Source organism: Mustela putorius, unplaced genomic scaffold (genome assembly GCF_011764305.1).
Source record: "Mustela putorius furo isolate JIRA1106 unplaced genomic scaffold, ASM1176430v1.1 tig00000151_pilon_pilon_pilon, whole genome shotgun sequence".
Taxonomy (NCBI): domain Eukaryota; kingdom Metazoa; phylum Chordata; class Mammalia; order Carnivora; family Mustelidae; genus Mustela; species Mustela putorius.
The window spans coordinates 12,594,817-12,655,764 of record NW_025421296.1 but is presented as its reverse complement, the minus strand read 5'-3'; the positions used below and the strand labels follow the sequence as shown (position 1 = coordinate 12,655,764).

At 40.4% G+C, this 60,948-nt stretch overlaps 1 protein-coding gene across 1 annotated transcript; it reads left to right on the top strand.

The window, feature by feature from the left end:
* The first annotated feature begins 1,023 nt into the window (after positions 1 to 1,023).
* MRPL15 (mitochondrial ribosomal protein L15) lies at positions 1,024 to 28,460 on the top strand. The gene is made up of 6 exons (XM_045075786.1): positions 1,024 to 1,114; positions 21,560 to 22,083; positions 23,094 to 23,248; positions 24,055 to 24,220; positions 27,219 to 27,342; positions 27,797 to 28,460. The coding sequence occupies exons 2-6, from the start codon at positions 21,739 to 21,741 to the stop codon at positions 28,132 to 28,134; spliced, it is 1,128 nt and encodes a 375-aa protein (XP_044931721.1). The 5' UTR covers positions 1,024 to 1,114; positions 21,560 to 21,738; the 3' UTR covers positions 28,135 to 28,460.
* The last annotated feature ends 32,488 nt before the right edge of the window (positions 28,461 to 60,948 follow it).

Genomic DNA, 60,948 nt, shown 5'->3' with positions numbered 1-60,948 from the left:
ATCATTATTTTCAGATGATTATGATGTAGGAAATGATTGCGGTCTGTAGGAGATGGCCAAGAAAAAATCTTGAGATGGATATGGTGCAAAAAGGTGATTTTGTGAAAGCCTCGGGAAAGGATTGGGGGGGGGTAGGGGGTAGGCTCTAACTATGGTTAGGAAAAGGTCATTTATTACTGTCTAGTAAAACCCTAGTCATGAGACCCTTCAGATGTATATCAGTAGGTCATATGTTTAGGAAATGATTGCTAACATGTATCTAGGGGTGTAGAGATAAAGGAAGTTTCTAAAGGAATTTTTATATGTTAAAGTAGACTTACAGGATACTGGAGGTTTGGATAATGTTAAGGAAAGATTGCTTTTTGCCCTTAGCAAAAAATTTTAACATAGAGGGAGCTGAGCTCCCAGAGGAAAGTAGCTCTACCGGTTTCCCAGGACTTGTCAAGGGGCTGTAGGCAATAAGAAAATTTATTTTTTTCTTTGCCTTTGTTTCCCAGACAAAGGGAAAATTTAAGAAAGCTATTTAAAATTTATAAGAAAATTATGCAATATCACTATAGTGAGTACGAACCTTTAATAAAGTGTAATAAATAAATGAATAAATAAATAAATAAATAAATAATATGTAGTAAGTGCAAACCCCTACTAAATGAAAAACAGGCAAAAGGAACAAAATACAAACTAACCACATAGCAAATAAGCCTAGACCATATGCGTGTAGTGATAAGATTAGCGCGGAGTACCAAGTTGTAAATATTTTAACTTGTGCGAAATATCGTAAACCAAAACGTGTTTGCGACGTGTGTATGTTTTTGGTGTGTAAGCATAAGAAAAATAAGTGATGTAATATGTTTATGAAGGAGACTTAGCACAGTATATAAAGAGGCATCGGGTTGGACTGAGGTGAAGCTAGTTCCCCGTCGGGAGAACATCATCGCCGGTGCTACCGACGCCCCGACAGTTTCGTTGCCAACCCCTCGCTGGTTCTCAGTCTCAACTTCCGCGGTGACTTCTCTGTCTAGATTGTGAGGCGACATCTCCTTCTCCGTGACAACGTCAGCGGACCGTGACCGGGCCACGATAGTGGTGCGGACCTCGTCCCAATGAAGATCAAGTGAGTTACATCATATCCATCTCTCTATCTCTTCTTTACACGTTGTGACCTCTTGGCGGGACGTAGGGGTTTTGCTCGCAACAATCACTAATTACTAAATCAATATACAAAAATGAGTAGTTTTTCTAGCTACAAATACTAGCTGGTTAGAATAACTAATGGAAGAAAAAATATTCATGATAGAAGTTTTAAATAAATAATTAAGGGGCGCGCCTGGGTGATTCAGGGGGTTGAGCCTCTGCCTTTGGCTCAGGTCATGATCTCGGTGTCCGGGGATCGAGCCCCGCATCGGGCTCTCTGCTTGACGGGGAGCCTGCCTCCTAATCTCTCTCTGCCTGCCTCTCTGCCTACTTCTGATCTCTGTCTATGTCAAATAAATAAATAAAATCTTAAAAAAATATATATAGATATATATTCAGGAAAATTGGGCAAGAATATACCAGACCTCTATCAGGAAAACCATGAAGCCATCAGCACACAGAAATGTCAAGTAAGTGAATAGGACCTAGCTACCAAGGAGTATGGGCCCTGCCCTTTGGGCACCTTTTGGGCGCCAATTCTAACCAAGGTGATAGGCTGATTCCGATGTCTACTAGGGTAAATTGTAATTCAATTGGTCACCTAGCATGACTGTGCAGCTTTCTCTGTGCATTACAATTTCATTGGCCACCTGTGCGTGGCCAGGCCCAACCACATGGCCTTTGCTCTATAAAAGCTAGTCTATGAAGCAGAGAAGTGTCGCCCTCTCTGTAAGGGGTGGCCTGGACCGGTCTGTTTGACGGTCGGGTTGATTCTTGATGCTTGGCGTGAAATAAAGCTTTGCTTGACTTTTTGCTTTGTATCAGTCTTGCTCCTTTAATCACAGACCCATCATTGGGGGACCCATTATTGGGGGACCCAACATTGGGGGCTCGTCTGGGATTAAATGACGAGAACTGAGCCAGCATCAGAATTTCTGGGTCTGGTTCTGTCTGTCTGGTTGTGGAGTTCCAGGTATGGCCCACCAGGGAGAACCTGGATGCAGCCATGCTCTCCAGGGCTGGAGTGGATGCGGGGACACCCCATCCCTCTTCTGGTAGACCGTCTCTAGGGGTCGGAGTTGCCGTAGGCGGTCAGGGGGCCGGGAAAACCCCCTCCAGCGGCAGGCTCTGGGTGAGGGCCTCTGGTTCTGTTCTGTGGCTCATCCCAGCGAGCGTCTGTAGGGGGCTGGGAAAACCCCCGCCAGCGGCAGGCTCTGGGTGAAGGCCGCTGGGTCTGCAGTTGATTTTGTCGTGTCTTTTTGTTGCCTGTTGTGTTGTTCATTCCTAGGGGACCGATAAAATCCCCACTGGCGAGCGTCTGTAGGGGACAGAGAAAACCCCCACCCGCGGCAGGCTCTGGGTGAGGGCCGCTGGGTTTGCGGTTGTCTTTGTCTTGTCTTTTTGTAGTCTGCTGTGCTGTGCTGTTGTGTTTGAAGGAATGGGGCAAGCAGAGTAAGGGGACTCGGACTTTCGTCTCTCCTTTCCTCCTAATAGATGTGGGCTTCTCCCTCCCTCATTTCGTGTATTAAGGGCTATAACTGGAGCTGTTTCGGAGACATTCTTTGCCTTCTCTGGCCTGATGTGGACTGCCTAGCCCCTCCCCCTTGCTGGTGGGAAAGCATGGCATCTGCTCCTCTCTTGGAGCTGATTGATGAGCTAGCTTTAGAACTGGGAACCCTTTCTCTGCCTTCTGGTGGCACTTTGTTCTGTTCTTCACTGTCGGGAAACAAGTAGAGCGCCCCCGGACCTAACACCCACCACCCCGGATCTTCCCACCCGGGTCTCAGGTAAACATTCGAAGCGGCGTGGGCCCAGGTGGAACGTAAATCAGTATTTGAAGTAAGTTAAGTTTTCGGGTTAATTAGGATGAACATGTCTTTTGAGTTAACAGTAATAAATGTGAAACTTCAGAGTTTTTACTTAAGGTCAAATAAGCTCGTGTTATTTGTTAAAACCCGTTGAAATCTGTTGAAACCTGTTAGCAAAGAGATGACTAAACTGATGGTTAATTGTCTGTCTCAGGATTTTAATTGGTAATTGTTAAAGTAGCTTTCAAAGTCTTTGCTAACCTGAAACTTTAAACCAAATGGGATAAAATGCTTGAGGGCTGGTTGCTGGAACTAGGTTTGTGTTTTTGAAATCTGTTGGTAAACCTCTTTTGTGCTTAACTGAATTCTGTTAACAGCTCACAATTGGTTAATAATTGAGGTGTTTCTAAAAAAATGTAAATGGTTTTCTCTTTGCCTGACCAGAGTTGTAAATGAGATCTCTTTGACTCCTGAGGCTTTTCCTTGAGATGCTAAGTTTCTCTGGGAGGACTGCTAAACCAATGATAAACCTTGGGTTACATTTGGGTAAATACTGTAACTACTCTAGAGGTTCTTTACATTTTCCAAAATTTTAATGTTTTGATAAGGGTCATCACTTGATATTTAACCATATCTATCCTGAGTTTTTTTCATTAGTAATTGTTTTAATTCTCTTGTAAGATGGATTCCGCCCTTTAAAGGAAATTCATATGGGAGACTTTCAGGACAAATACAGGTCTTTGATATGTTAAAATCCTGGAACTGAAATGGGTAAGAATTTCCAGAAGTAAAAGCTGCATTTGGCCTAAACCAGAATTAGTAATGTGGGACTAGATGAACTGAAGGAAGTTGTAATGTTGTGTCTCTTAATGTTTTAAACATGACTCGTTCTGTAATGTTTGCTCTTCCAGACTAGGGAAACTTTTTCTTAAGTTAAGTCTGTAACTTACAGAGATGTAAAAGTACTCATTTGTAAACGAATCAAGGCATTCAACTTTTCTCTCTATCTGAACCCTCTGAAACCAAAAGGTCTTAGTAAGTATTCATTTTTCCGTGGCAATCAATCATTTGCATAAGTTCAATAAGAATCTGTTCTCCTTGTAACAGGAAACCATTGGAAACACTGGTTATTTTACCAAGGCTTTGACTCGAAGGGCATATTTGAAAGGACTCAGCTATGAGCAGATAGCTTAGAGGAACTAAGGTTGACTTTACAAAACCTGGAACCACAAAGCCCTTTGGAACAGTTGGCCTGATACTTTGCTTACAGAGTTCCCAGCAGCCTTACCAGGTGAGTAAAGAATGTCACTCCCTGGCAAGGTCAGGACTGTTGGGCTGGCAGGAAGGGCTACCAAAGATGGCGAAAGTTCCCGCCACAAGACCTGAGCTCGGACAGGAGAACAAAGGCCCAAGCAGGAATCTGAGACCCCTGCCCCGGGCTCCCGTGGACCAATGGGATCCCGATGAGCAGGCGGGATATCCAAATAAGGGAAACTTCCAAAAGACCCCTGAGCTTCCTCCGAGACCCCTTAAAAGCCCCCTCCTCCCTGCCTTGGGTGCGACTTCCGCCACTCTGCTTTCCAGAGTGGCGGAACCTCGCCCGAGGGTGCCCACCTCCTCCCTGCGCAACTTTCCTGGCTCCCCTTCTCCTGAGCCCTGAAACTTCGCCAGAGAGCGTTTTTAATAAATCTTGCCTTGCACCCACTTTGCCTGGTGTTGTGTTTATCTCGCCGGAAAAAACTTTACAAGGACCTCAGGAAGAAGAATTTGCCCAAATCAACAGGTATTGCAGCCATGTCTGATGGCAAGTTCATGGCTTGGCTTCTGGACTGGAGAGGCTACTAAAAGGTCAACCTAGAGATTTCATATAAAAAGTTCCAGCAGAGCAGGTTCTAAAAGATCTATATGGTTACTTACTGTTCTTGCTGAGCTTATGTAAATAATTAAGCCAAGTTTCTTAAAACTGGACTTGTTTTTCAAATGAATTAGTCCTGATTTGGCTATCTCTGGAAATGAGGGTTATTTTAGAGAGAAAAATTAGTTTTAATAACACACCCTTGCAGATGTTAAATTCTAGATTTGATGGTCTTTAAATGTTTGTTTACCTAAGCTAGATACCTTGAGGTAAACCTCAGAGAAGTTGCACGATAGCTTGTTTAGATGATCTTGCCTTTGCCAGTCAGTCAGCCCCAGATAAAAGGAGGAAACTTCAGAAAATTGAAGGATTTGAAAGGACGAATCTGACTGAGTTAGTGGGAATAGTGGAAATAGCCGCTGAGGACTATGGGTCATGCTGGCGGGGCGGCGGTGATGGTGGCGAGAGCTCTCTTACAGACTGCTGGAAAAGGGTATCAGGTGTCAGCAAAAAAGCACAGCTTTGGGGGCGCCTGGGTGGCTCAGTGGGTTAAGCCGCTGCCTTCGGCTCAGGTCATGATCTCGGGGTCCTGGGATCGAGTCCCGCATCAGGCTCTCTGCTCAGCAGGGAGCCTGCTTCCCTCTCTCTCTCTCTGCCTGCCTCTCCATCTACTTGTGATTTTTCTCTGTCAAATAAGTAAATTAAAAAAAAAAAAATCTTTAAAAAAAAAAAAGCACAGCTTTGTCAGAGCCTTGCCACTTTTATAGGCTTTGATCTCCATGAGGGAGTGTGTTCGCTGTCTGAGTCCAGGATACAGGTGATCACCCGATATCCCCGCCCCACCACGTCCGGACAAGTAGGGGAGTTTCTTGGGACGGTGGGCTACTGCAGGCTGTGGATACCACAGTTTGTGGAGATTGATCGACCTCTCTACGAACTGACTAAGGGAGGACTCTTAAAAACAGCCTTACTGAGTGCCCCAGCACTGGCCATCCCAGATGTTACCAAGCCCTTCCACTTGTATTTGGATGAAAAGGCCGGGGTAGCTAAGGGAGTTTTGACCCAGACTCTGGGGCCTTGGCAAAGGCCAGTAGCCTATCTTAGCGAAAAACTAGATCCAGTAGCGGCTGGGTTCCCCCCTTGTCTCCGCATAATTGCTGCCATGGCCATCCTGGTCAAGGATTCAGGCAAATCGACTTTGGGTCAAAATCTCATCTTGATCACCACCCACACTATCGAGGGCCTTCTCCGGACCCCACCAGACCGGTGGATAACAAACGCCTGAGTGACGGGATATCAGGCCCTCCTCCTCAAAGAACCATAAGTGACTTTCCGGCCCCCAGCGGTGCCAAATCTACCCACGTTGCTGCCAGAGATGCTGACTGACCACCCACATGACTGCGGAGAGGTCCTAACCCAGGTCACAGGAAGAAGGCTGGATCTCAGAGACGCTCCCCTCCCAGATGCGGAAATGACTCTGTCCACAGATGGGAGTAGCTACATGGTCAGGGAGTAGCTTACGCGGAGGCTGTGGTGGTTTCTCCTGAGCAGGAACTCTGGACGACAGCCCTGCCACATGGAACCTCGGCGGAAAAAGCGGAGCTGATTATGTTCACCAAGGCACTATAGATGGCCAAAGGTAAGACCGCCAACATCTATATGGACGGTAGGCTGTGTAGAGGTTTTTTTTCTGCCAAACATGAGAAGGCAGGAGTGGTAGCCAAAAGGCTACTAGAGGTATGGGTTACCTCTTGCGATTGGGTCTGACAACAGCCCTGCATTTGTGAGTTCAGTCTCGCAGGCATTGGCCAAGGCCGCAGGCACTAATTGGAAACTACATTGTGCCTACCGGCCCCAGAGCTCTGGGCAAGGAGAGAGAATGAACCGGACTCTCAAAGAGACCTTGGAAGAACTAATTCTGGAGACTGGTGGTGGGTGGGTGGATCTCCTTCCTTTTACCCTCCTCAGGGTGCGATGTACACCCTGCTTAAACAAGGTGACCCCATTTGAAATAATGTTCAAGAGACACCACTCTGTTCTACCCTCGGCTACAAGGGGTTGTCCTAGCACAAATGACTGATCGGTCTGTACTCCAGCCACTGCAGGCTTTGCAGTTTGTCTTAAAAAGAGGCCACGCAGGGATCTGGACTGCCCACATTGGGACAGAGAGGGAGGTGAAGCCACATCCTTACCAACCCAGGGACTTGGTTTGGATGTGCTGCCACCAAGTGGGAAACTTGGAGCCTCGCTGAAAGGACCATTTGCTGTCATCCCGACCCCCCCCATGGCTGTGAAAGTAGGAGGCATCAGGACCTGGATTTTTGCAGGTCACACCAAAGGAGCCAAGGATGAGGATGATCCCCAGAGATGGATGCCGCTGCTGATGGACCCCGCCGATCATGGACTAAAGCTAAGACTCGGAAACAATGAGTTCATTGTTGCTCCTATTGTTAAAATATAGGTGGGAAATATAGAGAAAGGCTTGACATACTATTTCTAAAAAGAGGGGGCTCTGCACAGCCCTAAGAGAGAAATGCTGTTCCTGGGTAAATCACACTGGGGTCATTAGAATAGTCCAACAGCCATTAAAAAGGGACATAGAACTGGCTGAAAAGTCAAAGATTTGAGTAATATCCAAAGAAAAGTGGGGAATCTTAAGGGCATATTCAGCCAGAGCATCCCCACCCCGGTCAAACTTCCATTTTGTGGTAAAACTAACATTGACCCTGACCACCTCCCCCACCCAACCCCCCCGCCGGGGAACTTACTTAAAAACAAGTCCCAGAAACCAGTCCCAGGTCACAAAGTCCAAATACAAGGGTGGGTCAGACCAGTGGAGGTATTCAATTAGTGGGGGCACATAATGTCTCCTAGCTACCAAGGGGTATGGGCCCTGCCCTTTGGGCACCTTTTGGGCGCCAATTCTAACCAAGGTGATAGGCTGGTTCCGATGTCTACTAGGGTAAATTGTAATTCAATTCGTCACCTAGCATGACTGTGTAGCTTTCTCTGTGCATTACAATTTCATTGGCCACCTGTGCATGGCCAAGCCCAACCACATGGCCTTTGCTCTATAAAAGCTAGTCTGTGAAACAGAGAAGGGTCGCCCTCTCTGTAAGGGTGGCCCCGACTGGTCTGTTTGACAGTCGGGTTGATTCTTGATGCTTGGTGTGAAATAAAGCTTTGCTTGACTTTCGCTTTGTATTAGTCTTGCTCCTTTATTCACGGACCCATCATTGGGGTTCCAACATTGGGGGACCCAACAGGAAGATACAATAGTATAAGGTTATTAATTTGTTCAGAATTACTATCAATACAATGTACTCCCAATTAAAATCCCAATAACTTATACAGTAATAATTATTTTGTAATAACCCAGTCCAATTTTCCAATTTTATAAAATTATTCTAAAATTCATACACATGGGAGAATAGACATGCAGGAAAATCCAGGTATATTAAAAAAGAAATACAGTAATTTGAGCTACCAACCCTACCAAATGCATGACATTGAAGGGGATCAGAATATACCACCCGAAAATATGGCATTTTATTATATGAATTATTTTATGTTAAGGGCACTGAGAGTCAATAGATGAAGAAAGAAGCCCTCTAGGACTTTCCTTTATCTGACGAATAACAGAAACTTCTACGGACAACCGAGGTATCTGGGTGGCTCAGTTGATTGTTTGACTATTGGTTTCAGCTCAGGTCAGGATCTCAGGGTGGTGATACTAAGCTCTGTGTTGGGCTCCATGCTCAGAGTCTGCCTGTTGAGATTCACTCTCTCCCTCAGCCCTTCCCTCAGCTCACACTGGCATGTGTATGCTCTCTTGCTCTAAATAAGTAAAATTTTGCAAAAGAAAAAGAAAGAAATGAGGACAGCCATAAATCTCTTCTGCAGGAGTATTATACCCACACAGAAGACAAAGTTGGAACCAAAGTGGACTTTCACAAACAAACTTTGCAAAATAACATTTGCCTTCCATTAGTTTGTCCACTGATTTACCTTTCCCTAATTTACTACACTAGAAGCTCAAAACCCTTTTCCTTTGTCTTGTTATTTCTCCACAAAGTTATTTACCTTTCTTAAAATGGTACACAGCCTACATATCTGACCACCTCTTTAGAGTTTTTTTTTCCTTAAGTGATCTCTAAGACCAATGTGGGGGTTAAGCTCAATGACCCCAAGATCAAGAGCTGCATGCACCATTGACTGAGCCAGCCATGTGCCCCAACTCTTTTTAGTTTTCTCATCATTTTTGTGAGCCACCCCCACATATACATATGAAACAAGCCTCTTTCTCCTGTTAATTTGTCTTTTGTCAATTCAACTTAGAAGTCATCAGTTACTGAACCTAAGAGAGTAGAGGATAAGTATTTTCCCTCTCCATCAACATCATCTAAAAGTTACAGTAGTAAATTACCAATGTCAGAAAGTATGAGTAGATTGGATCATTTTATGATTTTCCTTACTTGTTCAGATATCTTTCTTTTCTTTCTTTCCTTCTCTATTTCTTTCTTTCAAGATTTTTTAAAATTTATTTGACAGAAAGAGCACAAGCAGGGTGAGCAGGAGTGGGGAAATCAAGCTCCCTGCTGAGGAGGAAGCCCAGTGTGGGGCTCAAACCAAGGACCCTGAGATCATGATCCTAGCCAAAGATAGGTGCTTACCCACTTAACTAACTAAGCCACCCACTTACCCTGCTTGGATTTATTTGAACAGAACAGAACAGAATTAAATCTTAAAAAAAAAAAAAAAAAAAGACACACATACATTAAGGATGACATTTCCAATCAGTAGAAAAATGACAGTTTTTCAGCAAATGATATCAGAATAACTGACTACATTTGAGAGAAAATTCAGATGGCTCCTCCATTTCTCCTCTTACATCTCCCAGCAAATTCTAGGCAATATCCAGAAGAGGAAATCCAAATGACTAAAAAAAGGAAGTACCCAACTTTTCTAATCATGAAAGAAATGCAAATTTAAACAACTTACTACTTTAGACCAGTAATATGGGAAAGAACAGAACATGGTTCAACTGTGTACACTACTAATGAAAGTATAAACTTGGATGAAACTGCAGAGCAATTTGGAAAGTTCTAGTGAAGCTGTAGATGTGTGTATTGTGAAAATTAGTAACATGAAACTTCACTAAAGTAGAATGGGTGGGTTTGGCAGGTGGAGCTCTGCCCTAACACTCTAGTCAGTTGCAGACCCAACAGAAGACACAGATTGGACCTTATGGGAACTTTCTCTTGCAGGTGGATACTCCTCTACTAGACCAGCCTAAGGAAGAACCACTTTCTTTACCTTCCCCTGCCCACCCAACAGTGCAAAAAACGCAGAAGACCCTGGAAGTCAAATTCCCAATTTATTCAATGAACTTTCAGTTTATAACAACCTTCCCAACCTACCTCTTTTCTCCTTAAAAAAGGGCACCCCTTCTTTGTTCCCTGGACTTGCCTATGGTTTTGCCATAGCTTATTTGTCCCAGATTATAATTCTCTTTTATTCCTGAATAAACCCATCTTTTGCTGGTAAAATAACTAGCAGTTTCTGTTTTTTTAAGGTTAACAGTAGCTATGACCAACAGCCCTACTCTGTTAGAAACCCTTACATATATATGCACAGAGAGACATATAGGAATATTAAAAGCACCGCTTCATAGAGTGAAAAACCAATAATTACCTAAACATTCATTGACAGGAAAATAGATGAATTTACTATTATATTCATATGATGAAATGTTATACAAAGGTGAAAATATATGAATATAGGTAATATGGTGACATGAATAGATTTCAAAAACATTGAATTTTTAAAAAACTACAAACAAAAAACTCTACAATAGGCTTAAAAAACACACTAAGTTACAATGTATTGTTTCTTTCAGCAGTTTTGAAATCTAAAGTGACGTACAATGAACTGCACATATATAAAGTGTACAATTTGATGAGTTTTGTTTTATTATATACTCCTCTAACTATCACTACAAACAAAATAATGAACATAGCCATTGCACACAGAAGTTCTCTTGGGATCAGGACGCCTGCATGGCTCAGTCCATGAAGTGTTGGCCTTCAGTTCATTTCATGATCCAGGGACCTGGGCTCTGCATCCCTGCTCTTGGGTAAGTCTGCTTCTCCCTCTCCCTCTGCGCCTCCTCCCTTCTCATGCTTGCTCTCTCTCAAATAAATAAATAGAATCTTTTAAAAAAAATAATAAAGAAAAGTTCTCTTGGGCCAGTTTATAATCTATTTCTGTTTCTTCCCTCTGTGGCACATCCCTGGGAATCCTCTGATTATTTCGTCACAATATATTCATTTGCATTTTCTAGCACTTCTTTCACTCAGCCTCACTATTTAGAGATCTAGCCATACTGTTGCATCCATTGTTCATTTTTTAAATTGCTAAGTAGCATTCCATTACATACCATGATTTGTTTAACCTTTCACACATGGTCGGCATTTATGGTGTTTTCAGTTTTCGGCTATTTCAAAGAAAGCTTCTATCTTACCAATCTTATATAAGTTTTCATGTGAACATAAACTCACATTTTTTTTAGGAGTGGCACTGCTGAATCATGTGGAAGGTGAAGCTTTAAGTCTTTAAAAACTTGGCATAATATTTTCCAAAATAGTTATTTTACATATCCGATCAAATCTTTTGTTCATGTTTTAACTGGGTTGTCTCAACATTATTGTGTTTTAAGAATTATGTATTTATTCTAGATTCAAACACTTTGTCAGATACATGTTTTAAAAATACTTTCTCCCTGAGGCGCCTGGGTGGCTCAGTGGATTAAAACCTCTGCCTTCAGCTCAGGTCATGATCTAGCCCCACATTGGGCTCTCTGCTCAGCAGGGAGTCTGCTTCCTCCTCTCTCTCTGCCAGCCTCTCTGCCTACTTGTGATCTCTGTCTGTCAAATAAATGAATAAAATCTTTTAAAAAAATTATTTCTCCCAATCTGTGACTGAACTTCTAATTCTTAAGTGTCTTTTATTTTATTTCTTTATTTTTAAAATGTTCTTTATTTATTTGACAGAGGGAGAGATAGTGAGAGAGGGAACACAAGCAGGAGGAGTGGGAGAGGAAGAAGCAGGCCTCCCAAGAGCAGGGAGCCCCACACGGGGCCCAATCCCAGGACCCTAGGATCATGACCTGAGCCAAAGTCTGATGCTTAACAACTGAGCCATCCAGGCATTCCTTAAATGTCTTTTAAAGAGTAGGAGTTTTAAATTTTCACAAAGTCAAATTTATCAATTTTTCTTTTATAGTTTATGTATTTGATTTTAGAATTTAAGAAATTTTTTCTTAACTCCAAATCACTAAGATTTTCTCCTATGTTTTCTTCTGTAAGATTTATCACTTTAGCTCTTATATTTAGGATATTTATTATGATCAATCTTGAACTAATATTGTCATGTGGTATAAAATGATGATTGAGACTTCTTTTTGCATTTGGCTGATTGTCCATCATCAGTCACTGAAAAGATTATAATTTCCTCTTTGAATTTCCTTGGTATCTTTGTCAAAATTTAGTTGTCTGCTGGATATCCACACACAAAAGAATGAAGTTGGACAGCTATCTCACATCACGTACAAACATTTAATCAAATGAGTTAAAGCTTTGATATGTCTAAAATAGTCTTTATTTTACTTTGATTCCTGAAATGTGTATTTACTGCATATAGATTTTTAGGTGGCTATGGTTTTTCTTTGAGCATTTTAATAGTGTTGTCTCATTGTCTTCTGGTTCTCAGTCATTCCAAAGAGAAATCTGTTGTCATTCTTACCTTCATTTTTCTGTACATGTCTTGTATTTCTGGCTGCTTTTAAGTTTTTTCCTTATCACTGATTTTAAGCAATATAATTATCAGGTACTTTGGTAGTGTTTTCTAGTTTATTCTGCTCAGAGCTTAATGTGCTTCTTGGACATATGAGTTAATCGTTTTAATTAAATTTGGAAAAATTTCATCCATTAGTTCTTCAAAATTTCTTTTCCCATGGTCTCTTCTCCTTTCTGGGAATGCAATTATATCTAATGTTAGGATACTTGTTGTTGCTCTACAGCTCACTGATATATTTTTTTCCTGTCTTTCCTCTGTTTCATTTTAGATGATTTCTATTAAGGCTTTAAGTTAGTAAATATTTTTCTATAGTATATAACTTTTTGGTAATGTTAGCCATACCATTTTCTTCTCAGACATTTTATTTTTTACCTCTAGACATTTATTTGTGGGGTTTTTTTTTTTTTTTTTTGGTTGTCTTTTAGATTAGCAAAGTTTTTAACTGTGGTGAAACAAATAACATAAAATTTACCATCTTAACCATTATAAGTATACAGTTCAGTAGGGTTAAGTATATTTACATTGTTGGGAAATAGATTTTTCCAGCCTCTTTTGTATCTCCTTAAAATGCTCAACCTTCCTCCTTGGACATATGAACTATATTTATTCTAAAGGTTTAAACATTTTTGCCAATTATTTCTATCATCCTTGGATCTATTTATATAGACTGGGTTTTTTTTTTTTTAAGATTATTTATTTATTTATTTGACAGACAGAGATCACAAGTAAGCAGAGAGGCAGGCAGAGAGAGAGAGGAAGGGAAGCAGGCTCCCTGTAGAGCAGAGAACTTGATGTGGGGCTCGATCCCAGAACCCTAGGATCATGACTCGAGCCAAAGGCAGAGGCTTTAACCCACTGAGCCACCCAGGCGTCCCTGTATTGATTGGTTTTTATTTTTTAATTTTTAAAAAACTATTTATTTATTTATTTAACAGAGAGAGAGAGATCACAAGCAAGCAGAGAGAAAGGCAGAGAGAGAGGGGAAAGCAGGCTCCCCACCAAGCAGAGAGCCCGATGTGGGGCCTATCCCAGGACCTAGACCATGACCTGAGCCAAAGGCAGAGGCCCAATCCACTGATCTACCTGGGTGCCCCTTGATTGGTTTTGAAATTTCATGTCTTTCTTGCTTCTTTTCATATCTGGTAATATTTTCTTTTTTTAATTTATTATTTTTTTATTTTTTACAAAATGCCAAATATTATGAATTTTCATTTTTGTTATTTTGTTAGTTGTTGGAGTTTCTGCATTTTTTTACCTGAAATATTTTTAGGCTTTGTTTTAAAATGCAGTTAATTTACTTGTTCAGTTGGTCTCTTTGAGGCTTGCTTTTTTGTTTTGCTAGGTAGGTCCATTATAGTATAGGACTAATTCAGTCCCAACACTTAGTATCATTTTGAGAAAGTCTTTGTGGTAGGAGATTTGTGTGTGTGTGTGTAAGCACGTGTGCCTGTGCTAGTGATAACATAAAGTTTTCCTAGCCCTGTCTGAGCTCTGAAAAGGCTCTGCTTGAATCTTTCTCCTGGTCTTTTTTTGGGGGGTGGGGGGTTGGTCTTAAGTAGTTTCTTCAAACACATGTGTGACCAGTGCTCATTTGGAGCTCTCCCTGTGCAGCTTTCTCATCCCTCATACTTGATTCTATAAATGCTAGTAAACTTTCCCTGTATGAACTCTGTCTCTTCACCTCTGGGAGACCTAAGGGCTCTGTTTGGGTACTTCTCCCTGCAAGTAGCCTGGAAAGAAGGCTATAAGTTGGAGCAATAATATAGTTCAAATCTTTTGTTTCATTTTCCTCAGAGAAGTGCCTGTTTTCTAATATTTGAAAACCATTATGCTGTATATTTTTTCTGGTTGGTTAGTTGTGTGTGCTGACAAGAAAAATCTTGTTCTTTTTAAAAATTATTATTCAGTTGTTTTTACCCCATCATTTCCAGAAGCCAAAATCTCAAAGTATTATATATTGATAATGAATATATAGAGGTATAGTGAAAGTACAAAGAAATGTATAGGAAGGATAAATTCTAAACTCAGAGTAGTGACTATTTCTGGGGAAGCTGGCAGAAAGAGGAATGTGACTATTTAAAAAAGACAACTTTCTCTCTCTCTCTCTCTCTCTCTCTATATATATATATATATATACTATTTTATTTCATAAGGTGGGTGGTAGATACCTAGGTATTCAGCTTGCTGTTATACTTAACATCAGTCTTGAAATATTTCATAATCGAAAGAGTTCAAACAGGACAAAGGGTTAAGGTGTTTTTTTTCTCCTTTAAGATGAAGGAACCATGAAAAAGTTAAAAGAAACAACATGAATGTCTTAGTGGCATCTATAACCTTGAATGAAACTTTTCTTCTCTCTCCAAATGTATGTGTAATATGCAAGAAATAGCCTTGAAATTAGTCATAAAAAAATCAATGATCCAGTCTTGTGTTCATTTATTTGATTTTTGCTCTGAAATGTTGTTATGGAGAGTATATATATTTCCAGACTGTTCATAACTTTTAGATAATTTAAGGCAGCTTGACTGAATCTGAGCAAACTGAAATCCTTAGTAGGGAGAGTTAGGTAACATTCTATGGATTCATTCTTCCAGCTCTATAAAATAGTAAGAAACCATTTCCTCAGTCTTAGGATTGGATACCAGAAAGATTTGGAAAGGCTCACCAAACTGTCTTCTGTTTCTATTCTACAACTACCAGAGGGACCGGACCTAGCAATACCATGACATTATATAGTTGTGGGAGAACTCTTGCTACTACCAAGCATGTATCTGTGCCTTGCCTTCTTTTTTATTTTCCATTGTGAACATGAAGGACTATGGTAGTTGTTAACGTTTTTTCAAATATTTCTGGGGGCGCCTGGGTAGCTCATTTGGTTGGGCATCTGACTCTTGATTACAGTTCAGGTTGTGATCTCAGGGTCTAGGATTGAGTCTTGAGTTGGGCTCCCCATTCAGCTTGGAGTCTGCTGGAGACTTTTTCTCTTCCTCTCCTTCCGCTCCTCCCACATGCTCTAAATAAATGAATAAATAACAAATATTTATGATTTTCTATGTTCTAAGACATGGTAGGATTGCACTTCCCAGTTTTTTTTTTTTTTTGGTGGGGGGGTGGTGAGGTCATGTGAGTAGTTCCAGTCAATACACGGTAGGTGGAAAAGAAAAGTGTCACTTCCAGACCAGAATTTTCCATTCTGTGTCAGACCCTCCAGAATCCTCTTTCCATTTGTCACAGCAACCTTCAAGTTTCAGGATGTGTCTGCTGTCTCATCCTTAGTCCTAGAATTAGTCCTAGATAAGGACCAGAGTTCCCAGCTGATGTTCAGTAAGATTATAATATAACTAAGAAATAAACTTTTGCTTAGAAGATGTTAAAAATCCTTTTGTGTCATTCAGTTCAAATGTCCCTTCAGAGAGGCAACCTTTGACCACTCAGTCTAAAAGACACCAGAAATACCAGTTAAACCATAATACAATCCCCTTTTTAATTATCTCCATGGTACTCCTTATTCTCAGAAATAGTTTTATTTATTTGTACTTATTTATTGTATTCCCCTCCCCAACCCCCCGACAACTCCATAAGTTACCTCTTTCATTCACTGAAGTATCCCCAGCATTTTGGGGATAGAGTGACAAGAAGGAATCAGACCAGTCTGATTCTCATAGGCCATGGTAAGATGTTTGTATTTTATTCAGGTGCAATGTAAAGCCCCTGAAAAGTAATGGCATTCTGACTACTTTTGGAGAATGGACTGGAAGGGGGTGGCAGTAGAAGTAAAAAGAGATCATCAGTAGGCTGTAGCATTATTCTAGGCAAGATGGTGGTGGGTTGAATCAGCATGGTATTTGTGGGTCAAAGAGATTAGGCTTGTTCATGTGGAAAAATACAGAAATAGGCATAAAGAATGACTCTCAGGTTTTTGGCTTTAATAACTAGGGAAGTGGAGGTGCCATTTTTGAGGTGGAGAATATAAAGGCAAAGAAGTTTGGGGGAGACTATGGAAAAGAGTTGGAAATCTAGAATCCTCTGTTGACCTCTTAGTCAAGATATCAATTAAGCTGCTGGATACATACAAGTTGAACTTAGATTTGAGATGAAGATATAAACCTGAGAATTAATAAATCATTTAAGATCACCTTGAGAGAATATCTGCATAGAAAAGATAAATTTCAACATTTAGAGGGCAGATTAGGAGGACCTAGTAAAAGGGGAAAAGATCAACCAGGATGGAAGAAGAAAACCAAAAATGTGGGCTATCCAGAAACCGAACAAAGAAAGTATTTTGAGGACAAAATGGTCAACTGCCTTGAAAACTTCTAAGCATGCTTTTAAAAAAATTCTTTATTTGGCAGGGGGAAGAGGGGGAGGAATAGAGAATCTCATGCAGACTCTACCTCATTCAGGGCTGGATCCTGGGACCCTGAGATCATGACCTGAGCCAAAACCAACAGCTGGGCACTTAAAACAACTGTGCCATCCAGGCACCACAGCACTCATTTAAGAGAACAGAGTTTCAATTTTTTTTTAGCTTTATTGAGGTATAATTAATATACAGAGGATATATGCAATGAAAGGAAGGATTAAACATTTGGTGATGGGATGTGGAAAATGACTTATCCCATGACTTCTTTTTCTAAACTAGAAGTGAAATTCGTTGGATGAGAAAGAAGGTACAAAATAGTCATTGTGGAGACTGAAAAAGTAAGCTTTCTAGAACACTGGGATAGGATGACCATTTTGGGGGTCTGTGATCTTGAATCTAAAGAAAGCCTATCAGTCTGAAAGCCAGTTCTTTGTGGACCCGAAAGAGAAAAATACTGAAAATTGCTCTATAGAGAGAGCAAGTACCGTAATTGTTGTAGCTTCTTGTTTATATCCATGACAATGTTAAAGAAAATATGTAGCTAGAAGAAGTTGTAAGTAGAGGGAGCAAAAAAGTGTGAGAGCTGAGATGTGTCAGTATCTTCATCTTACATGGAGTAAGGAGCTGCTGTATACTTTTGATAGTTGAAAATTTGAGCAATAGATATTTAAAGTACACACGTTATTTATTTATTTATTTATTTATTTAAAGATTTTATTTATTTATTTGACAGACAGAGATCACAAGTAGGCAGAGAGGCAGGCAGAGAGAGAGAGAAGAGGAAGCAGGCTCTCCGCAGAGCAGACAGCCCGATGCGGGGCTCGATCCCAGGACCCTGGGATCATGACCTGAGCTGAAGGCAGAGGCTTTAACCCGCTGAGCCACCCAGGAGCCCCTAAAGTACACACGTTATTTAAATTACAGACTTACTGGGGATCTGGGTGGCACAGTGGGTTAAGTATCTGACTCTTGGTTTCCACTCAGGTCATGATTTCAGGGTCCTGGGATGGAGCCCCAAATCGGGCTCTGCAATGAGCACAGAGTCTGCTTGAGAGTCTCTCTCTCTGCCCCGCCCACTCGTGCTCTCTCTCTAATAAATAAAATCTTAAAAAAGAATTATACATTTACCGTGGTAGAACTAAAATACTAGAAAGTAGTTTAAATGATCTAAGTCTTCATCTATCTTAAGACAGGTGAATATACAATGTCAAAAATTGATCAAACAATTAGTGATGTAGTTTAAATTATAAATATGGAGGCAGGGGTGCCTGGGTGGCTCAGTGGGTTAAGCCTTTGCCTTTGGCTCAGGTCATGGTCTCAGGGTCCTGGGATCAAGCCCCACATCAGGCTCTCTGCTCAGTGGGGAGCCTGCTTCCAGCCCCCTCTCTGCCTGCCTCTCTGCCTGCTTGTGTCTCTCTCTCTCTGTGTCAAATAAATAAATAAAATCTTAAAAAATAAATAAATAAAAATAAAAAATATTTTAATAAAATAAATGTGGAGGCAATCACCAGATGAAATAAAAATGGAAAGTTAAAAGTGATTGTCTATGGAGAATTCTGGTTTCTCATTAGAAACTCTTCCTATACTATTTTTCTCCAAACAAATGTATGCTTTTATACTTTAATAAAATTAAAGCAAGAACTATTTAAGTGTGAATGAAGACCTATGTCAGGACCAACCTTTGATAAAAGTTGGTAGGTTTTATCAAAGTGACATTTATTTCCATCCCCTTTCCATGTCCACTTCTCAGCCATTTGGGTACTGTTTCCTCCCAATATCAAAGGGATACACTCACTCCCCGCTCTGACTTCCTCCCCTCTTCACTAAGGAAATCTCATCTCCATTTTTTTCTGATTCTCAACTTTGATAAACACAAAATAAGCCTATTCTTGGGCTCATTCTAAAAATGTCTTGTTCTTGGCTCATACTAAAAGTCAGTAATGATCTAATAACTAAAAATTTTTTCCTCCTGTTCCCATCCCTGCCAAATACTCTTTAATGTGTTATTCCACTTAGGAAGAGAGTTTTATGTGCATGTTTTTGTTTTGTTACTTTTTCATCTCAGAAACAGAGGTAAATTCAGTGGATCAGACTCTTCACTTAGTAGTCTATTACATATGGTTCATGTAAAGTACCTTGTATGATGGATTTATCCCTCTATTTTCACCCCCCAACTCTTACTCTCTATTCACTTTGAGAATTTTCATTTTAAATGAGTTCAAAGGAATTAATCTGTATTAGACTGTTAAAGACCCTTGGATAAGTGGAGGAAGATTATTCAGAAGTGTGGGAAAGAGGCCTTCCCAAGGGATTTTGAATCATACCATCTTTACAGGATTCATTTCATTCTTTTTATATAATGATTCAGTAGTCATTATTAACTCAGGCTGAAATCAGGATAAAAGTTATTGAGATGTTTTCTTATTATGAGGTCTACTTGAAGATTTAAATAGGGCATTTTGTAATATCGCAGTTCTGGAGGTGCTTAACGAACTGATTCCTGAAAATGACCCCTAAAAATATAGTCTTGCAGGTGCTTAACAAATATTCTCATGCAATAATGATGGTGTATACTTATATAGGTGAAGGTTAGGATGACTGACTGACTTACCACACAACCTTAATTTATGTTTGTACAACACAGATAATACTCATCCAATTGATAGTTTTATATGCTTCATAAACATTTTGGATATGGGATAAATAGGTAGCTTACAATTAACAATTATTTCCACTATTAACTGATGTCTAGTAATAACATTATGTAACCTACACATTGAAGAACATCTACTTCCAAGAAATGCAGCACATAGTTTTATGTTTCCTGTATCTCATTTATTCAATAAAAGTTTTTGTCTGATTAAAAAATGTTATTAACACTCTACTTAATGCAAGCAATGACTTTCTAGGTGAAGAAAATAATTGACTCTTTCTACAGATTAGGGCATATTGTGCAACATATTTTGCGGTTTCCTTCCCAGAAGTGTACGAAATTTCTAACAACAAAAAAGATAAAATTTATTGAATTGAGGCACTTCAAGTCAGGAACTAGCTCCTATTTTCCTGTATTTTCTTTTGTATTTCCATATAGTCTGTACTGTGTATTATTTCACGGTCGTATTTGTATTTTTCATTTAACTTTTATTTTCATTTTTATAAGAAAGATTTTTTGGGGGGGGGTGAGAAAAAAGAGAGAGAACGAGTGGGGAAGTGGGGAAGGGGCAGAGGGAGAGGGAGTAGACTACCTGCTGAGCTGGGAGCTGGACCTGGGTCTCAATCCCAGGACCCCAGGGTCATGACCTGAATGGAAGGAAGAGTTTTCACCAACTGAGCCACCCAGGCACTCTTTTACCTTTTAAAAAATACTCAATTTGGGGGCACCTGGCTGGCTTGGTTGGTGGAGTCAGCAACTCTTGATCTCAGGGTTGTGGATTCAAGCCCCATGTTGGGTGTAGAGATTACTCAGAAACAAAATCTTTAAAAAAAAAAATACTCAATTTTGTTAAGTTTCCTCTCCTAGATTTGGGAGCAAGATCCTATTTGACTTCATCTATGTATATTTCTTAGGAACAAGTTAGTGACTTGCTCATAAATATTGCTTAAAGAAATAAACGCACCTTTTTTTTTTTACACTTCATTTCAAATAACTTCAAAAAGGTTTAGTCAAACATAGTACTTCTCCTCCAAACGTTTATTTCTCACCTTCACTATTCGTTATCACTAACAGAAGAACAACTCCACATTAAGACAGTGAAATGTAAAAAGAATAAAAAAGGAACATGGTCTTCTGTATTATACTCCCTTAAAACAAAAATAGGGAAGCTGATTATTTTTTGAGTGAAAATAATGGTATGTATTTTGGGCTGCAATTTTATATTAAAAAAAAAAAACCTACTACTTTGTAAGGAGGCAGTGCAAGTGAATCCTGGCTCTGCGGTTTGTTGTCAGATCTTGGTCCAACTACTTGACTTTGCCGAGCCTTACCTTCCCCGAGTGTAAAAAATACAAACATCTACCTCTAGGACTGGTGGTTCAGAGAACTCTAATCAGGCTGACTCAACGCATTTGACGCACAGCGCCCATATGGCTCCTAACATTTTAAATAGTAAGTGAAGTTAGTTATCTCAGTGTTTCCGCCAAGGCAATATCTGTAGGTAAACAGGGAAAAGAATGTACAGTTTAAGTCTTATTCACAGGTTGGCATTTTATTTTATTTTTTAAAGATTTACTTACTCCAGAGAGAGCGAGCGCGCGCGCGAACGCGCTCCAGCGGGAGGAGAGGCAGGAGGGAAGGAAAAAAACTAAGCAGACACCCGGCTGAGCAGGAGCCCAGGGTGGGGCGGGGCGGTGCTCATCCCAGGACCGGGAGACCGTGACCTGAGCCAAAACCACCAGTCCGATGCTCAACCTACAGAGCCACCCAGGCGCCCCTGCCAGGCATTTAAAAAAACTGGATCTTGGGTATTATTTTCGTATCTCATAGCGCGTAATTAAAACGAAGTTCAAAACTAATGGTTTAGCGCTCACGTTATTTTATTCCAGGCTCTACGTGGAGCTCAGAAAACACACTGCCTCATAAGGACTACAAGACCCCAGGACAAAATATTCCAGGCCAAACACGGACTCAAAGATTCCCTACCGCACAGCGTTTTCAATGCGTGCATTTACGAAGCGGGAGAAAACGTACGTTCAGAGACGGGGCCAACGCACGATCTGCAACTATGCTCACACCACCAGTGAACCAAACACTAGAAACGCCGAGGAACACTGAGACAACAATGTTGCGTAACCTCCGAAGCTATCCAATTACTCCGGGAGACTGGCGCGGCGTGCGACAGAAAGTTCAGCAATTCCTGCGGTACGACAGGGGCGGTGCTGCGGCCGTAAAGGAGCTCCGAGAGACCACGTGGGCTCTGAGACCACCCCCGCGACCTTGCAGGGGCTTGGCCCTGCTGCTAATGGCTGGTAGGGTGCAGGGCGCAGGGGCTCGGGCCCTGGACCTGCTCCGGGCTCTGCCCCGTGTGAGCTTAGCCAACCTAAAGCCGAATCCGGGCTCCAGGAAACCGGTAACTAGCTGGTGGCGGTGCGGGGAATCGCTGGGGGCTGGGACGATGGAAGCGGCCATTCCCTCCCAGTCGTTTTCGGGGGCTCTTTTTTCCAAAAGGGTGTTGGGATGAACTAGGGTTGCCGAGCCCTTGTTCTCCTTAACTGCACAGAGGAGAGTCTTCCCATATGGCCCCAATTCTTAGTAAGTTTTATATTTTAAACCATAATTGCGTTAATTAGGGCGGAGGAGTGAAGTCACAGAAACTACAAAATGATAGTCTCAGTGAAAATTGAATTTAAAATGAAGTATGTTCTTAGTATCTTTATTTTCGTGGGAAAGATTTTAACTGACTAGGGTAAATGCCTCTGCAAATCACTGGATATACATAGAAAAGCTGTTGACATACTGCCTTTTATTTATCTAATTTTTGAAAGCTTTTATTTTTAAGTAATCTCTGTATCCGATGTGGGGCTTTAATTTACAACCTTGAGATCAGGGGTCGCTTGCCTGGCCCACTGACGAGCCAGTCACGGGGATATACTGTCGTTTTTAAGGAATCAGTTCCTTGTTTTCAGGAAGTGAGAGAAAGTTAATTTTAGAAAAATATTTTCTGTACAAATTAATGTTTCAGTAATATACATGCATAACGCTAATGTATTTACAATTCCAAAATAAATGTTTTGGAATACGGAATAAACCTTGTTTGTTGGGGATGTTTGATTCTAGGATTTTTTTCAGTTGCAGTCTATCACAGAATTCTTACGTCCATCTCCTCCTTGGGACTTTGCCTTTGAAACACAGCTTGGACTTTGGTTATAAGAATTCACTACCTCTTTAGAGGCAAAGATGCTAACTTAAGAGTGTTTGGGGGTTAGAGAAACGAGAACAGTGCTTGACACATAGTAGTGTTAGCCAGTACTGATTGATTGAATAAATGAATGGCATCACAAAAAAATATCTGGTGAAAAGATAAAATACAATTTAAAAATGCAGCTGCAGATCATACAAAACTCTCTTCTGTCCTCCTAGGAAAGAAGACGAAGAGGTCAGAGAAGAGGTAGAAAATGTGGTCGAGGCCATAAAGGAGAGCGTCAGAGAGGAACACGGCCCAGACTGGGTTTTGAAGGAGGCCAGACTCCATTTTACCTTCGAATCCCAAAATATGGGTTTAATGAAGGTCATAGGTGAGATTGCTTTGTTTTTTAAAGTAAAAATCCCTAATTTTCACTGACAGTCACCAAAACAAAACAAAACAAAAAAATAGCTTGGTAGAAATTTGAATTCACTTTGAAACAAACTTTTGTTGCTGTTTCTCTGAAACATTTTTGGTAATGAAATTTCAGCTGGATTAGTAGGAAAAAAAGCACAGACTTTGTACTCAGACCTGCAAATGGAGATAGGAATGCCTGCTTCTGTGGTTGGTTAGAGGCTGAGCAACAATATATATAAAAATTTGGAAAATTTTAGTCACTCAGTAAAGGAAAACTACTCTTGTTACTTTAAGCTCCATTAATGCATCATTTGAATAAAGGGTTACATTTTTGACAAATTTGTTTAAATGAGTGAAGTAAATGCTTAGAGTGGCAATTTATTTTAGTGAAATAAAAATACTAGTTTTGTTTCACTAGCAAAAATGAAGCAATATTATATTTCTGTTGTACTCAGGAGGGTTTTATTTTATTTTATTTTAAGATTTTATTTATTTGACAGAGAAAGAGATCACAAGTAGGCAGAGAGGCAGGCTGGAGGGGGAAGCAGGCTCCCCACAGAGAGCCTGACATGGGGCTCAATCCTCGACCCCGGGATCATGACCTAAGCCGAAGGCAAAGACCCTAACCCACTGAGCTACCCAGGTGTCCCAGGAGGGTTTTATTTTGTTAAGTCATCTAAATTGATGGAGGAAAATACAGGACAAAGCTTTGAGTTGATTTGAAGAAATTATAGGAAGATAAGCTTGACTGAGTTTTCCAATTGTTACTTTGTTTTGTAGCTTCAGACGCCAGTATCAGCCTTTGAGTCTCAATAGATTGCAATATCTAATTGATTTGGGTCGAGTGGATCCTAATCAGCCTATTGACTTAACTCAGCTTGTCAATGGGAGAGGTGTGACTGTCCAGCCACTTAAACGGGATTATGGTGTCCAGCTGGTAGAGGAGGTAAGTCTGGGCTAGATTTTTTGGTGTTAATAGAAGGCTTTATCTGAATTTCATATAATCAGTACTCTGCTTTTTAAATTTTTTTCTTTTGAGTTGTCATATCACCATTACATAGTAGTGATTGTATTTTTTTTTAAAGATTTTATTCATTTATTTGACAGAGAGAGATCACAAGCAGGCAGAGAGAGGGGGAAGCAGGCTCCCCGCTGAGTGGAAAGCCCGATGTGGGGCTCGATCCCAGTACCCTAAGATCGTGACCTGAGCCAAAGGCAGAGACTTAAACCACTGAGCCACCGAGGTGCCCCGTAGTGATTGTATTTTGAGGAAGTTGGCATGCTGTACTGAGGGTCCTTTGTACTCTGTTTCTGGGGTTCTTTATCATGTATCTTTTCAGCTTGCTCCCTCAGTCCCTTTGGTTCTCTGTTAAGTGCCCTATCAGGAAGATCTTTTTTGACATCCTTTTGTAAAAGAATTCTCACCACCGCCCTCTACCCCCCACAACAGTCATACTTTTGTCTGCTTTACCTTGCCCAAAGTACTTTTCTTTGAATATATGAATACCTGACCTTTATTATCAAGTAGGGCATTTATGTTTTCACTCCCTCCTTCACTGTAATGTAAGTTCTTTGAGGACAAGTACTTTGGTTCATTGCTATATTTTCACTATTGGAAATACTGGATCATGATAATTAGTTATGGAGAAAAGGAATGAATCAAATCCAGTTCCAGTTGCAACAAAGTTTTCTATTTATAGAAATTAGCCAAGAGTTTCATCAACAATTTAACTTGTTCATTAATACTTTTGTTTTTTCTAAGTCAGTAATACAGTTATGTAATTAATGTCGTGTCCACTAGAGGGAAGCATGTGCTTATGGAAAAACCTTTTAGAGTCCTTTGAAAAAGTGAACCTTCATGGATAAAAGTTTTCCAAATAAAATGATTTGAAAAGAGAATACAAAATACTCAAGTCTCAGTATTCTATTCTGGCTATATAAGGGAATACACATGTAAATTAATAAGGAAAAATCTTTGACTTTGTTAGCCAATAAATGCTACATTCCAACAGTTTTCAGGCATGTGTCTATATTAAATAAGGAAAATAATCCTGAAAACTATACCAGGGCAACAATTGAGTAAGTACAGTTAGTTACATATCATTGGTAGCTCTGTAAATTGGTTGACCTTTTCTGGATTTGATTTCCAATAAGTAATGGGTAATAAGACTGTTTTACTCTTTCAGCACAAAATTACCAACTTCAGAACATATGTTTTCAAGGAATAGTAAAAGAAATCTAACTAATAAAAAGACATTCCTAAAAATGCTATTTATAATACTGAAAATGCTGGAACTAACTCTAATGCCCAAGAATAGGGAAATAGTTGGGCAATTTAGAGTAGTTATTAAAATTCACGAATAATATGACAAGACCTTATTTTATTGAGTCAAAGGGGCCATTGATTCTGAAAATGCAGGCCAGTATCATGGATGGAAAAAAATGTGAGAAAATGTGTCTTAGCACTGATGGAATATTTTTGAAATACATGAAAACTTCATAATTAATAAAAGGAACTTGATTGGGAGCGAGCTTGTTTCAACCACCACAATAGCAGAAAAATTCTATCATCACAAAAAGAGTGATAATACCAGCATCTTTTAATTAGAATCTGTTTTGAAATTAGAGTAAAATGTGGTGCATCGTAATAAAAGTGACTAAAAACAGAATTTTGGAAAGTTCAGTTCTATATATTTTAGTATTGACTGTACTAGGGAAAAGTAGACTCTTTTAGAGTCCTTTAGAGTCTGTAATAAAATCAATAGCAAATGTAAAGTGAATCTCTGTTGTATTCTTATGCCTTTTTTCCTAGAGTGGGCTGATCCCTCCAAGGTCAGATACTGTTGTCAGATTTTTTTTTTAAATTTTTTTATTTTTTAAAGATTTTATTTATTTATTTGACAGAGAGAGACCACAAATAGGCAGAGAGAGAGGAGGAAGCAGGCTCCCCGCAGTGCAGAGAGCCTGATGTGGGGCTCGATCCCAGGACCCCAGGACCATGGCCTGAGCCCGAAGGCAGAGGCTTTAATCCACTGAGCCACCCAGGCGCCCCTGTTGTCAGATTTTTTTTCAACATTTTATTTTTAAGTAATCCCTATACCCAAAATGGGACTCGAATTTACAACCCCAAGATCAAGAGTCATATGCTGTACTGACTGAGCCTACCAGGTGCCCCTGTCGTCAAAGGTTTTGTTCTTCAGAAGATTCCAGCCCGCTTGTCCCCTAATAATCTCTTGGTCTTTTGCTAACTAAAGGATGAGGAAGGTAGGTTTTTTTTCATTTCAGTATGGCAGAATGTTGTGTTTAAGAACACAGGTGCTGTGACTAGACCCCTGTGTTAGAATCCTAACTGTGTGAGGGGCGCCTGGGTTGGTTTTGCCTCCTGACTCATGGTTTTGGCTCCGGTCCTGGTCTTAGGGTCTTGGGATTGAGCCTCATGTGGGGCTTGGTGCCCAGTACAGAGTCTACTTAAGACTCACTCTTTTTATCTCTCTCTCTCTCTCTAAAAGAAATAAATAAAACTTAAAAAAAAAAAAATCCTAGCTGTGTGATCTTGACAAGTTACTTAACCTTTCTGTGCTTTGGTGTCCCCATCTATGAAGTTGGCCTAGCAATAATTTCATCATTAGGTTGTTAGGAGGATTAAATAGTCTACTATTAATGAAGTGCTGGGGATGGATGCTTATATTGCTATTTGCTAAATAGATAAGATGAAAATGTAGTCATCCCTGCTTATGGAGGATGAAAATTGGCAAAAAAAAGTGGCTTAAAAACATATTAAAAAAAAAAACAACTGCATGTTGTTTGGTAGGACCTTAATGCAGAGGTATTTACTGTTGCATTATAAGCATTTTGGAGGAGAAAATGCAGTGTAAAAAGGAAGCGTGCCATGCTTACTTTTAGCCAAGCTGTCTACAAACAGACTTTGCTTTGACCTATTACAGGGTGCTGACACCTTTACGGCAAAAGTTAATATTGAAGTACAGTTGGCTTCAGAATTAGCCATTGCTGCAATCGAAAAAAATGGTGGTGTTGTTACTACAGCTTTCTATGACCCCAGAAGTCTAGGTAAGGTGTCCTGCAGTCCCTTTCTTCTCCCTCTTTGTCTCCTACCAGCTTTTACTTGAGGATTTTAAAAGTATTCCCAGCTCTTTGACTTGTGGTTTGGATACCTCAGATTTCTGTTTTAGGGCCTCCTGTTAATGGTGTGATTTCTTCTAATATACCTCAGTCAGTATGTCATAAGAAAGTTTTTTGTTTCTAAATATGGGACTTCCATTTGATGTTACCTGTGTTTAGAAATTCAGTAATTGTTGGTAACCCAGGGATAACTTTGATTTTCAAGATGCAAATATTTGAAAATGAAGTATATCAATTTGCTTACTTAAGATAAACCTATTTAATAAAAAAAAAAAGTTCTTGGAATGAAGTTCTTGGCAGTATTCAGAAATCAATAATTAAAAATAAAATCATATGTGTATAGCCATTATTTGTATCTCTTTTTTATTTAATTTTTTTTCAGAAATTCTGTGCAAACCTGTTCCATTCTTTCTACGTGGACAACCCATTCCAAAACGAATGCTTCCGCCGGAAGCACTGGTACCGTATTATACTGATGCAAAGAATCGTGGTTACCTGGCCGATCCTGCCAAATTTCCTGAGGCGAGACTTGAACTTGCCAAGAAGTATGGCTATGTTTTACCTGATATCACTAAAGATGAACTCTTCAAAATGCTTAGTACTCGAAAGGATCCAAGGCAGATTTTCTTTGGTCTTGCGCCTGGATGGGTGGTGAATATGGCAGATAAGAAAATCCTAAAACCTACAGATGAAAATCTCCTCAAGTATTACAGTTCATGAATTTCCTTCCAAGAAAGCAGAGTTGTAAAAGTTCTGGAAGAAAATGGACTGAAACATACATATTTCTCATCATCTTGTCTTGATAAGACATCTTGTCTTCTATTTTTATCTAAAATTGAAATAAAAAATGGAATAAGGAAGGGCTACATAGGGGAACTGAATCTGTCTGAGTTCTTTCTCAATTAAAGAAACAAATTCCCTGGTTTTCTGCCAGAGGAAAATGGTAACTTTTAGGGTATCTCTTGTTCATTTTTTTCATGATCTTTTTGTCCAGGTCTTGTGTTTTTGTTCTTGCAAATCAGAATAAATGTACAGGTGGAATGGGATTAACTGTTTTTTTTAATATATATTTTTTTAAAGGTATTTATTTGAGAGAGGATGAGAGCAAGAGAGATCACAGAGGGAGAGGAAAAAGCATACTCGTGGCTGAGCAGGGAGCCAGATGGACTTGATTCCAGGATCCTGAGATCATGACCTGAGCTGAAGGCAAGACACTTCCTTGACTGAGTCACTCAGGTGCCCCTGGAATGGGATGGATTGCTAAGCCCGCTCAGTAGAGGTTAAAGCAGTTAGTTACTCATGGTGGCCCATCTTCATCAATAGCCTCAAGGAAGCTCTGCTATCCAGTGTCAAAGTGGAACGTCTTCAACTCTGGATTATTAAGATGTGGGGTATGAGCTTAAGGGTTAAACCCAGTAAATAAGTAGTACAATATTTACTAGCAAAACTGAAGTGAAAACTCCAAGTGAATTCATTTTCTTAACTCATCTGGTAAGAGTAGACAGTAATGATTAAGCCATTAACCATTTTCTTGAAGAAGTGTTTAATTCTAACATACTTTACTTCATTGTTACTGGAGACTTGTTTTTCAGTTATTTCTTTAAAAATTTTTTAAATTTTAAAAAATTTTTTAATACCTTTTTTTTTTTTTAAAATTTGACAGACAGAGATCACAAGTAGGCAGAGAGGCAGGCAGGTGGGGGAAACAGGCTCCCTGCTGAGCAGAGAGCCCGATGTGGGGCTCAATCCCAGGACCCTGGGATCATGACTTGAGCCGAAGGCAGAGGATTTAACCCACTGAGCCACCCAGGCGCCCCTTTTTCAGTCATTTTAAATGATTTTTGAAAACCTCTTCTGTGATTATATAAGCCATAGAAACAACTGGTAATGTGAAAATTAAACTCCGTTAATGTAAAAGATTTAGCAGTCAGTAAGCTTACATAGTTCTGCAAAGATGTGTTGACCTGGACCATACAAAAACTCAATTTATCCTGCTGCAATTAATTTTTGAGTAATTTAAATCTTGAGTAATCATAATTTTTCCACAGGAAAACAAAATTATTCCTGGCTGTTTATTTTCTTAAAATAAAAAATTTAAAAGCCTAAATGATACAATATTTTGTTTTGTTAATTTATTTACCTTCTATATTGCTGATCTGACATTCAATTTATAAAGTAATATATGCACCTAGAGTATGTATATTTAAATTTTTTTTTCCAGGATTGTATAATTTGGCTTATTAAGCCATTTCTTCATGAACCAGAACTTACAAGAATCACTATTAGGACCGTCTTCTATGATAATCACCTATGAATTTCAAGAACAGGCAAAAGTTTTTAAAAATTTTTTATTTTTCAGAGATTCCAAGTGAGAGTTGGGTTTTTAGGATTAGTTTTGGCTCCACCGATAGGAACCACAAATCACAGTGGTTTGAATGAGATAAAAGTTTATTTATTTTCTTTCACAGAAGTCTGAGACCTTTCAGAGCTGATTGCTGGCTCAGCTCCACAGTCTCAGAGCCCATGGCTTCTCCCTGTTTAGCTCTCCCACCCGTAGAGTGAGATGTGCATCTTCATGATCCAAATAGGAATCAATAAGAGCCAACTTTTCCTAAGAAAGTGTCCCAGCAGCTGCCACACAAAACTTATGTGTAAATCTCATTGGCCAGAACTTGGATAAAATTCTCTTCTGCAGGGGAGGCTGAACTTTTTTACTTTGGTAGCTTATGTTCTTAGCTGAAAAATTCCTTTAGGATGTATAAGTAAGAGTGGATATATCAGACAACCAGCAGGGGGATGACAACTGTTTTGGTACTGACCAAACTTCAACCCTGAGATTAGCTGATGTGAAAGACAACATAAAAAGTGCAGAATTCTTAAGTTTGCTTAATAGTATATTCACCATTCTGGAATGCTGAGTTTAGTAAGAAATATTAAGTCAATAAGTTGATTGATTCATCAATATTGGTGAGGAAAATGTTTCCAAAGGAATGATGACAAAACTCCAAAGAGTGTCCAAAGAGTGATTTACTTTTTCTCTGTGCTTGTTTTTTCTAAACATTTTAACAATAAATCTCTCTTACACTTGCCATGTTAGGTATCTAAACAGATATTTAGTATAATGTATGGAGGAAGAGAGATGATAGGTTGCAAGGAAAAACAGCAAGGTACAAAAATGTTTTGGTTTTTAAGGTTTTATTTGAGAGAGCTTTTGCACAAGCAGGGGGAGGGGCAGAGAGAGAGGGAGAAGTGGACTTACTCCTGAGCATGGAGCTGGACTTAGGGCTCCATTCCAAGACCCTGGAGTCATAACCGGAGCCAAAGGTGACACTTAATGAATGAGCCACTTAGGTGCCCCCAAAGAAAATGTTTTTATTAATGATTATAGTGAGTCACTAAATGTTGAGTAGAATACATTTTTATTTTTTAACGTTTTTTAAAAAATCACTGCTGGGAAAAGTTCCCCCAAATCTTTCTGTCATGAAAGATACTTATTTTGAAATGATGTAAAAACAAAGCATAAGAAGTAAAATCCATTACCCATTTCTCAGAGGTAACTTAACCACTGTTAGTTTAGGGTCTTTTATTTATTTTTAAATAAAAAAGGGATAGCCTGTTGCACTGTTCTGACTTTGCTTACTACATCTAATGTATTTCAAAAACACTTTTTCTGAGTATTTTTCATTAGGGTATTTAAAATTGTGCCTTTTTTCTTAAACCATTTTCAAATAGGATCCATTAGAGGAGTCATTTCACCTTAACTGTGTAAAATGCAGTGACACTTTGTATAATCCAAGAGATGTTTTAAGTGACCTCTAGGGTCTCTGAGCTCTAATGCCCTTATGATAAAGTCTGCTTCTCCCCTCTCTCCCCCCACTCATGCTCTCTCTCAAATGAAATGTTTAAAAAAGAAAGAAAGAAACTTCCTTAGGTGCACCTGGTTGTTCAGTTGTTTGGGTGTCTGAGTTGATTTTGGCTCAGGTTGGATCACAGGGTCACCCTCTGGCCATATCTGGCTCCACGCTCTGCAGGCAGTCTGCTTCTCTCCCACCTCTCTCAAACAAACAAATAAATCTTTAAAAAAGAAATGAATTTCCTTAAATTTAAACACATCTATTCTGTACCTGGGCATGAGATACGGAAACAAAGCGAAGAGATATCATTTTTTGTGTGCCAGAGTGTGGGGACATTGCTCTAGGTAAGTTAGTGCCTCAACTTATTTGTGCTGCTGGATGTTTTCCTTTTGTGATTCAGTTCACAACTGCTCTTTCTGAGGAGCTGGTATTGCCTCAACAGGAAAAGTTCATAATTGGAAATGAGGGAGAAGTAAGTCATGTAAAGATGAATTCCCCAGGCAAAAGCCCTTCAGCCTCACAAGCACTTTTGAGGGCCCTTAGGTTCTCCTTCCCCTTCCCCTTCATGCACAATGACTAAGTCACTCTGTTAAAGATGGAAAAGGAGACAGGCAAACACAAGACTTGCTTAATTGTAGCTATGGCCTACAGGTGAAGGGAAATCAGGATAGAACGATAGAGGGAATAATGAAAACAGGAAACAGATGCCTGGTGATGTAATGCTTGGATAGTACTTATTCGGTGAGTCTAGGCTTAGTCACAAACAGCTGTATCCTGATCTTAGTATTATAATTGTGCAGATAATTCTCAGCCCAAACAGGCACATTCCACAAAATCTGTCCATTCTGGGTTTTTTTTAAGGTTTCAAATGTACTTTATTTCTTCAATCATGCCATATGTTAATGGGTACACAGTGCTTTCACTTGCCATCAATTGTGAATTGGTTTTACACCAGTATTGCACCAATTGGGATAATTACTGATTTCTCCATTCCTTTGGGGCGACTCTGCCAACAGGATAGGGTCCATGCTATTCCAATTTGTGTTGCTGTATATGCCCACACAGCAATGCAGAAATTGGCTCCACTAGCTAATACAGTATTACCATATTTGTCATGAAAATCAGGTGTCCTTTTCTGGTGGCTCTGCCTTGCCATTTTTTGTGGAATGCTTTGAACTGCTCAAAGGGCAAATAAATTAAAATTACCAAACAATTCTGCAACATCTCATGAACTCAAAATTCAGGTCCCCTGGATTTCTTTAGTGGATTTCTTTAGACTTCTTTTTGAGATGACTTAGAGTGGTTCCGGCCATGGGAAACATCCTGAAGCCGAAGACAGAACATGCAAGAGCAGCTGCTGCTTTACTACAACTTCTTGCCAAGTCTCCTTGCAGAAAGTGTCCATTCTGTCTTACAAAGGCAGTCCCTAAATTGCTATATAGCAGGGAGACACGAATCTATTTTAATTATGTAACAATGCTGGACTCCCAGGTCTTGCTCTAATGCTGGTCATTTACAAGGATTATGAGGGCACAAGGATTATGAGGGCACAAGGATTATGAGGGCAAAAACACAGTGGCAGATGGTAGAGTAGCTTTATCTTGTTAAGATCACATCTCTTGGAAATCTTAAGTAGAAAAGCAAGAAACTTTCTGTCTAGATTGAAGTCCTTACCTGGTGTGTGGCTTCAGCCTGTTTTTGGTATATAGAATGGCCTATTTGCATGAAAGACTATAGAAAAGTTGAAGCTGATATACATTAAAAAAGATTTTTTTTTGATATCTCAGAAATAATTACCGTGGATTTCTTGTTTATTGAGTTCCTGAGTTTATTTTCTTTTTTATTTTTATTTATTTATTTTTTTAAAAAGATTTTATTTATTTATTTCACAGAGAGAGAGATCACAAGTAGGCAGAGAGGCAGGCAGAGAGAGAGAGAGAGGAGGAAGCAGGCTCCCCGCCGAGCAGAGAGCCCAATGTGGAACTCGATCCCAGGACCCTGAGATCATGACCTGAGCCGAAGGCAGCGGCTTAACCCACTGAGCCACCCAGGCGCCCCTATTTTCTTTTTTAAATGTTACTCTTCATTTATTGGAAAATGGAGTGGCTCTGGAATAGTAGGAAAAATGTCAGCTAACAGCAGAGTAACCCAACTTTGTGTCAGAGAATAAAGTATGCTAATGCTAATACAAGTCCCAAACTGGCTGTATCTCTAGATGCTTTGCTGGAGAGCCATATAGCGTGGTGGAAGTTAGCACAGCTTTCCCTGTCAGTTCCCTGTTTAGTTGTCTGAGGTGTGAAGCTGGGATCATAATTCCCACCTCTTTTTCTTTCTGTGTGTGTGTGTGTTTAAAGATTTTATTTATTTATTCGTGGGAGACAGAGAAGAGGCAGAGGCAGAGACGCAGGCTCCCTGTGGAGCAGGGAGCCTGATGTGGGACTCGATCCCAGGACCCCGAGATCATGACTTGAGCCCAATGCAGACGCTTAATCAACGGAGCCACCCAGGCATCCCGTAATACCCACCTCTTTCTGTGCCTGGGGACCCCATGAGTTTATCTGTGGAGAGGCACCAAGCCCAGAGAGCCAGTTTGCAGAGCCACCAGGAGTGATTTACTTGGGCTCAGATCCCAGTAACGTCCTTGTGGCCACGATTTAACTTCTCCGTGCCTCAGTTTTCCCTGAAAATGGGGATAATAATAGATTCTAACACATAGTTATGATGATGGTTGGAAGAAGTCACTACTTGTAAAGCACTTAGCACAATGTCTGGCACATAAGCGCTTGTTTGTGAATTGTCTCTTTTACAGTCCCTCTGATGTGGTAGCCATTCTGTACATGTTACTTCCTTTTCTCCTTAAGATTTTCATATATGGTCAGCATCTTCTTAATGAAAGGGTTGCTGAATCTGCTGAAAAAGTACACTTCGGAAAGTCAGCATGGTAGGAATTAGACGCAGAACCAGGAGAATTAAGTTGAATTTCAGTGATGTAGCCACTGATTTGCTCTGCCATTAATTTATAAAAGGCATCTACCTATCTGGAAAAGGTACTGAAATTGAGAGGAAAAATAAAAAATCTGAAAACTAGGGGTGCCTGAGTGGCTCAGCCGTTAAGAGTCTGCCTTTGGCTCAGGTCATGATCCCAGGGTCCTGCGATCCAGCCCTGAGTTTGGCTCCCTGCTCAACGGAAAATCTGCTTCTCCCTCTCCCACTCCCCCTGCTTGTGTTCCCTCTCTCGCTGTCTCTCTCTCTCTGCCAAATAAATACAAAAAAAGTCTTAAAAAAGAAAAGAAACCTGGAAACTACTAAAGGGAAAGAAAAAAAGGAAGTGTTGGGACGCCTGGGTGGCTCAGTTGGTTAAGCCGCTGCCTTCGGCTTGGGTCCTGGGATCAAGTCCCACATGGGTCTCCTTGCTCAGCGGGGAGCCTGCTTCTCCCTCTGCCTCTGCCTGCCATTCTGTCTGCCTGTGCTCGCTCTCTCTCCCTCTCTCTGAGAAATAAATAAAATCTGAAAAAAAGGAAGTGTTTTCTTTTAAGGTTTAGTTTTCTTATTCAAGAGTGATAGACGAACTGGGGGAGGGGCAGAGGGAGAAGCAGACTCCCCACGGAGCAAGGAGCTCTACAGGGGGCAGGATCCCTGGACCCAGGGATCGTGACCTGAGCCGAAGGCAAATGCTTAACCAACTGAGCCACCCAGGGATCCCAAAAAAGGAATTCTTATATCCTAAGTGGTCAATAGGAGTTGTTTATGTGTTGTGCCATTATCTTCAGATCTCTCGTTTTATAATTCCACAGCTTTGTACCTTTTGTCTGCCTTTGTTGTTTGTTGATCCCCTGGCAAACCATTACCACTGCAGCCCCATTCCAGGGTAAAGATGATTCTATCTTCCTCTTCAAAGAGGCTCTGTGTCCTTGGCCTGGCTAAGGCCTGTGCCTCTCCAGCAAGCACTAATGTCACTGTTTTTAAAAGGTCGGGTTCATGGAGGTGTGATTTTGCATCTAGTAAAGGTGTTTGGGTATGCAGCTGAATTATAACAACTATACATCCCTGTACACGACATTATCACCACAGACTATTTCCATCACCTGTACAGGTGCCTCTTGTCTTTAGTAGTCAGTATCTTGACCCAAATCCTAGCAACGAGCAACCAGTGACTTGATTTCTGTCCCTGCAGTCTTTTTCCATTTCAGCGATTTTAATAGGCATGCAGTGGTATCTCACTGTGATTTTGAATTGTATTTCCCTAATGACTTAATGATTCTAACATCTTTCATGTGCTTTTATTACCATTCAAGTATCGTGGATGAAGTATCTTCCTAATTTTGTCCATTTTTACATTTCATTGTTTTCCTGTTACTGACTTTTGAGTGTTTTTAATATGTACTGCATACTAGTCGTTTATCAGGTTTGTATTTACAAATATTTTCTGTTTGGGACTTGTCTTCATTTTCTTAATGCTTTTTGAAGAAGAGATTTTAATTTTGATACAGTTCAGTTTATTAATTTTTTCTTCAACGGATCATGCTTTTGATATTGTATCTGGGGTCTCTGCCCAACCCAAGGTCACAAAAATTTTTTTCTAATTTTTCTTCCAACAGTTTCCTTAATTCTAGGTTTTTCTCTTCAGTTCTATGATGCTTGTCAAGTAAATTTTGGTTTAGGGTGTGAGAATGGGTCAATGTTATTAGAAATTTTTCTTGACACATGAATTTCCTATTGTTTCCAGCATCATTTGTTGAAAAGGCAAATCCTTTGCAACTTTGGGAAAAATCAATTGATCAAATGTGTTTGAGTCTATTTCTGGACTCTTCTGTTTCATTGGTCTATGTGTCTATCCTTTTATCAATATACATGATGTCAGGGGAGGAGTCAAGATGGCGGAGAAGTAGCAGGCTGAGACTACTTCAGCTAGCAGGAGATCAGCTAGATAGCTTATCTAAAGATTGCAAACACCTACAAATCCAATGGGAGATTGAAGAAAAGAACAACAATTCTAGAAACAGAAAATCAACCACTCTCTGAAAGGTAGGACTGGTGGAGAGGTGAATCCAAAGCAAGGGGAAGATGGATGGCTGGGGGAGGGGCTGGCTCCCGGCAAGCGGTGGAGCAACGGAGCACAAAATCAGGACTTTTAAAAGTCTGTTCTGCGGTGGGGCACCTGGGTGGCTCAGTGGGTTAAGCCACTGCTTTCAGCTCAGGTCATGATCCCAGGGTCCTCGGATCGAGCCCTGCATCGGGCTCTCTGCTCAGCAGGGAGCCTGCTTCCCCCTCTCTCTCTGTCTACCTCTCTGCCTACTTATGATCTCTGTCTGTCAAATAAATAAATAAAATCTTAAAAAAAAAAAAAGTCTTTTCCGCTGAGGGACATCGCTCCGGAGGCTAAACCGGGGTGAAGCCCATGAGGGGTCAGCATGGCCTCAGGTCCTGCAGGGTCACAGAAGGATCGGGGGTGTCTGAGTGTCACAGAGCTTGCGGGTATTAGAATGGGGAAGCCGGCTACAGAGACAGAGCCGACGAGTGAGCTCTGAGCTCGGGTTACCTTGAACCGGTCGCAGGCTCGGTGAACTTGGAGCTCCGCCGGAGGTCAGGCAGACGGGAGTAAGTGGGTGCTATTCTCTGAGGGCGCACTGAGGAGTGGGACCCCGGGCTCTCAGCTCCTCCGGGCTGGAGACTGGGAGGCCGCCATTTATATTCCCGTCCTCTGGAACTCTACAGAAAGGGCTCAGGGAACAAAAGCTCCTGAAAGCAAACCTGAGCAGATTACTCAGCCCCTGGTAAGGGCAGTGCAATTCCGCCTGTGGCAAAGACACTTGAGAATCACTACACCAGTCCCCTCCCCCAGAAGATCAACAAGAAATCCAGCCAAGACCAAGTTCACCTACCAAGGAGTGCGGTTTCAATACCAAGGAGAGCAGCGGAATTCCAGAGGAGGAGAAAGCAAAGCACGGAACTAATGGCTTTTTCCCCATGATTCTTTAGTCTTGCAGTTAATTTAATTTTTTTTTCTTTTTCAATTTTTTCTTCTCTTCTTCTGCTAAATTCTTTTTAACTTTTACCCTTTTCTTTTTTAATTTTTTTAAACTAGTTTATCTAATATATATATATTTTTCTTTTTTATATTTTTTTCTGTATTTGTTTTCCTTTTTTAATTGTTTCTTTTTTCTTTCTTTCTTTCTGAACCTCTTTTTATCCCCTTTCCCTCCCCGCCACAATTTGGGATCTCTTCTGATTTGGTTAAAGCATATTTTTCTGGGGTCTTTGCCACCCTTTTAGTATTTTACTTGCTCCTTCATATACTCTTATCTGGACAAAATGACAAGGTGGAAAAATTCACCATAAAAAAGAATAAGAGGCAGTACCGAAGGCTAGGGACCTAATCAATACAGACATTGGTAATATGTCAGATCTAGAGTTCAGAATGACAATTCTCAAGGTTCTAGCCGGGCTCGAAAAAGGCATGGAAGATATTAGAGAAAACCTATCCAAAGAGATAAAAACCCTTTCTGGAGAAATAAAAGAACTAAAATCTAACCAAGTTGAAATAAAAAAAGCTATTAATGAGGTGCAATAAAAAATGGAGGCTCTCACTGCTAAGATAAATGAGGCAGAAGAAAGAATTAGCGATATAGAAGACCAAATGACAGAGAATAAAGAAGCTGAGCAAAAGAGGGACAAACAGCTACTGGACCAAGAGGGGAGAATTCGAGAGATAAGTGACACCATAAGATGAAACAACATTAGAATAATTGGGATTCCAGAAGAAGAGGGGGGTGGAGCAGAAGGTATATTGGAGAGAATTATTGGAGAGAATTTCCCTAATATGGCAAAGGGAACGAGCATCAAAATCCAGGAGGTGCAGAGAACCCCCCTCAAAATCAATAAGAATAGGTCCACACCTCGTCACCTAATAGTAAAATTTACGTCTTAGTGACAAAGAGAAAATTCTGAAAGCAGCCCAGGACAAGAAGTCTGTAACATAAAATGGTAAAAACGTTAGATTGGCAACAGACTTATCCACAGAGACCTGGCAGGCCAGAAAGAGCTGGCATGATATATTCAGAGCACTAAATGAGAAAAACATGCAGCCAAGAATACTATATCCAGCTAGGCTATCACTGAAAATAGAAGGAGAGATTAAGAGCTTCCAGGACAAACAAAAACTGAAAGAATTTGCAAACACCAAACCAGCTCTACAGGAAATACTGAAAGGGGTCCTCTAAGCAAAGAGAGAGCCTAAAAGTAGTAGATCAGAAAGGAACAGAGACAATATACAGTAACAGTCACCTTACAGGCAATACAATGGCATTAAATTCATATCTCCCAATAGTTACCCTAAATGTTAATGGGCTAAATGCCCCAATCAAAAGACACAGGGTATCAGAATGGATTAAAAAACAAAACCCATCTATATGTTGTCTACAAGAAACTCATTTTATTTTTATTTATTTATTTTTTTAAAAAAGATTTTATTTATTTATTTGCCAGAGAGAGAGCGTGAGCACAGGCAGGCAGAGTGGCAACAGAGGCAGAGGGAGAAGCAGGCTCCCCACCGAACAAGGAGCCTGATGTGGGACTTGATCCCAGGACGCTGGGATCATGACCTGAGCCAAAGGCAGCTGCTCAACCAACTGAGCCACCCAGACGTCCCAAGAAACTCACTTTAAACCTGAAGTCACCTCCAGATTTAACGTGAGGGGGTGGAAAACAATTTACTATGCTAATGGACATTAGAAGAAAGCAGGAGTGGCAATCCTTATATCAGATCAATTAGATTTTAAGACAAAGACTATAATAAGAGATGAGGAAGGACACTATATCATACTCAAAGGATCTGTCCAACAAGAAGATCTAACAATTTTAAATATCTATGCCCCTAATGTGGGAGTAGCCAACTATATAAACCAATTAATAACAAAATCAAAGAAACACATCAACAATAATACAATAATAGTAGGGGACTTTAACACTCCCATCACTGAAATGGACAGATCATCCAAGCAAAAGATCAACAAGGAAATAAGGGTCTTAAATGACACACTGGACCAGATGGACATCACAGATATATTCCGAACATTTCATCCCAAAGCAATAGAATACACATTCTTTTCTAGTGCACATGGAACATTCTCCAGAATAGATCACATCCTCGGTCCTAAATCAGGTCTCAACTGGTATCAAAAGATTGGGATCATTCCCTGCATATTTTCAGATCACAATGCTCTAAAGCTAGAACTCAAATGCAAGAGGAAATTTGGAAAGAATCCAAATACATGGAGACTAAACAGCATCTTTCTAAAGAATGAATGGATCAACCAGGAAATTAAAGAAGAATTGAAAAAATTCATGGAAACAAATGATAATGAAAACACAATGGTTCAAAATCTGTGGGACACAACAAAGGCAGTCCTGAGAGGAAAATATATAGTGGTAGAAGCCTTTCTCAAGAAACAAAAAAGGTCTCAGGTACACAACCTAACCCTACACCTAAAGGAGCTGGAGAAAGAACAAGAAAGAAACCCCAAGCCCAGCAGGAGAAGAGAAATCATAAAGATCAGAGCAGAAATCAATGAAATAGAAACCAAAAAAACAATAGAACAAATCAACGAAACAAGGAGCTGGTTCTTTGAAAGAATTAATAAAATTGATAAACCCCTGGCCCGACTTATCAAAAAGAGAAAAGAAAGGACCCAAATAAATAAAATCATGAATGAAAGAGGAGAGATCACAACTAACATCAAAGAAATACAGACAATTATAAGAACATACTATGAGCAGCTCTACGCCAACAAATTTGACAATCTGGAAGAAATGGATGCATTCCTAGAGACATATAAACCACCACAACTGACCCAGGAAGAACTAGAAAACCTGACAGACCCATAATCAGTAAGGAGATTGAAACAGTCATCAAAAATCACCAAACAAACTAAAGCCCAAGTCGAGAAGGCTTCCTGGGGGAATTCTACCAACCATTTAAAGAAGAACTAATTCCTATTCTCCTGAAACTGTTCCAAAAAATAGAAATGGAAGGAAAACTTCCAAACTCATTTTATGAGGCCAGCATCACCTTGATCCCCAAACCAGACAAGGATCCCATCAAAAAAGAGAACTACAGACCAATATCCTTGATGAACACAGATGTGAAAATTCTCACTAAAATACTAGCCAATAGGATTCAACAGTACATTAAAAGGATTATTCACCACGACCAAGTGGGATTTATTCCAGGGCTGCAAGGTTGGTTCAACATCCGCAAATCAAGCAATGTGATACAACACATCAATAAAAGAAAGAACAAGAACCATAGGATACTCTCAATAGATTCTGCAAAAGCATTTGACAAAGTACAGCATCCCTTCCTGATCAAAACTCTTCAAGGCATAGGGATAGAGGGCACATACCTCAATATCATCAAAGCCATCTATGAAAAACCCACCACAAATATCATTCTCAATGGAGAAAAACTGAAAGCTTTTCTGCTAAGGTCAGGAACACGGCAGGAATGTGCATTATCACCATTGCTATTCAACATAGTACTAGAAGTCCTAGCCTCAGCAATCAGACAACAAAAGGAAGTTAAAGGCATCCAAATCAGTAAAGAAGAAGGCAAACTATCACTCTTCGCAGATGATATGATACTATATGTGGAAAACCCAAAAGACTCCACTCCAAAACTGCTAGAACTTGTACAGGAATTCAGTAAAGTGTCAGGATATAAAATCAATGCACAGAAATCAGTTGTATTTCTCTACACCAACAACAAGACAGAAGAAAGAGAAATTAAGGAGTCCATCCCATTTACAATTGCAGCCCAAACCATAAGATACCTAGGAATAAACCTAACCAAAGAGGCTAAGAATCTATACTCAGAAAACTATAAAGTACTCATGAAAGAAATTGAGGAAGACACAAAAAATGGAAGATGTTCCATGCTCCTGGATTGGAAGAATAAATATTGTGAAAATGTCTATGCTATCTAAAGCAATGTACACATTTAATGCAATTCCTATCAAAATACCATCCATTTTTTTTTTCAAAGGAATGGAACAAATAATCCTAAAATTTATATGGAACCAGAAAAGACCTCGAATAGCCAAAGGAATATTGAAAAAGAAAACCAAAGTTGGTGGCATCACAATTCCGGACTTCAGGCTCTATTGCAAAGCTGTCATCATCAAGACAGCATGGTACTGGCACAAAAACAGACACATAGATCAATGGAACAGAATAGAGAGCCCAGAAAGATACCCTCAATTCTATGGTCAACTAATCTTTGATAAAGCAGTAAAGAATGTCCACTGGAAAAAAGACAGCCTCTTCAATAAATGGTGTTGGGAAAACTGGACAGCCACATGCAGAAAAATGAAATTGGACCATTTCCTTACACCACACACAAAAATAGACTCAAAATGGATCAAGGACCTCAATGTGCGAAAGGAATCCATCAAAATCCTTGAGGAGAACACAGGCAGCAACCTCTTCCACCTCAGCCGCAGCAACATCTTCCTAGGAACATCGTCAAAGGCAAGGGAAGCAAGGGCAAAAATGAACTATTGGGACTTCATCAGATCAAAAGCTTTTGCACAGCAAAGGAAACAGTTAACAAAACCAAAATACAACTGACAGAATGGGAGAAGATATTTGCAAACAACATATCAGATAAAGGGCTAGTGTCCAAAATCTCTAAAGAACTTATTAAACTGAACACCCAAAGAACAAATAATCCAATCAAGAAATGGGCAGAAGACATGAACAGACATTTCTGCAAAGAAGACATCCAGATGGCCAACAGACACATGAAAAAGTGCTCCACATCACTCGGCATTAGGGAAATACAAATCAAAACCACAATGAGATATCACCTCACACCAGTCAGAATGGCTAAAATTAACAAGTCAGGAAATGACAGATGTTGGTGAGGATGCGGAGAAAGGGGAACCCTCCTACACTGTTGGTGGGAATGCAAGCTGGTGCAACCACTCTGGAAAGCAGCATGGAGGTTCCTCAAAATGTTGAAAATAGAACTACCCTATGAACCAGCAATTGTACTACTGGGTATTTACCCTAAAGATACAAACGTAGTGATCCAAAGAGGCACATGCCCCCGAATGTTTATAGCAGTAATGTCCACAATAGCCAAACTATGGAAAGAATCTAGATGTCCATCAATAGATGAATGAATAAAGAAGAAGTGGTATATATACACAATGGAATACTATGCAGCCATCAAAAGAAATGAAATCTTGCCATTTGTGATGATGTGGATGGAACTAGAGGGTATCATGCTTAGCAAAATAAGTCATTCGGAGAAAAACAACTATCATATGATCTCCCTGATATGAAGAAGTGGTGATGCAACATGGGGGGTTAAGGGGGTAGGAGAAGAATAAATGAAACAGGATGGGATTGGTAGGGAGACAAACCATAAGTGACTCTTAATCTCACAAAAAACTGAGGGTTGCTGGGGGGAGGAGGGTTGGAATAAGGGGGGTGGGGTTATGGATATTGGGTAGGGTATGTGCTATGGTGAGTGCTGTGAAGTGTGTAAACCTGACGATTCAAAGACTTGTACCCCTGGGGATAAAAATATATTATACGTGTATAAACCATAAAAAATATACATGATGTTGATGACTAGAGCTATCTTAGAGTCTTTATTTTATTTATTTTTTTCAATGATTTTATTTATTTATTTGAAAGAGAGAGAAAGATCACAAGTAGGCAGAGATAGAGGGGGAAGTAGGCTCCCTGCTGAGCAAAGAGTCAGGCCCAGGGCTCAGTCCCAGGACCCTGAGATCATGACCTGAGCTGAAGGCAGAGGCTTAATCCACTGAGCCACCCAGGCACTTCTCCTTTTATATTTAGATTCTGATTTCTTTCAACAGTGTTTTGTATGTTTTAGCATATAGATCTTGGACCTGTTTGTTAGATTTATATCAAAGTATATGATTTTATTTTGGTGTTAATATAAAAGATGACACTTTCAAATTCAATTTCTTTTTATTCAAAAAATATATGAATAAAATTGATTCTATAAATTGTTGACTGCTTATCTTGCAACCAGGCTAAAATCAATGATTGTAGCAGCTTTTTGGTGTTTTGTGTGTGTGTGTGTGTGTTTCTTTATAGACAGTCATATCATCAGCAAATATTGACAACTTTATTTCTTCTTTTCCCATTTGTATGTACCCCTCACCATTTTTTTATTTTTGTATTATTTGACTAGCGAGGGCCACCAATATGATGATGAATGGAAGAGGTGAAAATACACGTTCTTGCCTTGTTCCAGATCTTAGAGAGAAAGCATTTAATCTTTCACTATTAAAGATGATGCAAGGTATAAATTATTTGTGCACAAACTTTGTGAATTTGAGGAAGTTTTTAAAAATTCCTTTCTTAATTCTCAGTTTGCTGAGTTTTTAAAACATTTTTAAAAAGATTTTATTTATTTATTTGACAGAGATCACAAGTAAGCAGAGAGGCAGGCAGAGAGAGAGAGAGGAGGAAGCAGGCTTCCCGCCAAGCAAAGAGCCTGATGATGTGAGGCTCAATCCCAGGACCCTGGGATCATGATTCCAGCCGAAGGCAGAGGCTTTAAACCACTGAGCCACCCAGGGGCCCCATGCTGAGAGTTATTGTCATGAACGTTAGTTGAATTTTGTCAATTCCTTTTTCCATATTTATTGAGATCATCAGATTTTTTTCTTTTGTTTCTTGATATGATGAAGTACATTGATTTTCTAATGTTGAACTAATCTTTCAATCCCAAGATTTGTTAATATTTTATTAGGATTTTTTTTCAACCTATGTCCATGAAAGATATAAATTTGTAATGTTTTTTCTTGTATTTTTTTTTTTCTTTCGGGTTTTGGTGTCAGGATAATGATTTCTCATAAAATGAACTGGGAGGAATTCTCTCATCTTTTATCGTCTGAAAGACTGTGTAAAATTGATACTATTAAATGTTTTATACAGTGTGCCAGTGAAACTATCTGAGTCTGTAGTCATCTTTGTGATAAGGGTTTTAACTACAAATTCAATTTCTTTAATAGGTACAGGAATATTCAGGTTATTTATTTATTTTTCTCAAATAAGCTTTGTTAATTAGTACCTTTTAAGGATTTGGTCATTCATCCACCTTGTCACATTTATGGTGATAAAGTTATTAAAATAACTTTGATATCCTTTTTGTTCTGTAGGATCTATAGATGTTACTCCCTAGTTCCTGATTGTAATTTTCATCTTCCCCCACCTTTTTTGATCAGACTAATAGAAGTTTATCAGTTTTAATGACCATCTCAAAGGATGAATTTTTCATTTCATTGATTTTTCTGTATTTTTTGTTTTTATTTATTTTTTTTTTGGCAGGCAGAGATCACAAGTAGGCGGAGAGGCAGGCAGACAGAGAGGAGGAAGCAGGCTCCCTGCCGAGCAGAGAGCCTGATGTGGGGCTCGATCCCAGGACCCTGGGATCATGATCTAAGCCAAAGGCAGAGGCTTTAACCCGTTGAGCCACCCAGGAGCCCCTGTTTTTAATTTTCTTAACTTCAGCTTTTTATTATTTCCTTTCTTTTGCCTGTGTTGGATTTAATTTGCTCTTTTACTAGTACATACTATTTTTATTTTTTAAAAGCAACTTTATTGAGGTAATTTACATATCATAATATTTATTGATTCTCGGTGTGTAATAGTTTTTGGTATACTGTCAAAGTTATACAACCATCACCACAGTCTAATTATAGGACAGTCCCATCATCACAAAGGGAAACCATGCCCATTAGAAGCCACTACCCGTTCTTTTCTCCCCTTCCCATCCTAAAACAACTACCAATCTATCTCCTGTCTCTGTAGACTTGCCCATTCTGAAAAATTTCACATAAATTGTATCATAAGGATGTGATCTTTTGCTTCTCATTTTTTTCACTTGGTTCATCCACACCGTAGCATGCATCAGTAGTTCTTCCTTTTTTTTTTGCTGAATGATATTCCATTTTATGGATATACCACATTTTGCTTATTCATTCATCTTTTTTTTTTTTTTGGATGGGTACACAGGAATTTTTATTATACTATTTTTGTGCGGTTCAAAAATTACGCAAGAAAAGTTTTTTGAAATTGTATAAATAAAGGGGAACATACAGATAAATTTTAGCACTTTCAGGGGCTTGAGACTATTCTCTCACTCACTCTATTGTCTGGTGTAGAGAAGGTGGTCAGTTTAACAAAATGAAACAAAACAAAACAGAAAAAAGCAATCAGCCTGAAGCCCCTCTTACTGGTCAAGGTATTCATTCCCACCACAGCTTCATGCCCGCTCACCTGGCTCTTTTACACATGCTCAGTCTTACACTTTTCCAATGAGTATTTATTATTAGTTAGGCCATGATTCAGAACCCCAGGGTGGGGATCACCACGCACCCAGGTCCCCCTTCAGCACCCTGGGAGAAGGACGGAGGACAGAGGGTGGGAGGGGCCAGTTCAGATCGTGCCAGGCCGACACCCAGGATATGGGGCAGAGGGACTTGTACGCACACCAGTACCATTCACACACAGAGACATTGCCCCGCTTAGCAGTCATTGCCTTCTCACGGCGGTGGAAGTCCAGGTAGTTCTGCCAGCAGTTCCTGGTCTGGTTTTGGTTGCGGAAGGGGCTGTCAAAAGGGGCAGTCTGGTAGTTCTTGATTTTGGTCTTGAGGTCTCCTGCCATGGTGCTGACTCTAAACACAGCACAGCAGCAGCTCACAGCTCAATGTGACCCTCAGCCTCATTCATCTGTTGATGCACGTTTGGGTTGACTTCACCTTTTTGGCTCTTGTGAATTATGTCACTATGGATGTGTGTGTACAAGTATCTGGTTCAGTCTCAGCTTTCATTTTTTTGTGGGGGGGCTGGTGCATACATACAGGTAGAATTGCTGGATCATACGATAATTCTTTAAATTTTGAGGAACCACCAAACCGTTTTCCAAAAATGATTTTTTTTAGATGTAAAAACACCTCATATATGCAAGGCACTGTGCAAAGAATTTTCAAATATTCATTTATTCTATTGAGCTTTCAAATGCTTGCTTATCGAACACCTCCTAAGTACTGGACCCTGAGTACGCCGTGCTGAATCAAACAAAATCTTGCCTTCCCGCAGTTTAGTCTGACTGGCAGAGATACTCAGGCAAATGGATTTTACATGGTAATGGTAATAAATGCTGGAAATGAGTTTTATGTGGGACAATGAGAACATATAAAAGGAATTTAATTTCATTGGGGAGGTTAGGGAAAGCATTCACAATGGTGTGTGTATGACTACTGCCTCTGTCTAGTTCCAGAGCATTTTCATGACTCCAAAAGGAAACCTGCACCCATTAAGCATTCTCTATCCATTCTTCCTGTCCCTGGCAACCACCAGTCTTTCTCTCACTATGGAATGATCTATTCTGGATATGTCCTATAAATGAAATCATACAATATGTGGTCTTTTGTGCCTGGCTTCTTTCACTTAGCATAAGGCTTCCAAAGTTCATTCATGTTGTAGCATATATCGAACCTCATTCCTCTTTATGGCTGACTGATATTCCACTGTACGTATACACCACAATTTTTTAAAAAAGATTTTATCTATTTATTTGACGGAGATCACAAGTAGGCAGAGAGGCAGACAGAGAGAGAGGAGGAAGCAGGCTCCCCGCTGAGCAGAGAGCCCGATGTGGGGCTCCATCCCAGGACCCTGGGATCACGACCTGAGCTGAAGGCAGTGACTTTAACCCACTGAGCCACCCAGGTACCCCATACCACAATTTACTTATCCATTCATCTGCTGATGAACATTTGGGCTATTTCCACCTTTTGGCTATTGTGGTTAGTGCTGCTATGAACATTCATGTGTAAGGATTTGTCTGTTTGGCGGTTTTCTTGGGTATATACCTAAGAGTTGAATTGCTGGGTCATCTGTTAATTCTGTTTAACTTTTTGAGAAAATGGCAAACTGTTGTCCACATTAGCTGTACCATTTTACATTCCCACAAGCCATGTACCAGGTTTCCAATTTTCCACATCCTTGCCAAGACGTTATTGTCTGTTTAAACAATTTTTATTTATTTATTATTATTATTTTTTATTGTAGTCTTTCTAGTGAGTGTGACATAATCTCTCATTGTGCTTTTGATGTGCATTTCCCTCATACCTAGTGATGGTAATTATCACCTTCATTATATGCCACATATATTGCTTCCTTGGAGAAATACATTTTCATGTCCTTTGCCAATTTTTAAAATTGGTTTATTTGTCTCTTTACTGTTGACTTGTAGCAGTTAAAAAAAAAAAAAACTTTTTATTTATTTTTAAAATTTCTTTTCAGTGTTCCAGAATTTATTGTTTATGCACCACAACCAGTGCTCCATGCAATACGTACCCTCCATAATACCCACCACCAGGCTCACCCAACTTCCTACACCCCGCCTCTCCCGAACCCTCAGTTAATTCCTCAGAGTCCACAGTCCCTCATGGTTTCTCTCCCTCTCCAATTTCCCCTAACTCACTTCTCCTCTCCATCTCCCAATGTCCTCCATGTTATTCCTTGTGCTCCACAAGTAAGCGAAACCATATGATAATTGACTCTCTCGGCTCGGCTTATTTCACTCAGCATAATCTCTTCCAGTTTTAACAGTTTTTATACACTGAAGATACAAATCCTTATTAGATATGTGATTTGCAAATGTTTTCTCTCATTCTGTGGGCTGTTGTTTCACTGTTTTGAGCATATCCCTCCTTGCACAAAAGTTTTTAATTTTGCTGAAATCCAAATGATCTATTTCTGTTGTTGTGTTTTGGTGTCATATCTAATGATTTCCTAATCTGAGATCATGAAGATTTAATCATAGGTTTTCTTCTATGAGTTTTATAGTTTTGGTTTTTACATTTAGGTATTTGGCTTACTTTAAGCTAACATGGGAGTCCATCTTTATTCATGTGGGTTTCAGTCACCTCAGCACTATTCATTGACATGAGTATTTTCCCCATTTAACTGTCTTGACATCTTTGTTGAAAATCAATTGTAAGTGCAAAGGTTTATTTCTGGCTTCTGAATTCTATTCCATTAAGCTACATGTATAATTTGGTGCTAATACCACACAGTCTTAATTACTACAATTTTATAGTAAGGTTTGAAGTCCAGAAATTCCAACTTTTTTCCTTTTCAAGGTTGTTTGGGCTCTTCTGAGTCCCTTCTATTTCCATATGCATTTGAAAACTGTCAATTTCTGCAAAAAGACAGCTTGGGTTTTGGTAGCAATTGCATTAAATTTGTAGATCAATTCGGTAACTATTTCCACTTTAACAATATTAAAACTTCTAATCCATGAATGTGGAATGTCTTTCATTTAAATCTTCTTTAATTCCTTTTCATATTTTGTACAAGTTTTATTTTTTTTTGATAAATTTATTCCTAAGTATCCTTCTATTTTTAAAGCCATAGTAAATTAAATTGTTTTCTTAATTTCACTGTTGAATTGTTTATTGGTAGTGTTTAGAGAAACACATGATCTTTGAATATTGCTCTTGTTATCTTATAAGCTTGCTGAATTCATTCATTAACGGATTTGTTGTCGTGGACTTTTTTTTTTTGATTTTCTTTTTTTTTCCCCCCAAGATTTATTTATTTATTTGAGAGAGAGAGAAAGAACTTGAGTTGGGGCAAGGGCAGAGGGAGAAAGAGAGCGAGAGAATCTCAAGCAGATTCTACCCTGAGCAAAGAGCCCAATGCGGAGCTCTACCTCAGGACCCTGAGATCATAACCGGAATCAGACGCTTCACTGACTGAGCTACCCGGGCACCTCTGGATCTTTTGTACACAGGATGACATCCTTTATGAATAGTTTGCCTTCTCTTTACAAATTGGATGCCTTGTGTTTCTTCTTTTTCTCTTTCTTTCTTCCGTCTCCCTCCCTCCCTTCTTGCTCTTTCGTTCTCTCTCCTCCCCTTCCTCCTGCCCCTTCTGTCCCCCTGTCTTCCCTTCCCTTTTCTCTTTCTTTCCTATCCCAATTGTCCTTACTGCCACTTCCAGGACCATGTTGAACAGCAGCAGTGCATTCAGTCAGCCTTGGTCCCAATCACGAGTAAAGCTTTTAATCTTTTCACCGTTGACAATTAATGTGGGTTTTTATACATGCTCTCTATTAGGTTGAGGAAATCTCTCTTTCTCTTTTGTTGAATTTTTAAAAAAATCATGAATGGGCGTTGGAGTTATCATCTTTTATCATGAATGGGTATTGGACTTTGCCAAATGCTCTTTCTGTTCTTTGAGATGATCATGTGGTTTTTGTCATTCATTCTTTTAAAGGTATATCACTTTGATTTTCAGATATATTAAGCAAACCTTGTATATCTGGGATAAATTCTACTTGGTCATAGTATATAATCCTTTTTATATATTGTTGGATTTAGTTTGCTAGTATTTTGTTGATTATTTTTACATACATAATTACATTTGTCTGATTTTTAAAAATGTTTTGATCTTGTTTAGTATTAGTGTAATACCGGGGAAATGGAATAATCTGAAAGTGCTCTTTCTTGGAGCGCCTAGGTACCCCAGGGTGGCTACCTTTAGCTCAGGTCATCATCCCAGGGTCCTGGGATCAAGCTCTGTGTTGGTCTCTCTGCTCAGTGGAAAGCCTGCTTCCCCCTCTCCCTCTGCCTGTTGCTCTGCCTACTTGTGCTTTCTATCTCTCTGTCAAATAAATAAATAAAATCTTAAAAAAAAAAAAAGTGCTCTTTCTCCCCCCACCCCACTTTGAAAGAATTCACTAGTGAAGTCATCTGATCCTGGACTTCTCTTTGTGGGAAGTTTTTAAATTAAATTAAAATTAAATTTAATAAAGTGATTTATTTGAAAGTTTAAAAAATTGTTTATTTAATCTCTACCTGTTAGACATCTTTCCAAATTTTCTATTCTTTTTGAATCCATTTTGGTAGTTTGTACCTTTCTAGCGGGTTACCTAATTTGCTGGCATACTACTATTTACAGTGGTCTCTTATAATCTTTTTTATTTTGGAAGGTTGGTATTAATGTCTCTTATTCATTACTGGTTTATTAATTTGCTCTGTATGTGGCAAAGATTACCTTTTCTATTATTTTAAGTAATATTATTTAAGTAATCTCTACGCCCAACATGGCATTCAAACTCCTGACCCAAAGATGAAGAGTCAAATGCTGTACTGACTGTGCGAGCCAGGTGCCCCTTATTTTAAAATCAAGACATTTTCCAGTGTATAATGCATTTAAAATGGGAATAGTAGACATACTACATGCCATGCCATAAAACTGCATCCATCCGGTTTGTTAAAGTGTAAGAATTCTATACTTTTTCTTGTGTACTTCCTACCAGTCTTTAAACTTTTTCTTAGCAATGCCTTTTCACACAGAAGCTTATTGGCCTTTCTCTTCTCTGCCTCCAGTATTACGTAACATCAAGTCATCACTCAAAGATGATTTCATAACACAAGACCATAGATCTCAAGGGCCAAAGACTTATAACATAGTAGGTGTTACAAGGAGTAAGTTTATCTTGAGCAGAAAGAATGACTGTGGTCCAGGGAAGTTCTTAGGGGAGGTGGATCTCTTTTTATTGCCTCTCCAGTGTGTAAATAGGGACAATTCCTCAGGTAAGAGCTGCCCCAGAAATAGGTCATGGTTATTGGTTATCATTCTTGTTCCACGGATAGAGAAGCTGCTGAAGGGAGAGATAGGGATTTGCTCTTCCTTGCTGAGAATTTGGGCACAGCCCACCTGCCATGGAATGATGTTGGTACTGGGGCTAGTGTTGCTGTAGAGTCACATTGATTTAACAAAACTAATGGGGCAGTAGGGGTGCAGAAGTCGTTCTAATGTACAGTTATTGTTTCTCATTTATGAATGTCATTTGTAGCATTCCTGTAATTTCATTGTATTGATTGAAGAATGAGAAGGAAGAATTTCAGAGAAAGTGTTAGATGTTGCTAGAAAGTGAAGATGGAGAAGAAGCTGGTGTCCGTTCTCAAATGGGCTGAATGGATTGTTCATGCCCCTTTCCTTATTTACCTAACAATCTCTTGGCCACGTGTACACAGTAGCTATTGAGAGTGAGATGTTAGCCTTCTACTTTGATAAACGGAGTGAAGGACCCACAAAAGTAATGAACAATGACCTCTTTGCAGCTCGAAGTGGTTTCAGCTGGTTCTCCTTTCTTCAAGTGGAGATTCAACATCTTTTTTTTTTCTTTTTTAAGATTTTATTTATTTATCAGACAGAGATCACAAGCAGGCAGAAAGGCAGGCGTGGGGAGGGGGTGGTGGGGGGAAGAGGGGTCCCCACCCAACAGGGAGCCCAATGGGGGACTCTATCCCAAGAACCTGAGATCATGACCTCAGTGGAAGGCAGAGGCTTAACCCACTGAGCCCCACCCCCCAATTCAACATCTTTAAAAAACAAAACAAAAAAAGAAACCCCTAAAATTAGGCGAGGCTGCCACCTAGTGGCCAAATATAAACATTTCTAGGGGAATTTCCGTTTGACCTTGGCCTGACTAAATTACTTATTATTCATGAATTTATATATTCAACAAGCATGAAGTGCTTACACACCAGACACAATGCTAAGCACTGGAATACTAAAATCAGACAGGCAGAGTTATTGTCATACAGGCACACACAGATCAGTAGAAGGGAACAGATAATGAATGAATAATTAAATTGTAATTATCATATGGTTTCACTTATTTGTGGAGCATAACAAATAGCATGGAGGACAAAGGGAGTTAGAGAGGAGAAGGGAGTTTGGGGAAATTGGAAGGGGAGGTGAACCATGAGAGACTATGGACTCTGAAAAACAATCTGAGGGGTTTGAAGTGGCGGGGGGGAGGGGGGGAAGTTGGGGGAACCAGGTGGTGGGTATTAGAGAGGGCACGGATTGCATGGAGCACTGGGTGTGGTGAAAAAATAATGAATACTGTTGTGCTGAGAATAAATTTAAAAAATTGTATTTGGGGGCGCCTGGGTGGCTCAGTTGGTTGAGAAACTGCCTTTGGCTCAGGTCATGATCCCAGAGTTCCAGGATCGAGACCAGCATCGGGCTCCCAGCTCCTTGGGGAGTCTGCTTCTCCCTCTGACCTTCTCCTCTCTCATGTTCTCTCTCACTCATTCTCTCTCAAATAAATAAATAAAATCTTAAAAAAAAATTGTAATTTGGTAAATGCTATTAGTGATTTACTCCCAACACTCAAGTTTGCCTTTAATTTTAAAGGAATTAGAACTTCAGTCTAGTTATGGCAAACCTAAGTTCTTCATTGCTTGTAGATAGTTACCATAAAAAGGAGGAGGAGGGGGGAAAGGGAGGGGGACATGGCGGGGGGGGGGGGGAGGGGGGAGGGGGAGGAAGCAAACCAAAAGTAAAAACAATGGGTTTTACACTGATTTTCACTGAAGTCTCCCAGAGATATTATAAAGCTGTTTAGATGTTGACTTTCCCAAGTTTCCAAAACTGACATTTATAGTACTTCCTAGCCCTTTAAGGATACAGACAGAATAGATAAACTCTTCCTTTTTGAGATCATATATTATGTATACATATTTGAAATTCAATAGCAAACTATCTAAGGAATAAAAGCCCAGAAGTTGTGCATTCACAAGCTAGTGTTAAATGGGGTAGCAAAGGGGTTTAAAACAAGAGTTTTTGAATGAGGTGGTCCTGGGTGTGTGTCAGGAGTCAGCAACTTACTCTGGAGGGCTCCCGAAGAGCTAAGCCTCAGCAGCTTCCTTGACAAAACAGCAAGAGTCGAAGTGAATTCCTTGTGAGGCTGTGTGCTCGGTATGACGGTGAAGGTATAGAGATCATTTAGTGAAGGTCCCATAAGCATGAACACGCATTACTCTGGTGAAGACATCATACTGATCACTTCAGGGACAACACAAACTTCTTCCCGGATGTGACCTACTCTCATAATAAACTGCTTGGGTTAGGTGTCCCCGCAATCTCATGGCCAGAGGTGAGGCATTTCCTGCCCACCTGCTTTTCTTCTTTCACCTGGAAAATTAATCTCTCTAGACCAATAGGCTGGGCATCTGCTATGATTTAGCCAATGCCAGCTGCTAGGGAGATAAATTAGAACATGGGAACATTGCTTTGAGAACTGTTTTAATGGTAAAGAGTGGGCAAAGCAGTAAGTGGGTATGTTCTTAGATGTTGTAGTTACAAAAGTAAGGGCTGATCATTAAAGGAATTTCATTTAGGGAAATTAGCTGCTCTGAAATTTGTGATTCAACATCACCAATTCATCTCAACTCTGGTTGAGTTACATGGCCTCTGGTAGAAAAGAGGAAATAGAAAAGAGGAAATTGAGTTAGACTTCTGAATTTTTAACATCTAAGAAGACCTTTACGGATAATTATAACTTTCCGACTGTATTGACACAACTAGATACAAACTCATGAAAATTCCACAAACCAGCAGCGCTGGCATCCTCTGCAGGCTTGTCAGCAATGCAGATCCCACTTCTCACCCCTCACCTTCTGCACAAGACTCTACAAGTCTTTTTTTTTTTAAAGATTTTATTTAGTTATTTGACAGAGATCACAAGTAGGCAGAGAGGCAGGCAGAGAAAGAGGGGGAAGCAGGCTCCCCGGGGCGCAGAAAGCCTGATGCGGGGCTCGATCCCCAGGACCCCGGGACCATGACCTGAGCTGAAGACAGAGGCTTTAAGGTACTGAGCCACCCAGGCGCCCCAAGACTCTGCAAGTCTTAACAAGATCCACAGATGATTTCCGCAGGCTTTCAAGTTGGAGAAGCTGTGTTACAAGTTAGGATGGGCAGACTACAGTAGCACACGACGAACGCTAGGAGGACCCATTTCTTCATATTTCCTACGGCTTCTAAAGGGTGAATTAAAAACTGCCCCTCTAAGTTGTTTCTGCATTTCCCCCCCATTGGAATAAATAACATTTTGCTCTTTAAACGAAGACAAAACAAAGATGATACAAAATATGTTATATATGATTACAAGTTGTATCTGATGAACCACTGTGGAGAGGACATATTTTAAATATTCTCTGTTCAAGTCTAAGACACTTTAGAAAGACTAAAACAATTAATGTTCTGAAAATTCTGGCAAATATTTGAAAATAATATGATACTATATGTACCATAGGTTGGGACGGAGTTGCAATAAAAACGAGTAAATAGAAAAAAAACCCAACAAACAACCTAAAAAACTAAAAACTAAAAAAAAGTAAATAGAAAACATTTTGCTTTGAATTGTGTATGTGTTATAACTTATTACAAGAAGTATACTCATTAAATGTGAAAAAAATATAAAAACAAGGATGGCGTCATTTTATAATGACATAAATAAACTCCGATGAACCTTTAACCCATTAAACTTCATCATCAAAGACATCTAGTCAAGGTCACCGGTAAAAATGAACTTCCTGCTTCTTTCCTTTAGAATAAACAAAGAAATCTATAAATTGAGACTCCAGGCTTACTAGCCACAGGGAACTCCAAGGCGAGGCTAAGTGACCAAATAAAGAGCTTGTAATCACCCTGCAGGACCCCTACACCCTCCCCCCCACCTCTGTTGCCAGGGGCCACACTCCCCTGGCTTTAGTCTTCACCCAGTGAGGGCTGCCCTACCTTTTTAGGAGGGCTGAGAACCTGTAGTTGCTCCCTGAGGCACTTTTGTCTTCTCTGCCTCCAGACGGGAGGAGCAGGCTTCTAGGGAAGAGGTTCTCGGGTCCTGTTGGGCCTCAGCCGCTGGGAGCATTCAAAGTCTCGTCTGTCACATCAGTTTGTTAGCTTGTGCTCCCCGCTGCCCAGTCAGTTAGCATGGATATTCATCTCCTAAGTTACTATGGCAAACGGCACATGACTATCGATTCATGAAGCCATCTGAGAGAGAAATGAGAAGTTCAAAGAAGTTCCTAAGTCTGAAACCTCCATAACCTTATCAATGAGGGAATAATCTTCAAAGAATCCAGTGTTGGTGATAATGTGTACAGATGGGTTCTCTCTGTCACCATTGTTGGGGCTGTATTTTGGAACAGCGTTTTAGAGTATTTGCTAGGATAAAAATAGTCCTACGTTTCCCTCAAAGCCATATATTATGCTAGAAATGATGTTCTAACACCAGGAGCCTGACATGCTGGCCTACAAATGCAGACAGAAGGCAAGGGCTCCCAACAACTTTTGTTTTCCTGTGCGCCTGCCCCCCAGATCTAAGCTATTTATTTTCATTATACAGATAAAACCAGGAAGAGCAGAATTTTGGTCCCTGGAATGAATGAATGGTCACATCAAGATTAAAAATACTCTTCAATTATTTCCATTAGAAATACCAAATTGCACCAAAAGCAAATGCAAGGAAATGGGACTGACGGTTTTTAAAATGTCGTGTGTGTGTGTGTGTGTGTGTGTGTGTGTGTATGTGTATTTTTAAAGAAGGATTGTGAAATAAAGGCTTTTCGAGTGGGCCTGAGCAACCCCATCAGCCAGCTGACCTCACCCCCTTCCCCACCCCACCACTGTCTCCTTCCTGCTCTCTGGTGATGCGTGTGGCACGTGGTCAGAACTGGGAGAGGGGTCCTGGTCTTTGTTCCACACCCTCCTCTGACAGCTCTTCCACAGCCAGAACCTTTTCCATCCTCCCCCACCCTCACCACCCCCAGCTCTTGCTTGGTGAGAAAGGTGTATGGTCTCATGGCTAGAAATAGAATTCAGTGTTCCAAGTCTTAGAACACAAAAGAAAACCAATGAGGCTGTTTGGGGTTCCCAAGTACATTACATACTAATGAGCTAAGTTTAAATAGAGATGAAAATAAAAAGTTATTTAGACACTTGTATTGAACCGTAAAGAATGTCCCTCCCTCCTTGCCACCAGCCCTTTGAGCTGGCCTGAATCCTAGCTAAATGGTTATACACATTTAATTGTCATCAAGAGGAGAGCAGATCTCAGGGTTTCTGGCAGAACTAAAGAAAATCGATTTCAGGGGTGCCTGAGTGGCTCAGTGGGTGAGGCATCTTCCTTTGACTCAGGTAGTGATCTTCGGGTCCTGGGACCAAGCCCCTCATCAGGCTCCCTGTTCAGTGCGGATTCTGCTCGTCCCTCTCTTCTCCCTTTGTGTTCTCTCTCTCTCTCTCAAATAAATAAATAAAATCTTAATAAAAAAAAAAAAAGAAAATCTGTTTCACTTATCCATCTCCCTCCCGAGAGTCACTGATTCCCTTACAGATTTCTTTTGAAAGCTTGCTGATGGGAGAGCGGCTCATTTTACCGTCCTCCACGTGCCCTGTTCAATCTAAATAAAGAGGTGCACCTCTATAAAACAGTTCTAATTTGCTGCATCATTTTATTTTATTTTATTTATCTGAGAGAGAGAGGGAGTGAGAGAGCACAAGCAGGGGGAGAAGCAGTCTCTCCGCGGAACAAGGAGCCCAACTCAGGGCTGAATCCCAAAGTCCCGGGATCAAGACTTGGGCTGAAGGTAGACGCTTAACTGACTGAGCCACCCAGTCATTCTGCTACAAGTATTTCTTGAAGGTAGAAAGTACTTGAAGGACACCTGGGTGGCTCGGTGGGTTAAGCCCCTGCCTTCAGCTTGGGTCATGATCTCAGGGTCCTGGGATCAAGTTCTGCATCGGGCTCCTTGCTGGGTAGGGAGCCTGCTTCTCTCTCTGCCTCTGCCTGCCTCTCTGCCTGCTTGTATTCTCTCTCTCTCTCTGACAAATGAATAAATAAATAAAATCTTAAAAAAAAAAAAAACACAGAAAACAAATAATTAAAAAAAAAAAAAGAAAGAAAATGGCTGACATTTGTGGAGTACTGACAGCACGCGGACCAGGGCTAAGTTCTTCACATGAATGAACACAAGCCTCACAGTGGATCCCTGGGTGGACTGTCGGCTGTTGCTTGTGAGTTCTGAGGGATGGTGAGTGGGGTGGGAGTTCAGGTCATGCCTGGTGGTCGTTACTCTTGTCTCATTGCACACACCTACTTGTCTTATGTGACATAAGAGGATGCCCACAGACCCTTGATGTTTCAGGCAACAAAGCCCTGGAGGACCATTTGGAAAGGCCTGTGTGTGTGTTCTGAAAGCCTCTTGATACCTCTGCTAAGGTCAAGAAAGCAGTAGCGCCAAACCTTAGAGCTGGGTATCTGAGGCTTGCCGCAGCTCCAGGAGAAATTGGTGGAGCTGGCTTTGAAGAAATGCTGCCAGTGACCATGATAGCCCAGAGACCAGCAGCCAAAGGTGGACACATGCGGAGATTATGACCAGGCCAGGGGTGCCTGGGTGTCTTGGTCAGGGAAACTTCTGACTCTCCATCTCAGCTCAGGTCTTGATCAGTCATGAGTTCAAGTCCCCCGTTGGGCTCTAGGCTGGGTGTGAAGCTTACTTAAAACAAAAACAAAAACAAAATGACGAGACCAACAAGCCATTTGGGAGAGTTGGGTTCTGAACTGAGAAAGATCTAGAAGTATCCTAATTTATTTTTATTATATTTGCCTTTTTTGTATTTATGAGAGTGACATAATTAAAAAAACCCTGTATATAAATAGATCTACTAAGGATCTTAATTAAATAAATAATAATAAATAAATAAAACAAAAAAAATGTGAAGTGATGAGAAAGCCGTGTGGCATAGTTTAATTGGCAGTGTTTTCTTTTAGTGGCTCATAAAAGAACAGTACATCTTACAGCTGACAACATTTCAGAGTTGTTAAAATATGGAATTTATTAGGATTTATTTACTTATTTGAGAGAGAGAGGGAGTGCAAACATGCTGGGGTGGTTGAGGGGAAGAAGAGAGAAGCAGAGGGAGGAGAGAAAGAATCTTCAACACATTCCCTGCTGAACACAGAGCCAGACATGGGTCTCAATCTCATGACCCTGAGGTCATGACCTGAGCTGAAATCAAGAGTCAGTCACTTAACCGACTGAGCCACCCAGGTGTCCCTCGAATTTCTTCGTTTAATTTTGCAGACGATTTAAACAATTTACTCAAGGTTGCCCAGCTTGTTGGTGATAGGATGCGAACAAAAGAGTCTGCCTCCAGGACCTGAACCCGGAGCTCCTGAGGTACATGCTCATGATCCACGTTGGTCTGGTTCTGTGCTGTGATTTTGGCTGGACTCCTCTGGCCTGACTTGCCTTTGTTCCTGTCCATTTTCTGGACCCAGCTCTCTAGCCTCCACACTGAGCAATTCAGTGTGTTTCTTTCCATTTGAATCAGCCACGGTCAGTTTCTTTCACTGATGACTTTGCCCTTTAAAAGGTCCCCTGTAGATTTCACCACAAAGTGGTGAGGGGAGGGGGGGGAGGTTCAGTTTGTTGAGAATGAAAGGGGCCTGTGGGCATGGGAAGTAAGAACCTAAATGGGCTCCTTTGCTTTACCTTTTTTTCCTTCAAGTTCTGGTCCCAAGTTGTGGTCCCAGTGTTATCATTAGGCCTTCCATGTTTCCCACTGAAACTTGGGATTTTCTGCACATCTCCTTCACGTGTACATTGATGCCATTTTCTCAATCCAGTGAGTGCTATGGGCAGTTGCAAAAATTTATGCCATCACAATATCCAGACTGGATTATTTGCTTTTAGAGCACTTTCAGTTTTCTTTTGTAGTAATTTAGACTGTTGTAGGTTTATTGTTTATAATTATTTGTTTGATATCAGCTCTTCCCATTATGCTAAGCTCATGGGGCTAGGGATCTGGGCCGTTTAGTGCCTGGTATTAGGTAAGTGCTCAGAAGTCATCTTATTGACCTGGAATTTTAGAGCCTGAAGTCTGAGACACCCTCTGATTACACACTGTTAGTTCACAAACGAGGGAGCCGGCTGAGGTCTGGTGAGATGATGCACCTTGTTCTCTGTCACAGAGGGGGAGGGAAGGGGCCGTCTGCCCTGGATCTGGATTACATCACTCCTAGTTCCTCCTTCAGTCCTCCAGGCCTGGTCTCTGTCTGGGTCCCATTGTATATATCCTTCCTGCATATTCTATAGAGAAGTCAGGTCAGTTTATTATACCTAAACAAATGTGTTTGTAAACGGTAATTTGCAGTGGTTCAGCCACAAGTTAGGAGATGGGCTAGAAGGAAGCAAAACAATGGATGAAAGTCAAGGTTGAACCCAGGCATCCTGGGAAAGGAGAAACAGCAGTAAGAAATGGAGGGGCAGCTCAGGAAGGGAACCTCTGCAGACCTGGACAGGAGCCTGCGTTTCAGGATAAAGCAGCCTCTAAGAGCAGCTTATGTAGCTTCTGAGAAGCAGGGAGACTGATGTGCCTCTTTGCCCCATTCCCCACACCTTACAATATGGCCTTTGTTCCCTTACCCGAGGCAGTTCTGCTTGGGGGGCTTTCTGAATTGGGGGATGGCTACAGAGAAACCTCTGAAGATTTAAGCAGCCCTTGGATACAGGTGGCGTCTGGAGTCCTGTCGTGCTTGTACCAGATAGCTCCTTTTCCTGGACCGTGTCCCTAGAGTCCCCTGCCCACGATGTCCGCTTGAGCACGATGACCAGACGTGGTGGTCACGGGGAGCCTGGGTCACCCACACTTGTAGTCTAGAAGACAGCCACTGTGGAATCAGCAGTGGGGGAGTCGCAGGGAGGCAGTGGAAAGGACATCAAAGGCAAACGATATTTTGCCTCAGAAAAGGGGTAAGAGGTGCTCAAAGTCCTGCAATTCCACTTCATACAGAAACAAGGGAAAAAGGAAGGAATGGATGAAGCTCTTCTCTTCTACTTGGAAACCTTCAGGAGAACCGACGAATCCAGCCCCATGAAGATAAAGGGGTGGGACCGGCTGTCTCCCCCTCCCTTGCAGGCGATGGGGCCTCAGGGATGCTGGGGACAGGAACTGAGGGAGGTGGTCAGGTGGGTGCTCACGTCACCTACAATCAGCCCACTGCTATCGCCTTTCACAGAAAGCCTGCTGAGGCCTCTAGATCCTCCCCACCACTGTCATGTGGGCATGCCTAGGAAAACACAACGGATCAAACCATGAACTCCTATTTTACAAAGAGGAGAGATGCTTATATCATCTACCCGAGGAAACTAATCATATGAACGGGAAATATTAACCATTGTAAATGAGCGGAAGTGGGAAGTTAACCCCCTCAACTAGCTGGAAGCAGCCTCGTGAGAGGGCAAGCAATCTTGTTAAGAATACAGATTGCTGGGGCGCCTGGGTGGCTCAGTGGGTTAAGCCTCTGCCTTCAGCTCAGGTCATGATCCCAGGTCCTGGGACTGAGCCCTGCATCGGGGAAGGGGGGGGTCTCTGCTCAGTGGGGAGCCTGCTTCTCCCTCTCTCTCTGCCTGCCTACTTGTGATTTCTCTCTCTCTCTCTGTCAAATAAATAAATAACCTTAAAAAAAATACAGATTGTTGTCAAAGATCCTCCAAAATGCTGAAGCTCACCTTGAGCCTTTTTTTAAAAAAAAGTATGTTATTTATTTATTTGAGAGTGAGCATTGGGAGGGTGGCAGAGGAGAAGGAGGAGAAGAAGACTCCCTGCTGAGTGGGGAGCCCAACTTGGGGCTCGATCCCCGGGATCATGACCTGAGCCAAAGGCAGATACTAAACTGACTGAGCCACCCAGGTACCCCTCACCTTTGGCTTTTGATGGATCCATCTTCTACCATTTACCAGGGATAATGCCAACAGCTCCTGAG

Bases quoted from the DNA above. Each gene is read 5' to 3' on its own strand.
- MRPL15 (XM_045075786.1), top strand. From the start codon at position 21,739: ATGCTCACACCACCAGTGAACCAAACACTAGAAACGCCGAGGAACACT. The intron at 22,084-23,093 runs GTAACTAGCTGG...CTGTCCTCCTAG, and splicing joins ATCCGGGCTCCAGGAAACCG to GAAAGAAGACGAAGAGGTCA. The intron at 23,249-24,054 runs GTGAGATTGCTT...TTTGTTTTGTAG, and splicing joins GGGTTTAATGAAGGTCATAG to CTTCAGACGCCAGTATCAGC.